Source organism: Nicotiana tabacum, chromosome 10 (genome assembly GCF_000715075.1).
Source record: "Nicotiana tabacum cultivar K326 chromosome 10, ASM71507v2, whole genome shotgun sequence".
Lineage (NCBI taxonomy): Eukaryota > Viridiplantae > Streptophyta > Magnoliopsida > Solanales > Solanaceae > Nicotiana > Nicotiana tabacum.
The window spans coordinates 13551909-13623997 of NC_134089.1; the positions used below are offsets into that span (position 1 = coordinate 13551909).

Below are 72089 nucleotides of genomic sequence, written 5' to 3' on the forward strand. Positions count from 1 at the left end.
AACTCGATCCAACCAACCCGATACCATAAAACACGGATAACGAAGCATAAAGAAGCAGAACTGGGGAAAACGGAGTGGTAACTCATGAGACAACTAGCCGGGTCGTCACAGGATTCCACCATAAAAACTAGCATAAAACACAGAAGCAGATGCATTAGCCGATTAAATTAGCAATAGCCTTAATAATACGTATAATCCGATCTGAAAATCTGAAATTTTATCTGATCCAAACATTAAAATTCGATCTGATTTGATTAATTCGGATTGTATTTTGTAGAATCCGAAAACCGAAATTTCAATCTGAAATGTGGAAAATCCGATCTGATCTGATCCGATTCGATCCATACACAGCCCTAGATGGGTCCACGATCGCGTAGGCTAATTTTGGGCAGCTGAGGTCTTATTATATATGATCGCAAGTTTTGGGCTAAGCCGCATTCGCGAAGAGGAAATGGGGCAGGAGCCAGCCACACACGTTGTTCTATGTGAACGTGTGGTTCTGTCTGCGATCGCGTAGGCATGAGAAGCATATGCATCGCGTTCGCGTGGGTTTTTATGCGATCGCGTATGGTAAGTTCTACGACAGTTGAGTTTGTGCTTCGCAATCGCGAAGTTTTTCCTGCGATCACGAAGAAGGGACATCTGGACAGAATTTAAAGTCTAAAAAATGAAGATTTGAGTTTATTTCACAATTAGATTTTGGGAGCTCGGATTGAGGCGACTCTTGGTGAGATTTTCAAGGAAGTGATTGGGATAAGTGATTCTTACTTGGTTTTGGTTAAATTACATAAATGTATCCTTGATTTCATCATTTAATTAGTGATTTGGGTCGAAAAAATGGGAAAAATAAAGAAAACTTCTTAGGCCGAATTTTGGGGATTTGAGCGAGATTTTGGTATCGTATTTGAGTAATTTTGGTATGGTTGGACTCGTTGCTGAATGGGTGTTCGGATTTTATATCTTTTATCACATTCCGAGACGTGGGCCCGGGGTTGACTTTTTTGACTTTTGATTTAGAACTTAGCATTTTCATATGGAATTGATTTCTATAGCTTGAGTTGATTGTATCGAATTATTTGTTGCTAGATTCGAGGCATTTGGAGGCCGATTCACGAGACAAGGGCTTGTTGGAGTAGATATTTGCATGGTTTGAGGTAAGTAACACTTCTAAACTTGGTTCTAAGGGTATGAATCTCTAAATTATGTGTTATGTGGTCTATGTTGATGTGACGCATATTTTGTCTGGATGGTCCTCTTAGACTGGCCATCGGTCTGAGGATGGACGTTAGCCTACCACATTTTTTTTCCAAGGTTGAGCTTGTTCAATTGACTCTAATGTTATGTTGCCCTTCCCTTGTTCAAGAGAAGGTCAGAAAGGGTTAAGGCATTATCAAGTAAGTCGGTTATAAGTGATCGTGCTCTCGCTACCGAAATCTTGGCAGCAATAAAACCCAGTTCCACCCCTAACTGGATTGCACCTTTGAGCGCTAAATCCATTGTTTTCTTCCTTCATTTCATAGAGGAAGGTTGACTTTTGGGTATTCAACTTTGTGTTGCAGCTCACTATTATCCTGAGTAGATTGCTTTTTTCGGTGTGTTTGCATGTATCACTAGTAGTCTTCAATGCTTCCGTTGTTAACTTTGTAATGTTGTGTTTAGTTGTGTGGTTGGTTAGGTGACAGTCGTGTGTACACCGTAGGAATTATGACTCGGTCGATTATGTGGAACTGAATAACCTTGTTGTTATCCGTATATTCTCCATGTGTTAGAGAAATTGAGCTACAATTCATGCTAGAAATCATGCTTAGGCTATATGCTGGTACTGTTAGGACCTACAAAGGTCGTATTGCTATTAAATTACTTGCTTAATTTGCAATTATGTACTCAGTCACATCTATCATCCGCATATCATATCCCAGTTTCTGTTGCCATTTATGGATACTTTATATCATCATTGTTTAGGCTAATTTTCATGACATTGTGATCCCGAGAGACTAGAGAGATTGGTGATTGAGTGAGGCCGATGGCCTGATTGTGAGGATATTTATGGGATTGGGTTACACGTCGCAACAGACTTTATTGATTTATGTCATGATTGGCTTATTATAGCGCTTGGGTTGGATATGCCCCTTCGGAGTCTGCACACCCACAATGACCGCAGGTACCTACTTAATGCTGAGCGCGAGTGCCGAGAGATTGGGAGGCTTGAGTGACTTTGAGGATGGAGTGACTGTGAGGAATGCATTACTGTGAGAATGGAGTGAATGAGAGGACTGATTGATTGATACTCTGAGAGTATGCATATGATTTCATCACTGTTTTTGTATTTTAGTTGGCATACATAACTGACATGTAGATATCGAGATGTATCATTTCTCATTTCAGTTGTATTTGACATATTTTAACCTGTTTGAGCTTTAACTGTTAAACTTGAAAGCATGTCTACATTTCTATATTTTATTTCTGTAATTGGACTGTACCTGTGAGGCTCGTCACTACTTTCAGCCTAAAGTCTAGGCTTGTTACTTATTGAGTTGGTTGTACTCACGCTACACCCTGCACTTCGTGTGCAGATCCAGGTGCTTCTGGGTACGATGGTTGCTGACTTTGGAGCCATTATTCAGTTTGGAGATCCTCGAGGTAGCTGCTTTGGCATCAGCAGACCTTGACTCTCCTTCCCCTATCTTTCAGTTTTATATATTCAGTTTTCCTTTCTTAGACAATGGATCAGATTGTGTCATTATATAGATGTTCATGTACTAAGTGACACCTTGGTTTTGGGAAATTATGTATTGAGTTGTGATGTTTTCATCCAGTTTTATGAGATTTTTTACTTATTTAAACCTGTTTTAGTATATTTTGAATTCAAAATTGTTGGTATATATGAGTGATCGGCTTGCCTAGTATCATGATAGGTGTCATCACAATAGATTGAGTTTTGGGTCATAATAGTCTTAAAATCATATTTGTGCACTTCTCCCTATTAAGTACCATCACATCAAATTGGATGAAGAGAGATATACTTTACAAGTGTTAAAAAATCAAATCTAAAGGAAAATAAGGAATTATCCTACACCCTGCACTTTGTGTGCGGATCTAAGTGCTTCTAGGTATGGTGGCTGCTGACTTTAGAGCCATCATTTCAGTTCGGAGATCCTCGAGGTAGCTGCTTTGGCGTCCGCAGACCTTGACTCTCCTTCCCCTATCTTTTAGTTTTATGTATTCAATTCTCTATTCTTAGACAGTGTATCAGACTGTGTCATTATATAGATGCTTATGTATTTAGTGACACCCTAATTTTGGGAAATTCTATGTTGAGTTGTGACATTTTCATCCAGTATTATGAGATTTTTTACTTATCTAATCCTATTTTAGTATATTTTGAATTCAAAAGTGTTGGTATGTATGAGTAGTCAGCTTGCCTAGCATCATGATAGGCGCCATCACAACAGGTTGAGTTTTGGGTCGTGACAAGTTGGTATTAGGGCCTAGATTACATAGGTCTCCCGAGTCATGAGCAGATTTAGTATAGTCTTGCGGATCAGTACTGTTGACATCCAATTTTGTCCATCTTTTCTTCCAAATTGTTTGCTTGAGCTCCTAATATTAATAATAAAAAATATTTATTTTACTATTTTTTCTAATTAGTATGGTTATTTTATTATTATTTTCGTTGTTGTTATCATAATTAGATAACACTATTGTCATTGCTGCTATTATTATTATTACTACTACTTCTATGATTTTATATCTCAAATTATTCCATTCAATGTTAATCAACCAATAATATTTTCCTTTACAAATATTTTTTACTGCATTGCATTAATCCTACTCCTATTTGTAATATTATTCAAGTGATTTACATATTGGTTGCATGCCCATTTTAAATTAATGGTTATCTACTAAATAGATATTTACAACATAAATTCATAATTATTGAAACACTAGCAAATTATTTAATACAAATATTTGTCTACAGACATATCGAAATTTAATTACTTATTTCATATTAATATCTTTGTTATTTTATAATATGGATAAGATTTAAGAAGCTCAAATACAAGACAAAGAAGAAAGAGATTCGGCCTTTTCCATAGCCCAAATCGGAGGCCCATACCCACCAGCCCACCTACTCTACTTCTTTCCATGTCAGCTCTACATAAGCCCCATGTCAGCGCCACATAGGCACCAACGGTCTAAAACACACGCCAAGCACACGCCAAGCACACCCTTCACACTCTGACCCCACATCTTCTAGAGAATTTTATGTATTTTTCTTTATTTTTATCTTGTTTTATCCTAAGCCTAATCTGAGCCATCCATTATTTTAATCCAATGGTCAATATTTATCCCATCAATTAAATCCAATTTGCTAGCCATGTTCTCTCTCCTAACCCAACACAGACGTTTCTTCTCCTCCCTTTCCTCTTCTTCACAAAATTCCATCCTTCCTCAGCCATGGCAGAACTTGCCATTACCATTTTTGAACAAGAAGCTCTGCACCTCATTTAATTTTCTTCAACATCAATGTTTAAATTTCAAATAATAATTTTTCACTCAATTTCGAAATCCCGCCCAAATCAAGAACCCTAGAAATCAGCCTATAAATACCCACCTTTGAAGAGATTTTCGACCAAGCTTCAGCCCCCTCCTTTAACCTGAGGCTCTTGGCCGCCCACTTTCACCCCCAAAGTTGGAAGCTCTGAGCCGCCCCATTTGACCCCCTAAACACCGTATGATTCACCGGCCACCTCTCAGAAGATCACTATATTTGTGCTTTCGCTACTCAAAATTTTCTTTAATAATTTAGTGTTATCCTTTTGCAACCTTTTCAACTTCTGTTTGGTTTTCTCTTAGCCATAAAAGAGCCATTAATTTGCTCGCTTCAATGTTTTCTTAGTCGTTTGTAGTAGCGGGTTCGAGGTCGGAGTTCGATAGTGCACCTAAGACCCCCGCCTCAGTTCGCTGCCCTGCAAAAGGTTTGTAGATTCTTCTCTTGCTCTCGTTTTCCTCTTTTTTTATTAGAGCATGGTCATACTTGATGTGTGCTTGTTTTAAGTGTCGTTAGTTTCTGTATTGAGACCACAAACGTAGGTGTTCAACCTTATGCCTGTTTAATATAATGGAATGATTCTATACTTAAACAGTTATTAAAACTAATGTTTTTAAGGAGATTATATTCTTGCGCTTATTCTTTGCAACATACTTGACTGATATTTGATAAAATGCTTACATGAATTTACTTTGTTTTTCTTTGTATACTTCTCTGTTAGATGTCATAATTTAAGAAAGAGTTTCTTTTATGAATTAGGTACGTAAGAAAAGATTCATTACTAATTGTGATTTAAAACCCTTCACTTAGACATTATGCTTAAGATTTAATAGAAAAAAATGAGATTCTTTTCTTTATCACTACTGTAAGTGTTGGTGAATGAATATAGGCAATTTGTTCATTACTTTAAGAAGATAACACTTGGACAATAATTTACTGTTTATGCATTGGAGAAATCATAACGCTATTAGAGAGGGAATACATTTATCATTCTTATTTTTCAAGAGATACATGGACCATGAGTTTAGATTCTCTTTTATTGGAGGTTTAGATATCATGCCTATAGGGATTAAGTGGCTTTTCCTAAAAATTAATTTAGTAGAATACATTTAGGACTTCTCTGGTTATATTTTATGTTAGCCATGTTAGATTTCGCTAAGATGAACCTTTTAACTGCTTTTCTGTAACCCCGACCGAGTTCAAAATGAAGTAGTAACTTTCCTCGATTTGTCTAGCTTTGTCATGGTAGATTTAGATGATTGTTGTAACAATATGATACACAATGATTTAGGATTCCCCTTGTAAGTGTTAATAATTTGGCTGAATGTTGCATATAAATATTAAAATATTTCTAGCAACAAGTATTGACAGTTCGGTCTCAGATTTTTTTGACATTTTGAAGTCAACTTGTATCTCTTGATTTGTAAAATTAGAATGAATTGAAAGGGTGCATCTTGAGTATTAAGCTCTACTTAGAAAATTTTTCCACAACTTAGAATTATAAAATCTGTTAGCATAGTTTAGATCTTTGAAACATTATTTATTTTCATCACAAGCTAATCGTTTGATTGACATTCTGGTTCTTGTCTAAATTATTGTGTATTAGTTTGAGAATTCTCTATTCTAATTCTTGTTTATTTTTTTCTCTTGTTTTGCATATGCACTCAGAGCAAACTATGAGTTTTATGCGAGACTCCCCCATACCAGAGCATGAAGTTATCACATGGTATATTCCTTAGAGTGCGCCCAATAGCAAGAAAACAAGCGAAATGCTTGGGGGCGCCTATGGCATCTTTCTTATCTTCTCTTTATTTTACGATTGTTTTATTTAATTTCTTGATGTCTCCTGGTTTATTTGGTATTTGTGTTTATCTCACGCTTAACATGGGGTTGAAGATTGAGTCTATTTAATTATATCTCTTCTTTAGCTAGCAAACAGGGTACCTATTTTATCATATAATGTTTACCTAGATTTCTAAACGTCAAAAACAGTAATTTGACACTTTCACAAGTCATTAAAATGAAGTTTTTCAAAATATCCCGTTAACATCCTTTCTAACATCATCAAATTGAGATGTTCAGTCCGAGTGTTTTCTAAAAGTTCAAATGAAAATTGCTTTTCTTTAACAAGTAGGAAGACTTGTCTCCAAGCGTTCTTCCTTTGAGATTTATTTTAAATTATTTCTTTCATCATGTTAAAACTGATCTATTAAATATTTTCCTCAAATCGTCAGATTTCTTAAGGGACTTAAACATTTTCCTTAAGATATAAGTAGTTAAGTTCCACAGAAGTTAGCCAATGCTGAAATTGAATACTCTCTTGTTTTCTATCAAGTTATATAGTTAGCTATACATTAATACTTTAGCATAATATTCTTTATTAATTAACCTAAGTTTGGCCGATTAACCGTAGTTAACGGATCATATAGGGTGCCTTAATAACCTTCCCCATAGGATTAATTAGAACCCTTACACATAATTTTAAGGTTAAGCAGACCATAAAACAGAGTTAACTTTAAGCACTATTTAGCTAAAATTGGTGTCTTAATTCACCGTTAAAATAATTAGGTGGGGACTCTCTTTAATTAATTAAATCTTTAGAATTAACAATATGTTATACTCTAGTTTGACTCGTGTTAAAATGGGGTATAACAAGTACGCATACGTCTGTACTTATCTTCGAGAAGCTATCGAACCCTTAGGAAAACTTCACATTCTTGTATTCTTGTCGTGCGAATTTGTTGATTCCGCAAAATAAACTTCTTTTATTCTATTCTCTCACAGATGGTGAGGACACGTGCTACCAGATCAGGCGTACGGCCACTAGTACCACCAACTTGGGCCATGAGAGGCCGAGGCCACGGTAGAGGCCGTGGTGCAACTCGTACAACAGCTAGAACAACACCTGTAGACCCACCAGTTGCTCTGGCTCAGAAGCAGGTTCCAGATGTGGTTGAGCCGGTGGGACCAGCTTAGGCACCATCTGTTACCATTGTGATTCCAGGCCTTCAGAAGGCTTTGGCTCAGATATTGATTGTTTGCACCAGCCTTGCTCAAGCGGTTTTTGTTCATATCGCACTAGCCACTTCTCAGGCTGGAAGAGGTACTCAGACTCCCGCCGCCCGCACTCTAGAGCAGGTGGTGCAGGAACTTTAGACACCGGAGGTACTACCAGCCCATCTGGTTGTAGGTTCTCAGGCCTAGGTGGGTCCCATTATGTGTGATGAGGAGCAGAAGAGACTAGAGAGATTTGGGAAGCTCCAGCCTCCATCATTCAGTGGGGCTGAGTCAGAGGATACTAAGGATTCCTTGGATAGGTGTCAGCGAATCTTTGCACGACGGGTATTCTGTAGATTAGTGGAGTCTCCTTTACTACTTTTCAGCTATGAGGGGCTGCCTTCATATGGTGGGATACCTATGAGAGGATCAGGCATGTCGATACAACATCACTTTTATGGCACGAGTTCTTCGTCCTCTTCTTGGAGAAGTTCAGATACCATGGATACTACTAGCCCATTTGGTTGCAGTTGTTCAAGCCCAGGTAGGTCCCATTATGTGTGATGAGGATCAAAAGAGACTAGAGAGATTTGGGAAGCTCTAGCCTCCATCATTCAGTGGGGTTGAGGCAGAGGATGCTCAGGATTTCTTGGATAGGTGTTAGCATATTCTTCGCACGGTGGGTATTCTGGAGATTAGTGGAGTCTCCTTTACTACTTTTCAGCTATGAGGGGATGCCTTTAGATGGTGGGAGGCCAATGAGAGGATCAAGACTGTCGGTAAAACACCACTTTCATGGCATGAGTTCTTCGTCCTCTTCTTGTAAAAGTTTGTGCCACTGACCCGCAGGAAGGAGCTGCACAGGTAGTTCGAGCAACTACGTTAGAAGGGCATGTTTGTGACCCAGTATGAGATGAGGTTTTCATAGTTGGCTCGTCATGCTGTTTGGTTGGTTCCCACTGAGAGGGAGAGGATTAGGAGGTTCATTGATGGTCTTAACTATCAGCTACATTTTGTTATGACTCTAGAGAATGTTGTAGGTGCTAGGTTCGATGAGGTGGTTCATATTGCTCGGTGGCCTCGTGGTTCGGGTGGTTTCAATGGTGTTCCTTCTGGGGGCCAGTACTACCACAGCAGGGGTCGTCCTTATAGGCTCGCTCAGATAGCTCATCCAGTTCATCATGGTGTATCATCTAGCCATGGTTCATACAGTGCTCATCCAGGTCAGTCATCTCTTAGAGCTCTCCCAGCCCAGAGTTCATCCCGTGCACCATTAGTTTAGGGTTCATTTGTGCCAGGTCCATCTAGCAGTTATTCTGGTACTCGGGGCCCGATACAACCCCACCACCACCACCATATAGTTGCTTCTAGTGCGGGGAGTTTGGGCATATGTAGAGATAGTGTACCCATTACTAAAGATGTTTAGTTCAGCAGAGGAGTCAGGCTACGCCTTCCACACCAGTTACTTCACTACCCACCTAGTCAGCTCGGGGTGGGGCTCAAGCAGCTAGAGGTCACCCTAGAGGGGGAGGCAAATCAGGTGGTAGTCAAGCTCGATTTTATGATATTTCAGATAGGCCAGAGGCTGTTGCTTCGGATGTAGTGATCACAAGAATTGTTTCAGTGTGCCATAGAGATGCTTCCACATTATTTGACCCTTGTTCTACTTATTCCTATGTATCATCCTATTTTACTCATTATTTGGATATGCCCCGTGAGTCCTTAGTTTCACCTATTCATGTATATACACCGGTGGGCGATACTATTGTTGTGGACCGTGTATACCGATCGTGTTTAGTGATGATTGGGGAATTGAAAACTAGAGTTGATCTCTTATTTCTTAGTATGGTTTGTTTTGACGTGATCTTGGGTATGGATTGGTTGTCTCCATATCATGCATTCTGGATTGTCACGCTAAGACCGTTCGAGGTTTCCAAGGATCGAGTGGAGAGGTTCTCTAGATTATGTTCCCAGCAGAGTGATTTCATATTTGAAGGCCTAACAGATGGTTGGGAAGGGGTGTCTGTCATATTTGGCTTTTGTGAGAGTTATTGGTGTAGATACTCCTACTATTGATTCTGTATCGGTAGTGTGAGACTTTTCGGATGTGTTTTTTACAGACTTGATGAGCATGCCACCCGACATGAATATTGACTTTGGTATTGACTTGGTAACAGATGGTTGGGAAAGGGTGTCTGTCATATTTGGCCTTTGTGAGAGTTATTGGTGTAGATACTCCTACTATTGATTCTGTATCGATAGTATGAGACTTTTCGTGTGTGTTTCTTACAGACTTGATGGGCATGCCACCCGAAAGAAATATTGACTTTGGTATTAACTTAGTACCAGACACTCAGCCCATTTCTATTCCTCTTTATCGTATGGCACCAGCTGAGTTGAAGGAATTGAAAGAGCAACTTCAGAAGCTTCTTGATAAGGGGTTTATTAGGCCTAGTGTGTCGCTGTGGGGTGCACCGGTTCTGTTTGTGAAGAAGAAGAATAGTACTATGTATATGTGTATCGATTATAGGCAGTTGAACAAAGTTACAATCAAGAACAAGTAACCTTTGCTGCGTATTATTGATCTATTTGACCAGCTTCAGGGAGCAAGGGTGTTCTCTAAGATTGATTTGAGGTCTAGTATCACTGTTGAAGATTTGGGACTCGAATATCCTGAAGACAACATTTAGGACCCGTTATGGTCACTATGAGTTCCTTGTGATGTCTTTTGGGTCGACCAACGCCCCAACAACATTTATGCATTTGATAAACAGTGTATTTTAGCCATATCTTGATTCATTTGACATAGTATTCATTGATGATATCCTGGTGTACTCACATAGCCAGGAGGAGCATGCCTAGCACTTGAGGATTGTACTACAAAGGTTAAGGGAGGAGAAGCTTTATGCCAAGTTCTCCAAGTGTGAGTTTTGGTTCAGTTTGGTGGCATTCTTGGGGCACGTGGTGTCCAGTGAGGGGATTAAGGTGGATCCAAAGAAGATAGAGGTGGTTAAGAGTTGTCCCAGACCGTCTTCAGCTACTGAGATTCGAAGCTTTCTCGACTTGGCCAAATATTATCGCCGTTTGTGTAGGATTTCTTGTCCTTTTATAGTGCCTTTGACCAAATTAACCCAGAAAGGTGATCCGTTCAGGTGGTCGGATGAGCGTGAGGAGAGCTTTTAGAAGCTCAAGATTGCCTTGACCACAACTCTAGTTCTAATTTTGCTTTCAGCGTCAGGCTCTTATACAGTGTAGTATGATGCTTCTTGGATTGGTATTGGGTGTGTATTGATGTAGGAGGGTAGAGTGATTGCTTATGCTTTGCGTAATTTGAAGCCCCGTGAGAAGAACTACCCTGTCCATGATTTGGAGTTGGTAGCCATCATTCATGTATTGAAGATTTGGAGGCATTATCTCTATGGTGTGTCTTGTGAGGTATTTACAGATCATCAGAGTCTCTAACACTTGTTCAAAAAAGGATCTAAATGTGAGGCAACAAAGATGGTTGGAGCTGCTAAAGGACTATGATATCACCATTCTGTATCATCCCGGGAAAGCCAATGTGGTAGCTGATGCTTTGACTAGGAAGGCGGTGAGTATGGGTAGCCTTTCTTTTATTCCTATTGGTGAGAAGCGAGTATGGGTAGCCTTGCTTTTATTCCTGTTGGTGAGAGGCCACTTGCATCAGATGTTTAGGCCTTGGCCAATCAGTCTGTGAGATTAGATGTTTTGAAGCCTAGTTGGGTTCTAGCTTGTGTGGTTTCTCGGTTTTCCTTATATGATTGCATTATAGGGTGCCAGTATAATGATCCCCATTTGTTTGTCCTTAAGGACACGGTTCGACACAACGATGCTAAGGAGGTTACTATTAGGGATGATGGGGTGTTAAGGATACAGGGTCGTATTTGTGTGCCTAATGTAGATGGATTGCGTGAGTTGATTCTTGATGAGGCCCATAGTTCGCGGTATTTCATTCATTTGGGTGCAGCAAAGATGTACCAAGACTTGAGGCAACACTATTGGTGAAGGAGGATGAAAAAGGATATAGTGGAGGTTTGTAGCTTGGTGCCTAAACTGTCAGTAGGTGAAGTACGAGCATCAGAGACCGGGCGGATTACTTTAGAGGCTTGAGATTCCAGAGTTAAAATGGGAGCATATCACCATGGATTTTGTAGTTGGGCTCCCACGGACTTCGAGTAAGTTTGATGCTATTTGGGTGATTGTGGATCAGTTTACCAAGTTCGTGCATTTTATTCCAATTGAGACTACTTATTCTTCGAGCGGTTGGCTGAGATCTACATCTGCGAGATTGTTCGCCTTCACAGTGTGTCATTGTCTATCATTTCAGATTGGGGCATACAGTTAACATTGCAGTTTTGGAGAGCAGTGCAGCAAAAGTTGGGCACACAGGTTGAGTTGAGTACATCATTTAACCCTCGGATGGACGGACAATCTGAGTGCACTATTTAGATATTGGAGGATATGCTACGCACTTGTGCCATAGATTTTGGGGGTTTATGGGATCAGTTTCTATCACTCGTAGAGTTTGCCTACAACAACAACTACCAATCGAGCATTCAGATGGTTACATATGAGGCTTTGTATGGGAGACAGTGTCGGTCTCCGGTGGGATGGTTTGAGCTAGGTGAGGCTAGGCTATTGGGTACTGACTTAGTTCAGGATGCTTTGGACAAGGTTAAGTTAATTTAGGATCGGCTTCGCACGCCGCAGTCTAGACAGAAGAGTTACGCCGATCAGAAGGTTCGTGATGTTGCTTACATGATGGAGAAGAAGGTACTGCTCAAAGTTTCACCCATGAAGTGTGTTATGAGGTTCAGGAAGAAGGGCAATTTGAGCCCTTGGTATATTGGGCCTTTTGAGGTGCTTCAGAGGATTGGAGAGATGGCATACAAGCTTGCATTGCCGCCTAGTCTATCGAGTGTTCATCCAGTATTCATGTTTCCATATTTCAGAAGCATGTTAGTGATCCATCTCATATTTTTGGACTTCAGCACGGTTCAGTTAGATGGTGATTTGACTCATGATGGGGAACATGTGGCCATTTTGGATCAGCAGGTTCAAAAGTTGAGGTCAAAGAACATAGCTTCAGTGAAGGTGCAATGAAGAGGTCAGAAAGTTGAGGAGGCTACTTGGGAGACCGAGTGGGAGATGCGGAGAATATATCCACGCCAATTTGAGACTCCAAGTATGTTTTAGACCTGTTCGAGGACGAAACGTCTATTTAAGAGGGAGATGATGTAACGATCCAGCCGGTCCTTTTGAGTTGTAAACTCATTCCCCGATTTACTGCTTACTATGCTCAATTATTGTTATGTGACTTGCCGGGGTAGTTGGTTTGTGTCCGGGGATGTTTCAGAATGAGTTGAGACACTTAGTCTCAAGGTTGGAAGCTTAAGTTGAAAAGGTTGATTGAATATTAAATTATGTGTAAACGACTCTGGAATGGAGTTTTGATGGTTCCTATAGCTTCGTTGGGTGATTTTGGAGTTAGGACTATGCCCAGATAGTGATTTTTGGAGGTCCGTAGTTGATTTTTGCTTGAAATGGCGAAAGTTTGAAAATTAGAAGTTTTGGAAATTCAGAAGTTTGACTAAGAGTTGCTTTGTGGTTACCAGGCTCAGATTTTGGTTCCGAAAGTTGGAATTAGTCCGTTATGTCATTTATGACTTGTGTACAAAATTTGAGATCAATCGTACATTATTTGATAAGTTTGGGCATCGAATGTAGAAGTTAGAAATGCATAAGTTCATTAGGCTTGAATCGATGCACGATTCGTGTTTTTGATGCTGTTTGATGTGATTTGAGGCTTCGACTAAGTTCGTATGGTATTTTAGGACTTGTTGGTATGTTTGGTTGAGGTCCCGGGGGCCTCAGGTGGATTTCGGATGGCTAACGGATTGGAATTTGGACTTAGGTGATAGCTGATGTGGCAGGTCTGGTTTCCTTCTATGCGATCGCGTGGATGGGTCCGCGATCGCGTAGGCTAATTTGGGCAGCTGAGGTATTATTATATGTGATCGCAAGTTTTGGGCTGCGATCACATAAGTTGGAGGAAGCAGTGCATCGCGAATGCGTGGGCTAAGCTGCATTCGCGAAGAGGAAATAAGGCGGGAGCTGGCCACACATGTTGTTTTATGCGAATGCGTGGGTCTGTCCGCGATCACGTAGGCATAGGAAGCCTATGCATCGTGTTCACATGAGTTTCTATGAGATCGCGTAGGGTAAGTTCTGGGGCAGTTGAGTTTATGCTTTGCGATCGCGAAGTTTTTCCCGCGATCGCGAATAAGGGACATCTAGGCAGAATTTAAAGTCTCAAAAATGAGGGTTTGAATTTATTTCACAATTTGATTTTGGGAGCTCGGATTGAGGCGACTCTTGGAGATATTTCCAAGGGAGTGATTGAGGTAAGTGATTCTTAATTGGTTTTGGTTATATTACATGAATATATCCTTGATTTCATCATTTAATTAGTGATTTGGGTTGAAAAATTGGAAAAAATGGAGAAAACTTCTTAGGTTGAATTTTGGGGATTTGAGCGAGATTTTGATATCGGGTTTGAGTAATTTTAGTATGGTTAAACTCATGGTTGAATGGGTGTTCGGATTTTATAACTTTTATCGGATTTTGAGATGTGGGCCCAGGGGTTACTTAGCATTTTTCATATGGAATTTATTTATATAGCTTGAGTTGATTGTATCAAATTGTTTGTGGCTAGATTCAAGGCATTCGGAGGCCGATTCGTGAGGCAAGGGCTTGTTGGAGTAGAGATTTGCACGGTTTGAGGTAAGTAACACTTCCAAACTTGGTTCTGAGGGTATGAATCCCTGAATTATGTGTTATGTGGTCGATGTTGAGGTGACACACATGCTAGGTGACGAGCGTATGGGCGTGCACCGTAGGAATTGTGACTCAGTCGATTCTGTGGAATTGAATAGTTGAATAACCGCGTTGTTATCCATATATTCTCCATGTGTTAGAGAAATTGAGCTATGATTCATGCTTAGGTTATATGTTGGTACTGTTGGGACCCACAGAGGTCCTATTGCTATTAAATTACTTGCTTAATTTGTAATTATGTACTCAGTAATTTCTATCATCCGCATATCATATCCCAATCTCTGTTTCCATTTATTGATACTTCATATCATCATTGTTTGAGCTGATCTTCATGACATTGTGATCCCGAGAGACTGGAGCATTTGGTGATTGAGTGAGGCCGAGGGCCTGATCGTGAGGATATTTATGGGATCGGGTTGCGCGCCACAACAACCTTTATTGATTTATTCCATGATTGGCTTATTATAGCGCTTGGGCTGGATCAGCCCCTCCAGAATCTGTACACCTACAATGAGTGCAAGTATCTGCTGAGCGCGAGCGCGAGTGCCGAGCGATTGGGAGGATTGAGTGACTATGAGGATGGAGTGACTGTGAGGACAAAGCGAATGAGATGACTGAGTGATTAATACTCTGAGAGTATGCATATGATTTCATCACTGTTTTGTATTTCAGTTGGCATACATAACTGACATGTAGATATCGAGATGTATCATTTCTTATTTCAGCTGTACTTGACATATCTTACATGTTTGAGCTTTAATTATTAAACTTGAAAGCATGTCTATATTTCTGTATTGTATTTCTGTAATTGAACTGTACCTGTGAGGCTCGTCACTACTTTCAGCCCAAAGGCTAGACTTGTTACTTATTGAGTTGGTTGTACTCACGATATACCCTGCACTTCGTGTGCAGATCCAGGTGCTTCTGGGTATGGTGGTCGCTGACTTTAGAGCCACCATTCAGTTCGGAGATCCTCGAGGTAGCTGCTTTGGCGTCCGCAAACCTTGATTCTCCTTCCCCTATCTTTCAGTTTTATATATTCAGTTCTCTTTTCTTAGTCAGTGTATCAGACTGTATCATTATATAGATGCTAATGTACTAAGTGACACTCTAGTTTTGGGAAATTCTGTATTGAATTGTGACGTTTTCATCTAGTTTTATGAGATTTTTTATTTATTTAAGTCTGTTTTAGTATATTTTGAATTCGAAAGTGTTGGTATGTATGAGTGATCGGCTTGCCTAGTATCATGATAGGCGTCATCACAACCGATTGAATTTTGGATCGTGACAGTCTTGAAATCATATTTGTGCACTTCTCCCTATTAAGTACCATCACATCAAATTGGACGAAGAGAGATATACTTTCCAAGTGTTAAAAACCCAAATCTAAAGAAAATATATGGAATTATCCTATATTTATTGGATTATCAATTGTCATTCCCCAAAGTTGAAAAAAGAAAAAAAAATCCCCTCAAATAACCGCAAGTTTTGAGTTGTGTGTTGACATGGAAGCCTACGTGTTGGGAACAAGAAAACAACGTTGGACAAAACAATCAAAAAAAACATTTGCATGCACAGCAAAACAACACATTATAACACAAGACATAAATTCCTATCCTCCAATTCAGCCATTAATCTCTCCATACCTTTTCTCTTCCCAAAAACAAAGGAATTCCTACACATCTCTCTCACAATTCATCTCTCAAATCTTTTGACCAAAAAAAACTTTTTCTTGTTTTTTTTGGCTCCTGTAACTCCTTTTGGTTCTGGAGCTACCTTCTTCTCCTCTCCATTTCCCTTTAAAAAATTCTCCATTTTTTGTTCTTGAGTTTTTTCTATTTAATTATGTATCATTACTGGTAACATTTTCTTGGAATATTAGATGAAATGGGAAAAATTAGGATATGGTTGCCATGTTATTATTTGTTTATGATTCTTGGTTTGAGTTTCTTTCCATGTTTTTTGTGTGCAAATAGTAATAAATCTCCTCCTTCTAATCCTATTGCCACTGGTGTTCCTATTCTTGCATCTTTCATTTATAACCAACTTGCAAATCTAACCAAAGTATACCATGATGATATTACCACTGCTTTGGGATTTTGCATTAAGGATGTGTAAGTGTTAATTAATTAGCCTATAATTTAACATGTCCTAATTATAATATATGTATGCATACTTTTATTTGCTAATTAATACTTACTGTTTTTGTTTTAGGGATGCTGAGTTGAAAGAGGCATTTAATTTTGCCAAAAATTTGGACTTCTTAAACAATTGCTTTAAAGAGACCAACGGTATTGATTTATTTTCCTGTTCTAATAATGTATTTTGCATACTTGTTAATGTGGAGAGGTCGTAGAAAGTATTAGTTTTCATAATCGAAAAACCTTAATTCATGCTAAATTGGAAATAAATTTGGGAATTTGCTATTCTATTGGCCCAGTTGCACCATTTAGTTTATTTATAGATAAACTAAAAAAACATGAATTAGAGACTGATAAATTGTGCAGCTAAACAGAAAATCCGTCACTAATCTTATTTAGTGACGTATTAATGACAAATTATCAAGAAATTCTGTTAGCTACGAGCATTTTAGTCACAAATTAGCGACGAAGTTCGTAGCTAATTCTAGTTTCTTTTGTAGTATCATACTTAATTTGTTTATATTTTTAATACAAGACGTTTTGATCCTAATGAACTTGCTGGCAAAATTTTGGTCACCGCGTTGTCTTCTGATCAAATGCATTCAAGAATATTGGGAATATAGTATAATCAACCGTTGAAACTTGAAATTACTCTTTTTATGAATTCATGGGGCATGTTAAAGAAAGGGTTTATGTTCTGTTGATTGACACGTACCTCTAAATGTTAAGTTTGACATGCTTTACACTGTCGATGTATATAACTTAAATTGTTAAAGAAACGAGCCACAAAATGAAGTGGAAGTTTTTGTCATTTTGTTACATATTTGATCATCAAAATTTTGGTTATCTAGATTTTGATATAGTTCGAAAACCCATTAATCTCTGACAGTATGCTGATCATCTTAACAGACGTGACACAGAGACTATGTAATGCTGCGGAGATGAAGTTCTACTTCTCCAGTTTTCTGGTTACAAAATCAACCACAAAAACTCAAGTCTTAAAACCCAATAAGAATTGTAACTTGACATCTTGGGTTCCTGGATGCGAACCGGGTTGGGCTTGCAGTGTTCCTGCAAATAGAGTTGACCTTAAGAATGCAAAAGATATGCCTGATCGGACTCGTGACAGTCAACCTTGTTGTGAGGGCTTTTTCTGCCCCCGAGGCTTGACTTGCATGATACGTAAGTGTATCTAATGAATTTCCTTATTGTCTGATATGTTATTTCCTCAAGGATTTATGTTAACTGCTTAGTTATTATGCATATATGTTACTTCTTGTACGGGAAATGAAGGTGTGTTTAGAGTTTGTTGTAATGAGTCTAGTCAGAGGCGGAGGTAGGATTTGAAATTACTGGGTTCGGAATTTTAGTTCTTGGAAGTTACTGGGTTCTAAATGATGAATTTGTACATTTTCAATTGATTTCTAAAGTTACTAGGTTAAGTCGAACCCGTAACATGTACATTGGCTCCGCCCCTGAGTCTAGTCTTGTCCTCAATGAAGGTGTCATCTGTGATAAAAGTCACTATTTTGCTTAGTTATTACACTGCAACCTCTGCATTAACGATGATGTGAATAATTCGAATGCTAACAAATTGAATGTATGTCTTGCCAAATACAGTTTTGATAAGCTCTCTTTCGAAAAAACTTTGTGAGTAACTAGCTTTCCATATTGTATCATATGTAGCTTGCCCATTAGGTGCTCACTGCCCTCGTGCTACACTCAACAAAACAAATGGTGTATGTGATCCGTAAGTTTCCTAGCTCCGCTTTTGCTTTGTTTCTATTGCAGCATGCCTTTCTATAGTCATATGATCAGTTAATACGTGTTTGGTAAAGAAAATTTCCAGATATGCATATCAACAACCTCCGGGCAAGGTAAATCACTCGTGTGGAGCAGCTGATACGTGGGGTAGTGAAACAAGTGGTGGGGAGTTATTCTGTTCACCGGGATCTTACTGTCCGACTACAACCAAAAAGGTTACTTGTTCGGAAGGGTATTGAATTTCGATCCCACAACTCACAGCATTTCATGTTTGTCTTCTGAAGCAGTAACCAAGTACTCGCAATTTTTTCATAATCTGGCTCTTTTAACTTGAACTAAAATTTCCAATGCATTAATTATCGTCACTTTTTAATAATTCTATTACAATCTTGATTCACTATGTTTCTACTTGTGCAATTCCAGAAATTACTGCAGGAAGGGGTCTACAGCGCAGAAAGGTAAATCCTCTTAAGACGCTTTGAAAGCTTAGCTCGTTAGAGTGGAGGTGAAAGTTACAGCCAGTGGCAGGAGCCATCTTAGGCTAGTGTTTGCACACTTGTTACATTGTCTTGCTGGGGAATCGTTTAATGTATTTTTTTGCTTCAATTTACATAATGACAGCAAACGAAGATGTTCATTATTTGGCATTTTGATTATTGCAGCGTGCATCAAATTGAGTACTTGCCGTGCGCATTCAGAGAAACAAAACCTGCATGTATATGGTTTTATCCTTATTGTAAGTTCTCTTATTTAGTTCAGTCAATTGCATTTTCTTTTTCATGAAAACACACTAGATTTCCCTGTCCTCAGCTTCTATTTATCTCGGGAACTTGGTGCTTCTGTTCCCAGATCTGTTTTTATTTTTTTTTTATTTTTTTTATAAATGAAGTTGTTGGATAGTATCTGATCTCTATTCACCTTTAAATGTAGGGTGGTTTGAGTTTTATACTGATCATCTTTTATAATTGCTCTGATCAAGTCATAAATACTAAGTACGCAAGAATTGCCAAGTCAAGAGAAGCTGCAGCAAGACATGCACGAGAAACTGCACAAGCAAGAGAAAGGTGGGGATTAGTAAAAGATGTTGCTAAGAAACGTTCTTTCGGATTGCAACAGCAGATATCTCGGACTTTCTCAAAGAAAACGAGTGTGAATCAAGGACCAAGAGGAGGTTTCCACCTACCTAAAACTAACGATGAAGCATCTGTACCGCCTAAAGGTCCAAGCAGCTCAAGTGAGGCTTCAAAAGCAAAGAAAAAGGGACCTAGTGATCTCACAAAAATGATGCATTCAATTGAAAATGAAACAGACAATATCGAGGGGTTCCATATGCAGATTGGAGATAAGAACATAAAGAAGCAAGCACTAAATGCTAAACAACTGCATACTAGGAGTCAAATTTTTAAATATGCATATGGTCAACTTGAGAAAGAGAAAGCAATGGAGCAAAAAACTAAGAATATGACATTCTCAGGAGTTATCTCAATGGCGACAGATGATAATACGGAGATCAAGACTAGGCCTCCAATTGAGATTGTTTTCAAAGACCTGACAATTACTCTTAAAAAGAAGCACAAACATTTGATGAGGTCTGTTACTGGAAAACTGATGCCCGGGAGGATTTCTGCTGTCATGGGTCCGTCCGGGGCGGGGAAAACTACATTTCTTTCTGCGGTGGCTGGGAAGCTAACGCAATGCACGCTATCCGGGAAGGTTCTCATAAATGGAAGGGCTGATTCTATTCACTTGTACAAGAAAATTATAGGTTTTGTTGCCCAAGATGATATAGTCCATGGAAACCTCACTGTCGAAGAGAACCTTCGTTTTAATGCAAGATGCAGGTAAAAGTTACACTAATAGACTCTGCATGTTTTTTCATATTACCTTACAGAAACTGGTACTTAAATAAACGAGATCCAGTCTTTCTTTTTTTGAGTTTTGTTGAAATGAAAAAATTTTAAATTGCTCTGTTGCCTTTTGACTTTCTTTATATTTTCATTTACTTTCTATTTGTTCTCCATATATTTTCGACTTTGCTTATGCAATAAGATGTTATTCCAAGTTTACATTCAGATGAAGTTTGATTAACTTGACATTTTAAATGCTCGTTCTCATTTTCTTATTGCCATTTTATGTCTTCGGTTGAACCTTCAACATCATAAAGACTGGCAGCAGACTTGCCAAAGGCTGATAAGGTTCTTGTAGTTGAGAGAGTTATTGAATCATTGGGTCTTCAGGCAGTTAGAGATTCGCTGGTTGGAACGGTTGAGAAGCGTGGGATTTCTGGCGGCCAGAGGAAAAGAGTAAATGTGGGGATGGAAATGGTCATGGAACCTTCACTGCTAATCTTGGATGAACCTACATCCGGTTTAGACAGCTCATCTTCTAACCTACTTCTTAAAGCCCTTAGACGTGAAGCTCTTGAAGGTGTAAATATTTGCATGGTTGTTCACCAGCCAAGGTATGCAGAGCTTTTCATCTCCAATCAACTTCTATTTTTTTGCACAGAAACTAGATACACAGTTTAGATAGTTTAAGATGCTTTAATCTCGTGATTTATTTTTGCGCCTCGTAGAAAAGAAATGGATAGCGTTGAAAGGACTGTGATTCTCCATGTGTGCACACAATTTAAGTATATTCTGATATATGAGTGATAGAATGACGTATGCTTGTTTTCTTCAGCTATACCTTGTATAAGATGTTCGATGACTTGGTACTTCTAGCAAAAGGTGGTCTTGTTGCATATCACGGTCCAGTGAAGAAAGTAGAAGAATACTTTGCAAACCTTGGAATCACGGTACCCGATCGTGTAAATCCTCCTGACCATTTCATTGACATTCTTGAGGGTATGGTCAAACCAGGTGGAGGTGTGACCGTGGAACAACTTCCTGTCCGATGGATGCTTCATAACGGTTACACTGTACCCGCCGATATGATGGAATTATGTGATCAGATTGCAATGTCCTCCAAAGGTGTTGCAGCAGCTCCCGAACAATCTTTTTCCGTTGATGCATGGCATGAGAAGCGAGATTCTCTGACTCAAGGCTTGTTGAAATCCCATGACATGTCTAATAGAATCACTCTAGGCGTAAACCGGCAGTACAGATATTATCTTGGAAGGTATTGCATATCTTGATTTTCTAACATTGTGTCAGTGACTTTAAGAGTTTATGACATGGAAATATTTGCATCTAAAGTTATCTAGATGAGATCTGTTATTTTTCTTGCACAAGTCATTATTTAATAATATTTAATGCGATTACCATCTTCAGGGTAGGCAAACAGCGATTGCGAGAAGCTCAAATACAAGCAGCAGATTATTTAATTCTTTTGGTTGCTGGAGGATGCTTAGGAATCCTATCCAACCAGAAGGGTGACACCTTTGGATACTACGGCTACATGTATAGTGTGATTGCTGTGTGTAAGTGGAATACTTGCTATATATATTTTCCTTATATGTGGTGGATTTAACTGGTTTTACTTTCTATGGAAATATGATTGAAAGTTGACTCATTGCCTCATTGAGAGCACACTCGTATAGCCACCACATATATAAATGTGCGCCCCACTTGTGGGATTACACTGGGTCTATTGTTGTTGTTATTATATATAAACATTGGATGTTTTTCTGTTCCAAATACTAGGCGATGTTACCTACTTTATGTCATTCCTCATTTTCTGATCTTTGGATTAATTGCAGCACTCCTCTGTAAGATTGCAGCGTTGAGATCCTTTTCACTGGACAAGTTAGAATACTGGAGGGAGAGAGAAAGCGGCATGAGCAGTCTAGCTTATTTTATGGCCAAGGATACAATAGACCATTTCAATACTCTTATAAAGCCTTTGGTTTTCCTATCGATGTTCTATTTCTTAAATAGTCCAAGATCATCCTTCGGCAACAACTACCTTGTTTTCCTCTGCCTTGTATATTGTGTTACCGGCATAGCTTATATATTTGCCATCTGCTTTGCACCCGGACAGGCGCAATTGGTATGTAATACGATCATTGACATGTACTTCTTTCTCCTGATTTCTTTTCATTGTCATATATTACCTTTTTTTGAGGGGAGCCTTGGCGTAACTGGTAAAAGTTGCTGCCATGACCAGGAGGTCACGGGTTCGAGCCGTGGAAACAACCTCTTGCAGAAATGTAGGGTAAGGCTATTTATAATAGACCCTTGTGGTCCGTCTCTTCCCTAGACCTCGCGCATAGCAGGAGCTTAGCACACAGCGCTGCCCTTTTATATATTACCTTTCTTCTGATTCTTTATACTGACATGATTCTTATTGGCCATTCAAACAGTGGTGTGTTCTCGTTCCAGTTGTTTTGACTCTCATTGCAAACCAGGAACCAGATGGTACTGTTGGAAAATACGTAGCAAAGTTTTGTTACCCAAGGTGGGCTATGGAAGCTTTTGTCGTTGCAAGTGCTGAAAGGTTGGTACTTCATATTCCCATCCTTACAAATTGCCTTGTATACTCAGCAGTTTGTGTTGTTTCATTATCATTTAGAAAAATATTAGATTGATTCGTCGCTAGCACCAAGTCTCGGAAACATTAACATGATTTTTCACCTTTCACAATGTTCTACATTATGTCGCAAAGTGGAATGAGAGGACAAATGAGCAATAAAGACGTGAACGATTGATAGAACGGGCATCTGAACTCATTCTTCTTACTTTCTTCTCTATAGGAAATGTAAAAGTAATAAAGGGAAAGAGAAAGGAAAAAAAGAAGGAAAGTCTTCAGAGTTTCTGAAAGGAACTGAAAATCATTCAACATGTGCAGGAGATTAAATCGAAATTAGCCATTTCGTTTCATTTAGGAAGCCATGTTTTGGCTTTACATTTGTTCCGCACCATGCATATGAAACCAATTAGTATACGGAAAACAATTTTGCATCTTAAGTATTTTCGGTTTCATTTGCTTGTTTTTACCGGAAACAGTCTCTCTACCTTTAAGGTAAGGATAAGGTATGTGTACGCACTACCCTCCCTAGACCCCACTTGTGGGATTACACTGGATTGTTGTTGTTGTTGTTGTATTTGTTTGTTTTTAGGATACCTTCCAAATTGAACCTTGTTTAATTAGTTGACGCTCACATCTTTGAAACAAACGAAGGAAACAATCGGGGAAAAAAAATAGTTGTAAAACAAGGTAAGTGGTGAAATTGCAAATGCCATCTTGGAAACTAGGAATACTGCATAGTTGACAGTCCTATCGATGATCGAGACACTTAAGAAAAAGGGTAGCCCGGTGCACAAAGCATCTCGCGTTCACTCAGGGTCCGAGGAAGAGCCACACCCCAAGAGGATGTAATGTAGGTAGCCTACCCGATGCAAGCATCAATGGCTGATTCCACGGCTGGAACTCGTGAACTATAGGTCACAGAGAGACAACTTGACTGTCACTCCAAAGCTCCCTTTCGAGACACTTAAGAAAAGCGAGATTAATAATCTTGAGTCTACTTAAATAAATAACTTTTACTGTTTGCTGATCCTGTTTATTAGCATTTTCTCATATGTTTTGCTGAATTGGTTCAACTTTATTTTTTGTTTCTCTTCAGATATTCAGGAGTATGGTTGATAACTCGTTGTGCCAAGCTACTGGAGCTAGGATTTGATGTGCATCAATGGCGTTATTCTCTATCGTTACTGTTGCTCACTGGTGTACTTAGTCGTTTAATAGCTTACCTTTGTTTAGTGATTATTAAAAAGAAATAAACCATTAATTTTTTCACATCTGTTGTTGTTACAACAAGATTAAAAGGCATAGGTTTAGGGCTTTTTGGCATCAAATGTATATCACAGCAAGTTTTTTGACACTAAATGGGGAGCGCTAAAGTGGCTTCTTCATTGCTGGAATGAGAAGAGGGTGACTTCATCTATATGACTGCCCGATGCACTAAGTTCTCGTTATGTTTGGGATTCAGTGAAGGGCCAAACTATGCCAAATCTATTTTATGTCGTTTTACATTGAATTTATGCAAGAGGCTAGTCCCTTGGCGACTTTATGTGAAAATGACCAAGGTAAAATGTAAATTTGACATAAGAGTAAAAAATGGATGATGTGAAGTTAGAGGAAAGCAATTCGAACCTTTTCCCTATTATGTTTCCTCTATATTTGAACAAAACGGTGACTAAGGAAAGAATTTTTGTAAAATTGCAGTTTGTGTGCATCCAGGGGGTGGTTTATTTGTCAACGACTTGCAATAAAAATTATTGATGATCAATGTTCGATTTTCGGGTCCAACAAAGATTTAAAATAATATAATTTTCTTTATACATCATTTGCGCGGGTAAAAATATTACAAATAAAATGTTAAGACTCATATAAATTGACTAATATACCATTGTTTGAAAAAGAGAGTATATTTTGTGCTTAATGTGAAATATGTTTGATGAATGGAGCCATATTTTGAGTGTTGCACCCATCTTTTTGAAGTGTGACGAGTAATTGAGTTATCTTTTAGGAGTATTTTAGTGAAAGAGATTAGAAAAAAAAACTCAAGATAAAACTTTATAATAAATAATATAATATTTGATTGGACATATTATAAAAAGTAAATTGAACGTCCCAAACAACACAAATACAAATAAGAACTGAAAATTGATCTTTGATGAATGGAAATTCAGTTCATGGAATTAGAGAATAAAAAGAGAGACATTAACATAAGATAGGACACATACTTAAATAGAGCAACAACCACCCCAAACCTTTGTCCCTTGGATTAAACACAGAGCAATGATAGCACCACCAACGCCATTGCATGCACAAGCCTCACCCTACCATCCACTAACTTCTCCAACCAGTCTACTCCATCAGCACAATCCACCTCCATACAAACTAGACGAAATAGCGCAGTCAGAAGTAGCAGCAACAATGGCAGAGATACGCAAAATAATGCCAATATTGTGTTACCTAAATGGGAGCAAACTTACATCCTCAAAGAACAGTACGGAAAAAAGTGATCATCGCTTGCCCACAGAAGTTACGAAGTTGTTCCCTAAACATCAGACCAACCCACAATCCGGAGGTAGGGAAGTATGCTATAGTGATGATTCCATCGATGATTCAACTGACGGAACCAATGGAGAGGGGGGACCAGTACCCTCCACCATAATCTCCCAATAATCCATCCATACAGTTTATATTATGGAACTGCCGGGGAGCTCGATCACCGGAATTTAGGAGAAATTTTAGCTCTATGCTCAACTACCAAAGCCAGCTTTGGTAGCACTGCTAGAAATACATCTTCAAGATCATGATGGTCCGAGAGATGAGTTAGGTTTCACAAATTTAGCACAATCACCGGTTGAAGTCCTATATGTGGGGGGGGGGGGGGGGCTGCTTTGCTTTGAAAAGACGATGTACTTAAATTGGATCAAGTAGCAGTTACGCGCCAAGAGATACACTCCATTGTCCGAGTGCTTCCAAACCCTAATACTTGGCTACTATCTATCATATGCACAAAAAAATGATTCCTTTGCTCGGTCAATTCTATGGGAAAACCTAAAGGCATTGCATGATCACTTAAAAAGGCCTTAGGTAGTTGGCGGGGATTTTAACGAAATCACTAAAGCTTCAGAGAAATATGGGGGTTTAGATATCAAGAATCAATGGTGTGACATTTATACGATGCGTTAATTATTGCAACCTAGTTGATTTAGGATATATGTGTAGTAGTTTTATGTGGACGAACAATAGACATTTTAAGAATTAGATATTAGAAAGACTTGACAGATTTATAGCTAATTATGATTGGTTAAACATGTTTTTGGAAGCGTCTGTAGAACACCTACCAAGAACATATTCGGACCATTAATTGCCCTCTATTATTACACCTACATAAATATAAACCTCCTCAAGAAAAGGTTTTCTGTTTTGAAACTATTTGGACAATTCACCCACAATTCAAATCTTTTATAACAAATAATTGCACGCCTAATAAATATATCATAACTGCTATTAATGATTTTTCTAAGGAAGTTCATGAGAGAAATATATCTTCATTTGGGAACATATTTAAAAACAAAAAAAATCTTATTAGCAGGCTTAAAGGCATCCAAAATTCTCCAAACTATACTATGAGCCAGTTCCTACAGAATCTTGAGAGTGATCTAATTGACCAATACAGTGATGTACTAAAACTGGAGGAAGACTTCTGGAAGCTAGAATCTAGAATTAATTGGCTACAAGACGGAGATGCTTTTTTCACCTTACTACATTACAACGGCTTAGACATAACCGTATTAGTGCGTTAAAAGACTCGGTGGGTAATTGGATCTTGGATCAATATGAGATCAACAACATAGTTGAATCCTATTACCAAAATCTCTTCACCGTTGTCCACACATCTAACACACACCCAACCTATACCACTACTTTTAACTCCATTAATACTAGGAAAACTCAAATCTATTATCCACCCTCACTACCATGGAGATCATTAATGCCCTGAAGTCTTTCCAACCCCTAAAAGCTCCTGGTCTAGATGTGCCATTTTTCTACCAAAATTACGGGGCATAAGTTGGCCCCTCCGTAATTTTTTTCTCTACGGAGGTATTTCGTACAAAACAAATCCCACTTGAGGTAAATAAAATTTATCTATGTCTTATTCCTAAGGTACAACATCCAACTCTCATTGCTCAATATTGTCCAATAAGCCTTTGTAACATGTTATACAAAATAGTCACAAAAATAATCGTTAATCGTACTAAACCTTTTCTATCAAGGCTCATAAGCTCGGAACAATCTGCTTTTTTAAAAAACCGTAGAGCCTTTGATAACGCCATCATCGTTCAAGAAATTATGCACCATTTTAAGAAGAAAAAAAGGGTACCCCAAGCATATTTTTCTTTAAACTAGTCCTTGAAAAGGCTTTTGATAAAAAGGGATGAGGCTTTATAAATGACACCCTCCGTTACTTTAAATTCCAAGAATGCTTGATAAAGCTAATTATGTGATCCATCACCACTTCTTCCATCTCTATCCTCCTTAATGGCGCACCTACAACCTTTTTCAATCCATCACGAGACATTCGTCAAAGAGACCCACTTTCACCCTATATATTCATTCTATGCCTTGAGATGCTATCCCGCAAAATACATGTAGAAGTGAATTATAAAAATTGAAATCTAATAAAACTATCCAGACAAAGTCCCCCCATTTCCCATCTACTATTTGCAGACGACATAACTTTAACCTCTAAATTAAAGACGAAAAGCATAAATGCAAGTATTGATACCCTAAACCTATTTACAAATGCTTCAGGCTAAACCATTAACTATACAAAATTAAAAAAATTCTTCTCCAAGAATGCCTCCACGGAGGATAAAACAACTTTGCTAAATTCTTTTCATATGAAGGAGGGTGCAAACTTTGGAAAGTATCTCGGTTTTCCTATCTTCAATATACGACCCTGTAATTCAAACTTCCAATTCTTACTTGATAACTTTAAAAATCGCCGAGGCGGGGGTGGGGGGTGGGGGGAGGGGGTGGAAAACTAATATGCTAACCATGGCCGGTAGAACTACTCTAATAAAGGTCACACACAACTGCTTGCCCAATCATGTTATACAACTTATCAGACTACCGCACAATATAAATCATCAATTAGAACATTTCCAAAGAAATTTTATAGGGTACAACCCAGCAAAAGCGCATTTTACATTTAATCAAATGGAAGACCATTCAAACTACAAAAGCTAGTGGTGGACTGGGCATCCAAAACTTAACTGATAAAAACAATGCTCTACTTAAATCACTAGCCTAGAGATTGTTTCATTCACCCTCCTCTCATTGGGCTTCAATCCTTATCTCAAAATACTCGGGCCAACGCAACCCTACTAGCATGTTTACAACCTGGAAAGCCCTCTAACAGGGATGAACCACTGCCAAAAGGGCATAACTTGAAAAATTGTCCATGACAATCACGTCAAATTCTTAATGGATCCTTGGTTAGGACCTAATATAATTTTAAGGGATCTTATTGAAAGTCCTCTACCACAAAATGAGTTAACCTCCATAATAGCTTTTTACATCTCGAATACTAGTATTAATCTTACTCAATTTCTCTTTGGCATGCCTAGTAATGTCCACAAACTACTAAGTGGCATCCATATTCCCACACTAACAAATAATATTTCCTACGATCAACTATACTGGGGCTCACGCCAAATGGTAATTTCACTATTAAGTCCCTCTATCACAAATTGCACGACCCACTCGAAATTCTTTTTTCAAATGGTTATGGAAACTTACACTACTACCAAAAATTAAATACTTCCTATGGCATATTGAGCACTATCGACTACTAACAACCATCTACCTGCATAAAATACACATAACTCCCAGTTCCACTTATCCCATCTGCCATATAGTTGAAGAAACTATACATCACATGCTCTTCCAATGTTCACCTGCACGGATAGTATGACACCAACTGGGAATAATATAATAATATCTACGGGAGCGGGCTTTACCATTTCCATGAACAAACACCTCAGAAACTCTCAAGATTCGTTCTCACACAACCTACAATTGATGAATACGTTCCTCCGTATATACTAATCCCTTGTGCTCCCTGGCATATATGGAAATGTAGAAATCACAACATCTGTGAAGCAAAATATAACTATCCCAACTTGCAAAATATTATAGCTCAAGCCACTGAGTATCACTATATCATTGCTCACACTAACACTCTGTTTGGATTATTGTTCCCCATCGTTTTATAATGTATTGTATTGTATTGTATTATATCTTTTTATGAATATGATATTTGGATAGATTGTATTGTTTGTTATTGTTAAATAATATTTTGCTGTTCGATTTAACTGTATTGTAATTGATAAATTACTAAAATACCCTCAATTATTTAAATATTAAATTTATCAAAAATTATGTATAAAAATAATTTAAAACACAAAAAGGCAAAACACCTTAAGAAAGCGGAACAAAGGAACGAGACAGAAGAAGGCAAAACAAAGGAGCACATCTAGTTAGAATTGAGTTAAAAGTAAATTAGAAAAAAAGTAAAGCAGAAGGCGGCAAAATACCTTTAACATTGGCGACAGAAGTTCTGGAAAAAAATAAAGTAGGTTATAGGTTGGAGATTTGGAGTTAAAATAGAAAGAAAAAAAGGTAAAGGATAAAATAGAATTGTGGAGTAATAAGTTAGGACATAATTGGAAAGAAAAATAGGAAAAAATCTCATCACACCAAATCGGTTGTTTCAAAAAAAGGGGACTTTTTATTAATCCGGAACAATGGATTTAACAATACAGTATAATTAATTTTAATAAAACAATCAAAACAAATATTATCTTGGGATACAATACGATATAACGGGGAAAAACCATCCAAACAAGCTGTAAGATTACACCCCACAACCATCTCCAACTTATGTAAAATGGCACCCACCAAACACAGAGTTCTTTAAGCCAAATACAGTTGGTGCATGCAAACAAAAAATGGCCTTGGAGGAGTTTTCAGAGACTCAAGAGGCCAATGGATACTAAGGTTTACAGGTCGGAGAAAATCAGACAACTATACATATATGGAACTATGTGCACTACTTGAAGGGTTACAAATCGCCCTGCACCATCAAATAAAACCACTGAAAATCAACGTGGACTCGACTGAGGTAATATCCCTACTACACTCTTATAGCTTCCATTACTCATCTTTACTCCATGAATACAAGTATCTGTTACATCAATTGGGTAGGCCAAAATTTCCCACACATACATGGAGCAAAATCGTATAATAGATGATCTGGCAAACCACATAGCAACTTTGCAACTTGGAGCTACTACTACTATCATATGGCAAACGCCACCTTTTGTGTTACAAGATGTGCCAGCATACCAACATGGGACTCTATACTTGCGGAGCTCAGCTATATCAGTTCAACATGATCCTCCCTCTTTTTGTTTAGATGCGCTGGCCAATGTTTGTAATATTCCGGAACAATCTTTTTGTACCACAGTGCTGACTGGACACAATGCTCATGTACTGTTACTTAAGTTTATAATATAAGCTATTTTTGTTGACAAAAAAAAACGATGAGGGAGAAAAACCAAAGAAGGGAGATTCCAACAACAATTCGCATTATCCCTTCTTGCTAACTAATAGTCCCTTTTAACCGTTCCTAATCATAATCTCATGGGCTTGGATCCCAAATTAACGTGGAAAGTATGCAAACAACTATTCTTAGAACTATTACTTAGGGATTAGCCAGTACTTAATTTGTCCTGAGAATTTGAACTAAAAATCTTAAATTTAGGACAATTCCGAATATTTTTGTCTCGAAAAATTAAATTGAAAAACTCAAATTCAGGACACATTGACTAATTCCTAAATAGTAACTCTTTAGAGTGGCTACTTAATGTCATTTCTACCAAATTAACCTTTGTGAAGGCCTTTTGAACCTTTGGCTTCTTCTTAGCCCAATATTGGGGTGAAGCTGATTCATAACATATAATTAATGTAGTATTTAGTTGTTTGTATATAAAAGAATATTTTTTTTCACTAATGCAACATCTTGTTGAAATTATAAAGTGGTATTCAAATTAAATGATGCGACAAATTACATATTATTATATGCGGAAAAATACATATACTATTTGAAAAATAATACTCCATCCGGTCCACAACAAGTGACCATTTTACCTTTTTATTTTTGTCCCAAAATAAGTGTCTATTTACATAATGAACAACAACAACAACAACAACAACCCAGTATAATTCCACAAGTGGGGTCTGGGGAGGGTAATATGTACGCAGACCTTACCCCTACCCCGAAGGGTAGATAGGTTGTTTCCAGGAGACCCTCGGCTCAAAAAGCAACAGAAGCCGCTATATTAGTACCATATAAATGCATAATAAAATAACAGCAATGCAATAGATATGAAATACAGAATACAAAATACGAAAAAGATGGTTGGTATAGTAAAACTAGCAGGTAAAGCCCTGCATCAATAGACGACCAATGACATTCTTAGTCTAACTCCTAACTGGCTAGTCTCACTCTATTGTGCTGTAGAAATATTCACAACTCTCCCCTAATCTACAACCTTAATACTCGACCTCCATAATTCCCTGTCAAGGGCCATGTCCTCAGTAATCCTAAGTCGCGCCATGTCATGTCTGATCACCTCTCCCCAATACTTCTTAGGTCGTCCTCTACCTCTCCGCGTGCCCACTACCGTCAGTCGTTCACACCTCCTCACCGGTGCATCAATGCTCCTCCTCTGAATGTGCCCGAACCATCTGAGTCTTGCTTCCCGCATCTTGTCCTCCATGGGGGCCACGCCCACCTTCTCTCGAATATCTTCATTCTTAATCTTATCCATTCTTGTATGCCCGCACATCCACCTCAACATCCTCATCTCTGCTACTTTCATCTTCTGGATGTGTGAGTTCTTTACCGGCCAACATTCAGTTTCATATAACATGGCAGACCTAACCACTGCTCTATAAAACTTACCTTTTAGTAACGGTGGCACTTTCTTGTCACACAAGACTCCCGTCGCTAACCTCCACTTCATCCACCCCACCCCTATACGGTGTGTGACATCCTTGTCAATCTCCCCGATCCCCTGAATAACCGATCCAAGGTACTTGAAACTACCCCTCTTGGGAATGACTTGAGAGTCAAGCCTCACTTCAACTCCCGCTTCTGTCGGCTCAACTCCAAATTTGCACTCGAGGTATTTACATAATGAAGAAGAAATTAATTTTATTTTTCCAAAATTTACCCTTATTTACATATTCTAATGTGTCAAGGTAACAATTAATTAAGGTTAATTTAGTGAATAGATCTTTTTCCCCCTAAGAGTTTGTATTTCCTTAATGGGTGTACCAAAGGTAAAATGATCAATTATTATGGACCGGATGGAGTAATTAATTAAGAGATTGTGGGTCAAACTAGTAAAATTAATAAGGTAGAATACATCGACAACCCGTTAAAGTTGTCCTCACTTTTCATTTTGGTACCCCATCTTAAGTCTGTTCCATTTGAACACCCAACCACACCTCGAATGTGTCATTTAAACACAATTCAGTGATGTGGCATAGTGTGTGTTGCCCACCTCTTTAAAGAGCGTGTGATGCTATTGTTGTTGGTCCCAAAGAATAAATAAATATCAGTAGAGAAAAAAAAACTTTTTTTCTCTCACCTCTCCATCTTCTCATTCCACCATATCCTGTCAGTTAACACCATGTGAGCTTTACCAAGCTTCACTGCGAACACCCAAAACAATTACGTCCAGCAACCCCTTCAAGTCTTTAAACGAACAGCCCCAACAACTACGTCCAACAACCCATTTAGCAGTTCTGGCGAAACTTTATTTTTTCCGGCGAAGTTTTATTTTTCTCAACATTAACGAAATTAAACTTTGTGACTTGAATCTGAAGAAAAATCAGATTTACATCTCAAAAAAGGGCGAGGCTTTGTTTTTTTCAGCAAATTTTCGTGAATCTAAAGGAGGAATTCAAAAGGAATTTTAAACCCCAAAAAAAATTGACATAAAATTCTCCCTTCCCCAGATCTAAAAATCCAAAGAAGGTAGTTTGGGGTTGGAGGAACACTGTAAAAATAGCATGGTATAGCCAGTTTTCGGACTGGTCATTCAAAAATAGCTAGTGTTTATGAAGTCAATGAAAAGTAGCTACTATTTTGCTGCAACAGAGACCGGTCCAGCATAATATACTGGAGTTCGGTGCACCTGTGTATGAACTCCAACATAATTGCTGGACCATTATACTTTGCTGACTCCAGTATAATATACTGGAGACTGGAGCATCGGTGTTTCAAACTCCAGTATATTATATTGGACAATTATACTTGCTGGAACTCTAGTATATTATGCTGGAGTTCTAGTGTACTTATGCTGGAACTCCATCATATTATGCTGGAGTTCCAGCACACTTATCTTGGAACTCCAGTATAATATGTTGGAGTTCAAACATACTTATGCTGGAACTCCAGTATAATATACTGACGTATTTTTCGGGTTTTGAACAGTGTTTTCGCTCAGATTTATCTTTACATGAAAAGTGGCTAAATTTCGATTACTTTTGAAACTGGATTATTTTTGAACGACCAGTTGTAAATCTGGCTATTTTTGAATTTCTCACGGGAACACTAATGGTGGTAGTTTACTATTATCATGTTGCTTTTTGTTTCATCTTCAAAACACTTTGATTTAAAGAATGTCGTTCCATTAGATCTCCAAAGAGGATGTCGTTAATTATTGCACTTTGGGGATGAAGATTAGGAGAAAGAAACATGGTGGCAGGTGTGAGTTAGCAAAGAAGAAGACATGTGGGTAGCTTTGATTTTTCTTTTGGCAGATGAAGACGGGGTGTTGGGGGAAGTTGACCGAGGATTCTTGTTTTTCTTTAACTTTTTTTTTCAAAAGATTTTTTTAATTAATTAATTCTAGTTAAATTCATGTATCTCTTTTTATTCATTATTGTGGCGAGTGACTTACACGTATTGTTTATATTTGGCTGCTTATGAATTTTATGTTTAAATGATACATTAGAAGTGTGATTGGAGTGTTCAAATGGAACGGACTTAAAATGTAGTATTAAAGTAAAAAGTGAGGACAACTTTAAGGGACCGCCAATGTATTTGGCCAACTAATAATAATAGTTTCAGGCAAAAAAAGGTCTATATTAAAATAAGAAAAAAGTTTATTCGAATGTCTCAACTTTAAGGGCCTCCTCTCTATAATTGAATCGGTGGTTAGCACAAAACAATGCAAAAAGTGTATGCCACGTGTCAAAAGACAAAGAGATGTAACAACTCAAGAGTGCACTCAAAAGTATCACCATAGCGGACTCCAAACGCAAATATATTATTTACATAACACAAAACTGACAACAATTTATAATTCCTTTCGATTCCGTCCCATAAATGTATTGTGTACCTACGACTCTTTCACTTTCTCTCTCCCCCCTTCGCTTTCCTCTTCATTTTCTCTCTCTCTTTCACGCACACACTGTACATTGACACTACAATTGACTCTCTTACTGATGAATCAGGTTAGTGTATTGATTTTCCTTTGTCATTTTTATGTTAGTGTTTTTACTTGTACTATGATTATGCCTATGTACGGTACATTCTGAAATTCGTTTTGATTTTGGACGACATTAATGGAGAAGATTGAAGGAATTGTGGAATTTGTGTTTGTTGAGAAAAATGTAGCTGTGAATGTAGTTTTATTTTGTGTTGCAATTTTGTGAACTCAGAAGGGCTCATGCATGTTAAAATTTCTTCTCAATTTTCGTTATTTTGGTACTCCTTTTTCTAAATTTAGAGTAAAAAGAGGTGGAGTATAAAAACTATCTATTTATTACTTAGTAGACATTTCCTATGATTTTGAAAAAAGCATTTGTGAAGCTTGTGTTTCAAGAATTGAATTGACCACTAGCGGAACCATTTACTGATACATGTAGAGTTATTTTAGCCCCTTCCCTCATGCAGTGGCAGAGTCTGGAATTTATACGAGGAGATTCAAAAGTAGCAATTTTTGAACCCCCATTGCCACTTCACCAGAATTTTTTCTTATGTCGAGCGGATTCATTACCTTATACAACCAAAAATTTCGTTTTACGCTATTTGTAAGGTGTAATTTTTATATTCAATTTGAATCCCCTTTCTTCAAGCTAGCTCCGCCACTGACCCCCATGATCAAACGATGCGACTAATGCTCAATGTTGTTGCATAAAATAGCATAGAGAAGGACCTATGAAAAGTAAATTATAGATTAATTAAAAAGCACAGAGAAGATCCTTCTTGAAGTACATTTCTTCCTTGGCATTATGGAGAGCTTGTATCTATAAGGAAGTATTGGGCTCCCAACTACAAGATTATTTAATTGTGTGTTGAAAGCGTTTCCTTTTCTGGGGATACGTGGTTCAACTTGTGTTATTTTCCTTTCCAAGACAATCCCTTTAACTTTCCTTCTTGTGAATGAGAAAAAGTTAAGGTTGAAAGCTTTCTTCCCGAGCGTTTCCCTTTCTGGGACGCGCTGCTCAATGCGTTTCCCTATTGTCCCTTCCAACACATACCGTACAACTTCCTATTGCCGAAGCCAAAGAAAAGTAAGGTTGAAAGCTCTCTTTCAAGTAGTGGTTATTAAAAGCCATTGCTTCCTGGTATAAAGCGATGAAGTGATGCGACACGAGGGGTCACTGCTTCATGGAAAAACCATGGGCTTTAGATAAATGTGCGCTTCAAAGTAGATGCAGAAGTGATCCCAATGAGAAACGGTCGATTTCAGTCAACTTTTTGAGTTTGATTAAAACCGACATTTATGTAAATTGAACATCGAAATTAGTTGTTTTAACTGAAATTTAATTATTATAGTACTATGTTCATGTATGTGCGGTATTTCTTTTCCTGAAAATAGTGTGCTTCACCTCTCGCTTTTTGCTTCAAACTCCATGGATCTTGTCGCTTCTTCGCATTAAAATACTGCTTTCAAGACCCTCTTTTGTTGGGCTGAGTAGTGGGAACACATGCTCTTCCAAATCATATGCTTGGAAATGTTGTATCTAATGTTACTTAATAAGTTGATTGCTTTGGTCAGAAAGACTTTGCAATTCGCTAGGGATAAAAGAAACCTTGATAAAGATAATGACTTTTTCCCGTTAGATAGATAAACATGAAATGCATAAAATTGCAAACTACTAAAATATTATTGCAATCACACTTTTTTTAGTTGTACAGGATTTGAAGACAACAACTGTTGTTAAAAGGTAAAACAGAAGGACAATAATTTGGTTCGCTAATTTATCCAAAAGAAAACTTGCTAATTACCATCAAAATTTGCTGTCTTCCCATTTTGAAAATGACATAACAGAGGTCGTGATTGGTAGTGTTATTAGTGAATCGGGGTTATGTTCATTTTTAAGTTTCTCAAGACAGTTAAGGAAACATTGTGTTTTCAAAATGTTCCAGAATAACCCCACATCTTAAATACTGCCAATGGATGTCAACTTGCCTGCACAATGTCCCCGACACAAATTTTTGCTCTGTGGTGACTGTTTGTTGTGAGAAATAACGAACAGGAGAAGAGATTAAAATAAATTTAAACTGCTATCTTAGACCTAATTGCTTTTATAGGCACATATTAGGCATTTACCTGATTTGGGATATAAGTACTTAATGTCCCACATTGAGGAAATGTGTATTTTGTTTAATAGCCTCTTTATATCGGTACAGGGAATGAGTTGTCATTTCCTTACATGGTCTTGGAACCCCCCCCCCCCCCAAAGCTAGCTTTTCTGGTTGAGTTACGCACAACTTTGGTTGAGGGAATGTATTGTTGTCTATGGTTTTGTACATGAGCTAGCTTGTGGATGACTAGGCCTAAGTTTTTTTTTTTTTTACACATTTAATCTACTATATTTATGCATATGTACCAAGTCTAACTGTCTAACATTTGTGCATCTGTGCCTGCAGAATATAGCATATCGGAGTGGTTTTGCTTCTCTAGGGGTCTGGTTTGATGAATCAGGTACTACTAGCTAACTGTCATGTATTTTCAACAATATATTGATTTGTATCTGATGCTTTGTGCCGGTGCAAAATGTTAATTGGTTCATTGTTTGAGTCTCAACTCTCAAGCTACTTGTTACTTCATATGAACTAGTTTGTTCCTTGTTAATACTTTGTTTTTCCTTTTCGTCTTGCTTGATGTGATTTAGATTATTTTTCCTGTTTATGATTGATGTGCATATACTTTATACACTTTTCTTGTTATCTTGCATTACTAATTTATTCTGATCTAAGGAAGTCATTGTCGTGTTCTTGTTAATTCCAGATGAATATGAAATCTTGATACATTGATTGTTCTGTTTTGGGTAATGGCTGCCGGAGTTATTCTATTTTGACGGTAACTTAGATTGACCAAGGAGGTAAGTTTGACACCCAAGCCTGCATTGGTGCTCTAATAGGTTGTTCAGGTGCCACAATGTGTGTGTTCCGAGCTAATATAAGCAGAGAGTAATTATTCTGTTGTAATGGTCTATAGCGAGTAATTATTCAGTTGTATTGGTCTATAGCTGAGCCCATTACATCAAATACTTAATAAACAAAGAGACCGAATAGCATGCCTAGTCAAGTATTTTCTATCAAGCTTTTAAATGTCTGATGATAGTATCAGCTATTTTCTGATTTTAGGTTGGCTAATTTGTTACTTTACTGTAAGCTTAATTTTATGAAGTGTGAAATCTGTTCCATTGTCCTTTGATGCAAGTCGCCAGAGATAAACTTCATTCTTCAAACGTGGACAAATTGTGACCCTTGAAAAAATTACTTGAATTCAACTTGAATTAATCCTGCAGCATGATTCCAATTCTCTTCCACCATAAAAAGGTCTAATCTTTATGCAGTGTGACTGTCTTTTACAGAGATCAGCATATATTAAAGAGGATTGCTCATGACATGTCTTACTTGATGATTTCTTTTTATGTTTTTACGCTAAATTGGTAATGTAATGACTGATTTTTAGCTCATAGAAGATGAACTTGCTATTCATGCTTTGCAAGATGATATAATTTACGCTGTATGTTGCTTTTTAGAAACCCGTGATGTTCATGCTTCTGTCTCTGGTGTCTTGTGTTTTGATGAGAAGAGGGTATTAAAGGGCATGGAAAGGAAAGGTGTCTTGTACAATATAGGTACGTCGTCTTATTATTTCTTTAGTTCTGCGGAAGATAGTTGCTTTGGCATATAGTATATTATAATATATAATGTAGCCCTTTTTCTTAGTGTTATGTGTGTTCCTTATCTATAATCATGCTATGATCGTTTCTAATAGTTCACTTTTGTGGTTTCAGACTCCAGTATTGCAGCTAAACGGGAAGATGAAATTAACCAAGAAGTATGTGACCATCCCTTTGGTAAATTGCTTTTATAGATCGTGGAATACGTCTAATCTAGTTAAAAACGTTTTATGCATTTAGAAATTCGCCCTCTCTTTTAACACTTTTTTGCCCATGTATGCTTTTCTTTTCCTAGTTTATCAGGAATTTGATACGTCGGTCACAATTTTATGTCATTGTTGTCGCGCATTTTTACATTTTTGAAGAACTGTTTTCCCCTATTTTTCTTTTGGAAGAGCCTGTATCTTGTTGCCACTGGCCCTTGCGGATTTCTCGGTTATCGCAAAAAAATAAAAATCTGTATCTTATTTTGTTTTACCTCTGTAATATCTCATAAAGTTTGTCCATCTGTTTCTTCCTTTTATGTATATGAAGTTTGAAAATTACATTTTAGTTGATTAAAAATGTATGGAAGAAGTATGTCTCGTAGTCTTGTTTAGCAGTTTTCCTACCTCTCTTCTAGATATAGGTTTCCTGATGATATTTTATAATGGATTTCTGAAAGTTATGGAAGTGTACGGAATATCATCTTCCATTGCACCTTGTAGCATGTATTTTGTCAAATGCGTAGATAAGCCGAAAAGTGCTTATAGATTAAACTGACCTCCACAATTATGCTGCAGTTAGACATCAAGGAATTGTTCTTTATATTGCTTTGACATTTTGTTGTACATCAAATTTGCTTTGCCCCTAAGTTGATTTCTCCTCTGTCTCTGGAATCCATAAGTTGTTTCCCACTAATTTTTTGGTTGTGGGATTCCCTTTCCTGTGCATGTTGGCTGTTCTGCTGGTTTTCTGTTTTTTTTTTTTTTGGGGGGGGGGGAGGGTTGGGATTGGGGGTGATGCAGTTTGAGGGAGGTACTTCAGATACCAACGTATGCATTTTTCCTTCTGCATTATTTTACCCATTTAGGATACAGAAAAATTGTTCTTTCAATCATTATTATCTTGAGATCTTTGTCTTCACTGAATTACCTGGTAACTGTGCCAGGTGCTTGATCTAAAGCGAAGTCACTTTGAAGCTGGAAAAATTCAAGCACAAGATGACCTCTCCACACCATGTGATGATTATCTTTTAGGTAAACTTCTTTGTGTAAGTAATGATGTTTTTATGACAGAATATTGTATATCAAGAAGATCTACATGTGTTTTCTGGTCTTCTTGGAAACAGATATTGAATTTGCTGAAAGCATCACAGATCTGGATTATGGTTCAAGTAGAGGATTGCTGGACCCTATTTTAGAAAGCCAGATTTCACTATCACCTGGATTAGTTGTGCAAGAATCTCAAAGCCAGAATGCTATGTTTGGCCTTACCAATTCGGAGTTGCATGACCTCTCTCGTGATAAATGTGAAAGTCAGATACTGGTTGAATACAATGCTGTCAAATTCCCTACTGCGTTCACTCCAGGAGATATTAGCAATGTGGATGATGTGGCAGGCTTCTTTGCTGAAGCTGCATCTTCTGAGAAGATAAATGACAGCGTGATTGACCATTCTGTTCTAACGTCTAAAGGAATTTCTTTTATGTCTAATGCTATGCGAAATGAGGGGCAAGATGTAAACCGTGAAATCTTTGATATGCATGAATCTTCAGCAATAAGCCTTCCAGTCACTTCTCAAGCAATGAACATTGACATACCTCTCACTCAAAAGCGTCTGCGCAAGCCCACACGAAGATATATTGATGAATCCTCAGATCTTAATGCTAAACGTTCTAGGAAACGAGAAGAAGTTTCTACTTGTGCATCGGCATCAAAGGATAAGCTTCCTAGAGTCAGATGTCAGAAGAAATCTCGTGCAGAATTTACGGAAATGGAATTGTTTCCCGAAGAGTCTTCTTGTAAAGCTATTCAAGTGCCTTTTGCTTCTCTAGTGAATGAAGAATGTGATAAGAGGCATACATCCAATGCGATACAGGTATACACCAAAAAATGTTAAACAGAATGTTCAATTTCATTTTTGTAATCCTTTCTGATCTGCTCGGTGTTCATGTGTTAGCACATTAAAGGTGCTATTATGCTAGTAGTATTATTTGGGGTCGTGCAAGTGAGTTCACAAATAACAAATAAGCAACATATGAGCCATTAAGTGACTCTTAAATCACTTTGCTAGGTGGCACCTTGAAAGGGATTCTTGGCTAAGCCATAAAAGGCTCTCAAACTCACAAAAATATGGAAAGGACCTGAAACAGATTCACTGCCAACAGCAATTAACTCAATTAGTTGAATCATTCTAGGTAAAACATTCAGTTCAAAACAATTCAATCAATGATCAAATATCGATATGTACCTTAAGAGTTTTATCAACTTGACAAATAATCTTAGTTATATGATAAATTTGAAAACATTATTGAATTGAATTCTTTTCTAATTAGTTAATTCAAAAACTTAATTACCTCTTTGTTGGCAATCTGTTCAAAACCCAACGAGTCAGTGTAACACTGTGCTTGCTTGAACTTTTTAGGTGGTGGGTGGTAGGTTCAGGTACTTTTTGAAATCAAAGGGTGATCTTATATACCTTTGTCTTATTGAGCATATCGTGATACCCTCCATACTTTTATGGATCCTTGGTATCTTTTTGGTACTAACATCTTCTAGAGTCTTCAGATATCATTTTCCTTGACAGTTAAAGTTGATCTCTTTGAAGGTTATGAAAGCTCACAAGGAGGTTACAGTTGTGAATCCTAAAGATGATCCTATTGCACCGAAGAAGTTGGATCAAGATGGTGCACGGAGGAAACATCACAGGCTCTGGACTGTTTCAGAGGTCAGAAAGTTGATTGATGGTGTTGCCCAATATGGAGTTGGAAGATGGAGTCATATAAAGAAGCTTTATTTCTCATCTTCTGCTCATAGAACACCTGTGGATCTCAAGGTAAGCACAATGGTTACTCTCAGGCGTTCTTCAACCAGTAAAAAAAAAAAAGGTCGTAGCATCATCTAGTGTTTGAATGTTAATATACCTAAAGTTGGCACTCTGTGGCTTAAACTTCTCGCAGGATAAATGGAGAAATCTTCTTAAAGCATGCTATCTTCAGAAACAAAGCAAAATAACGGTTAGTTTTCATATTCTAAATTTGATTAATGCTTGCTATGAATCATGAGTCACTCAGGAGTCACTAATTAACTTAATGCAACAGTTTTTGTCTGTTTTTATTTTTTCTGTCTGTATAGTCATCGTGATATCTATTTTGAAGATTTTATTTGTGCTTGTGCACTGGAGTCATAGTATACTAAATTATGTTGGTGAAATCAGATTGTTGTATAGTGGAGTGTTATTGAATATGCATGAGTTGTACTTGCCCCCGGGGCTTTGGTCTAGTGGTAAGAGCGCAATACATGGTGTGGGTTAGGCTCACATCATGGGTTTGAACACCGTCGCGGACAAAAGCTTGGTATTTAAGTGGAGAAGGGTAGAGGGGTGGGCCCATTATCGAGTTTCAAACCTTTCGTCATTGGCCTCGGGCATTTCTTGGTGATTAAAAAAAATAGCACGAGTCATTACTCATCAAGATAGGAGGAAGATCAACTGTCAAGAATCTACACCCATATGCTGAGTTTGGTATACTTTTTACTCGAGCCACTACATTTGATGATTGATTAGACACACGGAAAGTTTGACGTTGTTTAGACATCCCCTTGTTTCAGAGAACTTATTTTTCTCATGATTGATTGGATTGTCCATTGATGCAGGAAAAGGGGAAACATAACTTGTCTTGGCGACCTCTGCCAAAGTCTGTCCTGCATCGAGTCAGTGAACTGGCAAACATGCATCCATATCCAAGAAACGGGAGGTGCAAGAGCCGTTCTCCATGCTCTTCATCCTTTCCCGTGCATACTAACAGGAGTAACATCCAGTGACGACCCCCAACTGTTCATCCAAAGATTCGTTGATTTTTCTTTTACCAACTTATTCAGCTGCACTTCCTCTCCTATGCAAAAGTGCAGGAATAACATCCAGTGGCCACCCCAAATGTCCATGCAAACATTGGTTGAGCTCTCTTATACCAACTTACTGCATCGTTCGTGTATAGAGCAGCTTCGTTTCAAGTAAAAAGGTTTTATGTACAATCTTTCTTACCTCTAGAAATGCATTTGTCTCATCTGTAACCTTTTTGAACTTTGAATTGATACGAGGACTTCATGTTTCATTTCAGCATTTTGTGCATAAGGTAGTTCATCGATTAGTTTGTGCTGCTGTGCTGAGTTCTCATTTACTTCTTCAAATTGTGCAAGAATTGAAACATACGGAAATTGATTTGGGTCAGATTCTTTGCCATGTGCTTCACAGCAAAGTGGGAACTTGGAACTGGCAAATAACTAGTCTTGTTTTTCTTATTCAAGACTCCAGGCTAGCCAAAGCTAAGTCTTATCAATCTACACTTCATTTCTTACAACTTACATGCAATCCAATTACAACAGTTGCCCTATGCTACTCATAATCTGGAGTATGCCGATGATGAGAAGCCAACTAAGGCCATCTCTCCGACTAATCCGGTTTTGCATCGCATAGGCCCTTAAGGAGATCAAGCGCGCTTGGCCCTTTGGGGTGGGGGGTGGAGGGGGGTCAAGCGCGCTTCCTACTAAAAGGTTCTTCAATCTGGCTACATATACTAATACTAAAGGTAGTCAAGATCTCACAAAACATGAAAAGAGGAACACACACTAGTAGAAACAATTGTAAGGCATACACGTACAAAGTTCAAGCCCTTCAATTATCACCATTGTCACCGCCGCCACCACCACCAGCTCCTCCAGTAGAGTTGTTTCCCCTCTGGTTATAGTACTCTCTTGGTATATTATGATGGTTGTCTATCTCGCGATTTGGGAACGTATACTCTTTCTTTACACCAATTCCCACTCCATTGTTCATTAGATGTTCTTCATATCCTCCTCTTCCTATCAAGGCTTTTCGTGGAGACGCCAACCCGGAGCAAGAAGAAACCATGACTATAATCATCACAAACACTATAAGTTTCTGCATGTTGAAACACAATAGCTTCATATTAGTCAAAGATAACAAGATACAACACCCCAAAAAATGAAAAGAAGAAATATGGCTTGAAGGAATTATGATTTTGCTATTTGTACTGAGAGAAATTAGCTCTAGAAATTTAGGTTTCAAGTTTTTTAGGTTATATAAATGAGGTGAGACGTAATGTGGGTTTTATGGGTTTTCCACCATAAAAGAAAATGATCGTGATTAAGCGAGTTTGAAGATATTAAACTCTTACTTGTTTTCCGATAGGATAGAGCAGTGGTAAAGTTATCTCCATACATGTGACCTATGAGTCACGGGTTTAAACCATGGAAGCCATTAATAATTGCATTATGGTAGGCTATCCACCTCACACTCCTTGGATACAGCTTTTCCCCAAGATACTTTGTGTACCCGACTGTTTTTTTTTATTTATTTTTTCCAATAGATTAAAGAAAATATTTTTTTCCGACAAGATGAAGCAGCCTAAACAGGGAAATCCCACATGATAAAGTGGAATTGGTGATACTTTAGTAAAGTCAACCGAAGCATCCTTAATTTCCATTATTAGCTGCATTTACTCTTTAACTTAAAGGCTAGAGCACAAAATTTAAGGAAATTGACAAAAGAAAATTGTTTTAGTTTGGCCAACCCAAATATAAAAATTTACTTTTCTTTATAGTTGAAGAAATGTGGTCTCAGACAAGGATTACATTATCTACAGTTTTTGGCACTTACACACACATGTTTTTAGAATTTTTAAAATATATCATGAGTATATGGTGATGAGTGCATAACGTGAAAGAATTTGAGCGTCCAACTTAAAACCTTTAGACAATGAGGTAACATTCTCTTAGGGGTCGTTTGGATAAGAATAATGTTGTATAGAGTGTATTAGCAATGCTAATATTAGTAATGCTGAGATTAGTTATGTTACTATTTGGTTTGGTATATTAGAGCATTGCATAATTTCCAAAAAAATATTGGTTGTTTACAAAAATACCCTCCACATTCTTTAACTTTGTACACTTTGAGGGATTTAAGGGGCAATATAATTATGTCAATGCTAATGCAAGTATCAAAAATCCTTGCATTGCTAATACCATGTTTTGCTATGTATTAATTATACATAGGATAATACCAAATACGATGTATAATTAATAGGTTAAAAAATGTACCAAACAAAAAATTAATAATATATAAAGCTAATGCTTGCATTATTTTTTCTAATACTTCCTACCAAATGATCCCTTAATACATACATCTCCCCATGAATTAAATCCTTGTAACTTAATCACGTAAGCTAAACACTATTTAATTTGACACTACATGAAAACCAAACTTGTTTTTATCATAACATTTTTTCTGATATTTTTAAGTCCACAGACACTGAATAAGCCATTCTGTATTATACAGTTTCACCTTCTACTATTTTGTGTAATGAACAACTTATACAAATATTTGACTTATTAAAATGAACCAATCACTGTCAGCAAACCTTGTGGGAATTGTGGAAACATATCTCACCAGATACTAAAGTTCCTAACCCACCGTCTTATATTATAATATTTACACATTCATCAATGTGATTTAAAATTTAAGACCCAATTACCATAAGCAAATCCTCTGATAACCTATTTTTACCATATGTTACAAAAATTTTGCAGCGTGTATATAACTGACACATGTATAGTATATATGGGTAGAGTTTAAGTTATATATATATATATATACCATTTGTATAAATAATTTTTATATCAGGTTACCGACCTTTATCTGTTATAGTAGGTAATTAATAGGTAACCCAAGCATATTTTTTGTGCTAAATTTTGATGCATTTTAAAGAATCCGTACACAGTATTCAAAACCATATTATAGTCGTTCAACATGAGTATGTCAAAGCAAATGAAGGATCCTTATGCATATAAAGTTCAGATTAAGATAGGATCTCAATCAATTTACAGGGTTTTCATCAGCTTTAATCCTAAGTTATAATTCATTCTCATTTCTCAATTAAATTAATCAAAACTTTGGGATTGAAGAAGTTTTAATTTGTGTATTTCCACCCTCCACCCCTCACCGCACGCTCAGCCCAACCCCAACCCTACCCCACCCCCCTTTTACGTATTTTGTCTTCATAGTGTTTGTCTAAATAATATATTTTTTGAAAAATATTTTTTACTATCTAACCTAACACTAGAAAAAAAGTAAGAAAATTCTTTATTTTCTAAAATATATTTTCCAGGTATTTTCCTGCATACAAAATACACCCATAATCAAACGTGTAAATTCCTCCCTTTTTTAATTAGCATTTTAATTTTGTGACCATAAAATCGCCATAAATAGAAAGGAGGTTGAGAGTCGAGGGACTTGGTTGAGAATCTGGAATAATTTTCATTTATTATTAGATCATGCACACGAATGGATTGTCATGACAAAGAGTTGGCGAAGAAAATGATGAATAAATTGCAAAATAACATTCTTTGAATCTCTACTGATTTTCATGGGAACAATATGGATTGTCTCCTACCACACTGATAGCGGTTGAAATGGAAGAATGGGCACCTTCCAAATTTTTTGATTATAGTGTTGGTTAATTTTGTGGTATCCATGGTACAAATTGAAGGGAGTCTTGGAACAACGATAAAGTTAGGTCATCGGTTCGAGTTATAGAAGCAATCACTAATTTTTGTATTAGGGTAGGTTGTCTACATCACATTCGTTGAGGTGCGACCCTTTCTCAAAATGAGGGTGAATACAGAGTGCCTTGTGCACCGGTAGAGAGCGAAAGCTCTAGAATTATCCTCACTTAACCACCCCCAACGTAAAAATCGCACGGGGCACCTATTTGGTCGCACCTATTTAACCTATACCCATTTTTTTTAAAAACTTTTAACTTGTACCCACTTTTTAAACAACTTCAGCTCCCTTTCTCCTCCCCTTCAGTACCTCACCAAAAGAAAGCAAGGTTGTGTTTTAACATTTATAAATAACGATGGAATAGTAGTATCAACAAAGTGAAAAAAAAATGCAGTTCTTTATCTGCATAAATACTAAAGGGGAACTAGATTTTGATAAGAGTTGGTAACCAAGTTCTTTGTGCATTTAATCTTTCTCTTTCTGATGTTTTTTTTTATCTACAGATATTTCTCTACTGGACCAAATGGTGATATATGATAATGAGAAACAACGAGTTGGATGGCTTACAGCAAACTGCAACAGGCTACTACTACCAGATAAATTACTCATAAGCATGAACAAATACTTTATGACTAAAAATCTCAACGAGAATCACCAAAGTTATAGAAGCTATCTAACGAAATATCAATTTGAAGCTAGCTTAGAAATATCAAGCTAGCTTAGAGCTGAAGTTTTTCAGTTACAACACAAAAACTTCAGCTCTAGAGCTGAAGTTTCCAGTTACAACTTTCCAGTTACACCACAAAAACTTCAGCTCTAGAGCTGAAGTTCGCTAGTTACAAAACAAAAACTTCAGTTCTAGAGCTGAACTTCAGGTCCGGCTACTAGAATGCTGAAGTTTTGCGTGATTGCCTTTGCTACTTTAGCCCCGTGTGCTGAAGTTATGCGAAAAAGCAGGTACGCTTGCAATTTTTTTTGTAAAGCGGACACAAATTAAAATGTAACACAAAAAACGAATATAGCTGCAAATGCCCCACCCCAACCCACAAAAAAAGAAAGAAAAAGACTATGTCAACTAATTAAGTTAAATTTATCGTTTTCTCTTACAAGTCAACTCATCTAACTGAAATAAATACAAATATATACTACCATGTGCAAACCAGACAACCTTCTCTAAACACCTTATAACCAAAAGTGCAAATTCCTAAGAATTGAAAATTTGAGACTATAATAAGGGGAAAAAATAAAAAGCAGCAGGATGTACAAAATATGCCGCATTCGTGTAGGGTCTAGAGAAAAGCTGCAATCTAAAGGATGTAATATAGACAATTTATCCTAACACAAGTATTTTCACGGCTCAAACCGTGACTTATAAATTATACGGAAATAATTTTACCGTTAGTTCCAAGATTTTCCTCTTTTGACACTAATAAAACCACCATAAACAGGATGGAGTTTGAGACTTGGTTGAGAATCTGGAATGATTGTTATTCATTATTAGATCATGCACACGAATGGAGAAAGTTCTTTTGATAAAAAGTTGGTGAGAAAAATGATGAATAAAATGCAAAAAAATTCGTTGAATCTCAATTGATTTTCACAGGAACATGGATTGTCTCCAACCTCATTGAGGGGAAAATCAAGAATGGGCACCTTCCAATTTTATTTTAAAAATAATAATAGTTGGTTATCTTTGTAGTATCAATTGTTTCACTTATTTAATATCTCAAACTGATTATCTAATATTAGATTTTTGTTTAGCTTGTGATTTTTTACATTGTACAATTTAGAAAATACAGTCCAAGCTAGTTTTCAAGTACAGTCAAACCTCAATTTATAACAGTCATTCATTATAAAAGTTATATTTTTTCAAACCGATTTTTATATTATATTAAAATATATATGCTCTATAACAACACTTCACTCCAACAGCAAAAAAATATTGAAACAAATGAGACTATTATAAACAATTTTGACGGTAATACATTGATGTAACTTTTTAGTTATACATTTGTGAGTTAATAAGTGATAGGAGTCTCTTATATGCGTTAGTTTGTTGTTTTCGTGGGTTCATGTACATCTTTTCTTACCAAAATAATAATAATAATTAAGTCACATGGTTTACTAGAAGTTATATATTGCACTTTGAATATAATACCTAATTAAATTAAGGAAATGCTGGAGTTAATTGAGATACTAATAGCAAGTTAGCAACTACAACATTAGCAAAGTGCAACTTTAATAACAGAAGAAGACCCCCCCCCCCCCCCCCGCTAGTCTGTTTTTATAACGGTGGTGTCTGCGTTCAGTTTACGCGCATTTTAATTATTCTATTGAGCATCTCATACTTTGCCAACTATTGCTTGGTCAGACAGAACGAATCACTAAATACTTTTTAACATAGGACCTCATAATTCTCTTTCCACTTTATTAACTATTGTTGGAAAACTAATTCAAAGTTGTAATAGGAAACCTTAGTTATTTAGAATTTGGTATATTTAATTCATGTCTAAATATGATTTACAATTAGAATAAATATAGGAATAGACTTTCATGTTTCTAGTTGAAATAAGTTTCATACTATTAGAAATATAAATATTGATAACTTATTTTATGTGTGGAGGAATTGCAGAATTGCAGAATCAATAAGAGACTTATAATAAAGTGGAAATAACAAAGAAGAAATTTCAAAGCGAGCATTTGGTATTAAATTGAAAACAACTAAATAGTTTAACGTAAAAAAAAACAATTAAAATAAGATGAGAAAGGAAAATATTGCATTCAGGTGCCACGTAGAAGATGCATTCGATGGAAAGGAAAAAATCTTAAGTAAACGGAGAAGATTATGTAGGCGTTTGGCCATAAGTTTTGGAATTTTTTTCTAACTTTTTTTTTAGAATATGTGTTTGTTTATAGAATTAATTTAGTTTTTGAAAGATTTTGAAACCCAAAACTTCAAATCCCAAATATTGCTTAAGATCTCTTTTTGGTCCAAATCATGATCATTTGGGACTTTTTAGCTGAGCATGGGCTTTTTAACATGCCAAAACTTACCCCAAAATTCATGTCCAAACACATTTTCAATTTCACATCAAACTTCACCCAAATAACCTTTTTCACAATTTTGAGAATCTACGCCCACCGGGTCCTATATGATGGAATAATGCCCTCCAAGAGCTCTTAGGCTTGGACTTGCCTTATTCCTACTCAATGTAGGTCACTCACAGCAAAAAAAAGGACAGTTTGGTGCACAAAATATCCCGCAATGGAATAATGCACTTCAAAAGATGTTAGGCTTAGACTTGCCTTATTTCTACTCAATGTAGGTCACTCACAGCTAAAAAGGACAGTTCGGTGCATAAAGTATCCCGTATTCACGAAGGGTCCAGAGAAGGGCACCTCAAGAGATATGATGTAGACGGACTACCCTAATGCAAGCATTAGTGACTGCTTATGAATTGTAAGTCACATGAGACAACTTTGCGTTGCTCCAAGACTCCCCTTCACTATCAACTTAAATTAAGTCATTATAATTGCTTTATAAGAGCTAATTTTTGTTTTGTTTTGTGTTGCAAGGAATTGGCACGCCCTTGCTATATGTTAGCGGCTTGTAAGTCTTTTAATAATAAAGAAAAAGATACTACACGAGTGCATGAGTCCAATCAAATCATTGTCCTCTAATCTAAAATTAAATGCTGTGATCTCTGTCTGAGTTGGCTGGTGGGCTTTTTTTCCATTTTTATAATAAATTATGAAGTGTTGCCTAACATGCATGTTTGCTCCCTCTTCGCCGTGGGCTTCTTGTGGTAGGCCCAATCCTTCATGTGCTCTGCATTACTCTTTCATCAATGCTTCCACATCTCGGGGCAGAGCTAGTATATTTGTTACGGGTCGATTGAACCTAGTAATTTATATCAAATTATATATTTATCCTAAATATTTATTGTATATATATAAATTCTTAATTTTTAACACAATAGCTTAGACTAGAATGCCGAACACATAACTAAATATAGACATCTATATAAATTGACCAAGATTAACCGAAATCTTGAGTTCGTTATTTTAATAATTTTAAATAAATATCGACACCCTCTCACTAACTTTAAATCCTGGTTTTGTTATTCCACCATGTCACATGTATCATTTGAAATTTTGAACCAAAACTGAAAATATAGAAAAAAAACTATTTTAAAATATCAAAGAGATCTTTTCTAAGAAAACATAGTAAAAACAAAAACTTATTTTCTTTTTATTTTTTATTTTTGCTCGAAAACAATGGAAATAAACCTTGATTTTGACTTTTGCTTCCAAGTGGACTTGCTGTGAAACTTCCTCCATATAACCACCAAGGTTTCCTTGATTAAGACACCACATTCTTGTGGTATGTTCCAAAAAATCCATGCCTGTAGGTAGCTAGGCACATATAATGTTTTTTTTTAATAATCTAGGAAAATCATAAAATTATTATTCTAATATCTGACCAAATATTGTTTTCTTTTAATAATGTTTTAAGAGCAAAGATCCCTCATGGACCGTTTTATTAGTTACAAAAAGAAAAGTTTAGTCTAATTTGGGAGACCTTTTGATTTGTTTTATTTATTTAATTATTTCATTCTCATCTTCAGATTTAACATTTTATTTGTAAGCAATCTCACAGCAGAATAAATTTAGTCATTTGTTATGTAAATATTAACAACTTACGGAGTCTTTTGTTATGCAGATTTACGTTGTCTTAAAGTCTTAACTAAGTAATCAAATCTTTCTACACATTTCAAACTAACATTTCTCTTTTTTTATTCTAACAAAAAGAATCTGCCCCTTCTTTTTGGTATTTTGACCTCCGTGTTAGTAGACATAGTAGGTTGTTGCCGAGGCCCGAGTGTCTGTCGGAAATAGCCTCTCTGCCTTTATAGAGTGGAGTAAGGTTATGTCCACACTACCCTCCACAGACTCCACGTATGGGATTAAACTGGATTTATTAGTATTATTGTTATTGTTGTTGGTAGAAATAGTAGGCCAAGTTCTTGTAACAGGGTATAGGGAGTACGTACCACAAATGGTTGTGATGAAGTGGTAAGTATTCCTTCATCATTAACCAAAGGTCTCGTGTTCGAGCCTCTGTAAATAAAGTTGTCTTTGATAGGAAGTCGTTTAGCCCCAGAGTGAGATTTCCTATGGCGAATCCGGACTAGTTGCGCCCAAATTTCAAAGCACACAATCGCCTACGCAAGATTTTTGGCAAACGGTGCCAATATATATTTGAAGAAGTGAATAAATGAATAAATTATTGTAACGGCAAATGATGTCATTTTTTATATTTATATCCAATATTTTATTTTTATTTATTATTTTTACATGCAGATTACAAAAAAAATTCGACGAAACGATATCACATAACATCATTTCAAGCAAGGTGCCTGCACTCCTGAAAGCATGCACAAAGTTATTCCCTCTATCCAATAAACACCATCACTACTAAGATTTGAAAATTCAAGTAGTTTTTATTTTTTATTATGATCTTCTCAAATAGGTTTTAGTTACTAAAATAGTGTTTTATAATTTTTAAATATATACACATATATTTTGTATAATTAAAAATCGAATGTCAATATTTAGGTTAAATATTAGATGCAGTGACCCTATTACAACTGTGTAAGAGGTCCATTTCATGATTGGATAATGATGGCCTTTTACAGTTAGAGATTCCATTTTATATAAAAATGATTAATTGTGTAACTGAATATCTCTTCTTCTGTGGCCAGTGATTATGTGTTCTTCTTCTCCAGCTAACAAGTGTCCCTCAGTATACACTTCATATGAACAGTATACCTGTCTTTAGAGGATGAATCCATGTGCTGGCATTTCAGTCTGGCTTCTGCAAATATATATCACATCAATTTATGAACAAATCCCAAATACTTAAGAAAGTATGACATGGAGTTGGCTTATCTTTGACTCTCACAGCTCAAATTTGGTAATATTTCTTCTTTTCCAGACTAAAATTTGCATTTGGCCCTTTATCTTTTCCATGGCCAAAAATAATATCACATCGAACATTAGCAAATTCAGAATTTAAAGTTATATGTCATTATTGGAATAATTGTTGGAGACTCAAATGATGGATATGCAAGCATGATAACTTATATGTTGTTTTATATCTCCATGAATCTAGGAGCTTTTGCTTGCATTGTATTATTTGGTCTACGTACCGGAACTGATAACATTCGAGATTATGCAGGATTATACACAAAAGATCCTTTTTTCACTCTCTCTTTAGCCCTATGTCTCTTATCCTAGGAGGTCTTCCTCCACTAGCAGGTTTTTTCGGAAAACTCTATTTATTCTGGTGTAGATGGCAGGCAAGCCTATATTTCTTGGTTTTTATAGGACTCCTTATTAGCCAGGATTTGAAATTTATGGGTTCGAAATTCTAGTCATCTTAAGTTACTGAGTACTAAATTAACAATTTATACATATTCAATAGATTTCATAAGAGAAATACAAGGTTCAGACAAAAGCAATTGTGTTCAATCGAACCCGTAAGTTCTATCCAGCTCCGCCCCTAGTAAACCTGTTGTCCTCATGCTTCCATGTTGAACTAGTACTGTATTCTCGAGTGTAAAATATGAATAGATTTTACTCTTTTCAGCATATCAATATATAGTTTGAGCTGAAAGCAACGTGTCAGTTTGAATCCACAAAAGCCGCTCTACATCCGCCTCTAATTGGAACTAGTCATCAAATAGCTATGTTGTTCGTACTCTCCAAAAATGTCACTTGGGTGTTTGTCAGATCCTCCAAAAGTAGTGCATTTCTGGAGGATCCGACACGGATTGCGATAGCTGTTTTAGAGAGCCCACACAAGATAGTCAAACAGTACAATCAAAAGGCTTTCCCACCAAATTGGAAAACCTCAGATCAAAGCCTCTTTTTTAAGTAAGAATACAGCTTCTAGCCATCTGAAAGCAACTTAATTACCACATCACATTTAATGAGGGCACTGCATTTTATTGACTTTGAATCATTGAAGGGCTACTAAATAATGTAAAATAAACGAAGTAAGAAGCAGATACATTCAATATGATACTGCACTTTGCCTCGGATCACTGAAAAAAAATACTGCAGTCTGCAATGCCAGTGCTTTGTTTTTTCTCCACTTACCTTAGCTCCATTACAAAAGTTCCTCAAATGCTATATGCAATGTATTAAAATCTGGAATCTTTAATGCCAGAAGATAGTTATGTGCCTACATAAAGATTACCTCTGTACGGCAGTACGCACTAGCAGTACTCTCTGTTCAAGATGATAACTTGTTCTACCTTTTAAATAAGCAACAGAATATAAGAAAGCATTAAAAAAAAGGCATGCGCATAAAATTTTGGTTCATTCTTACTTTTATAACACACAAATTGTAACTGTCAGCACTACTATGAGCCAAATTAATGAGTAATTAAGTGCTAATTGAACGATATAAACCACAAATAAAGTTCATAATTGTCATAGGCCTAAAGTTGTTTCCATGTGACTTATAGGTCACGGGTTCGAGCCGTGGAAGCAAGCACTAATGCTTAAATTAGGGTAGGCTGTCGACATCACAACCCTTGGGTTGCAGCACTTCCCTAAAGTTGTCTCCATAGGACCTATAAGTCACGCGTTCGAGCCGTGGAAACAACCACTAATGCTTACATCAGGGTAGGTTGTCGACATCACACCCTTGGATTGCGGCCCTTTCTTAAAGTTGTCTCCGTAGGACCTATAGATCACGGGTTCGAGACATGGAAGCAACTACTAATGCTTACATTAGGGTAGGATGTCAACATCATACCTCTTAGGATGCGGCCCTTCCCCGAACCCTGCAGGATGCTTTGTGCAACGGGCTACCCTTTAATTATCGTAGGCCTAACAAATTAACCCCGTTTTGTTGAGCGATCAGCCTCTTCCTCCCTCCTTTTCTTGATCATTCAAAGTTTACAGAAACACAATTCCAAATTCTATATTTTCAAAGCCACCACTTCCCTCTTCTCTCTCTCTCTCTAAACATCCAGAACTTATTGAATCTAATAACATGACAATAATTACAAGTGGGAAATGGGCATAGCACTGTGTCCAAGAAGCTTATCCCATTTCATCCTTCCTATCTTATCTACTCATTCACTATTGTGGGGTCTAACTAATGAAAACTTCAACAGATTATTTATCTGGCATCAAAAAAGGAAGAGAGAGCTAATGTAGATTTTTGTGGCTCAATCTATACATGTATATATATATGACTCTTAAATCATGCAATGCATGTTCGTACATGATCGTATCGAGAAGAACTACCATAAAGAAACAGCAATGCACATCAATCTAGTAAACTTTATAATATCAGTCACATTTAGTTTGCCTCTCAGCTACACACTGTGTCCTACCATTTAATGATCACAAAATATTGGATCCCATCTCTTATATATAGCTGTCTCACTCTCACAGACAACACACTGTACTTTCTCCTCTCCCTCCAGTTTTATTGTAGTGGTCCAATTCCTGCATATTCCATGCAAACTGATATGAAAATGACAGAGAGTTTCTTTCTCCAGGCATGCCAAAACAAATGGCAAAAGAAGGGTGGCAAAGACATACCTTCAGCGGCTTGCGACAAATGCTGTAAATGGACTCTTTGGCCTTTCCTTAAGGAAGAGAAGGCTATCCCGAGGGATGTTCCGAAAGGTCATGCGGTAGTTTATGTAGGGAAGTACCAAAAGAGGTTTGTAATCAAAATCACCTTGCTGAAGCATCCGCTCTTCAAGGCATTGCTGGATCAAGCTCAAGATGCTTATGATTTCACTACTGATTCAAAATTATGGATCCCCTGCGATGAGAACATCTTCATTAGTGTCATCAGATGTGCCACATCACCAGAAAGCCGACGCATCTCAATCTGTTTCTGATGGTGCTATCACAAAGCTCGTGACCGTAATTCATCCGTGATGCTTAACTCATTGTTTAGAATGTTGGCATCTGTAACCATAACCTGTTGTATACTATATCTATTGTATGTAAATTCATTGCCTACAAAGTCGAAACGCATTAGTTCTCCATTGAGTCAACTGAAAAGAATCTAGACGGGCAGTCACCTTAAGCGCTCATTCTTCTTTGCTACTGTAGAACTGATCATTTCTAGAAATGTTATGCAACTCCTGTACAAGGCACAGTACTCAAGATTGTACATTGAGTGAAATGGAAGAATGTCAGTAGACTATTTCAGAAACATTCCACCCTTCTAAATTGCTCGACTTCTCCTAACAACATCCCTTTGATCATTTCAATGGGAATGCCAGTTCTAACAGCTTGACAATAAGCACTAAGCATAGGCATAATTCCACGTGCCACAATAAGTTCAGGGACCAGGAAACAACATAAAATCTACAGTGTAGAAGTTAATTTTATTTTATCACTATTTTAGCTATGAGACTAAAAAGGCAAGATTGCAACAATTACAAGCATTTTCTCACAATCTGCAAAAAGACAAGCTAAATTGAAGATACAGAAGCCTTCATAAGCCAGGCCCAATTCGTAAGAGCACTAAAGGGCAGCCCGGTGCACTAAGTTCGTATGAGCACTGAGAAACCAAATTTGACGCCGGAATAAACTACACTAAAGTTCGTAGGCCGAAATGTATGTCAAACTGTTAACACTCTCTGCACACAGATTTGTAAAGCAGCTCAAGGCGCATTATTTAATCAGTTCCAGGAAGAGAGAACACGAATAAACATTAAGCACATCATGGCATTTTACGGCAAGAGAGAAAGAATCCATCCAGCAAAAGAAGGGGAAAAGAAAAACCAGAAATGCAACCCAATGTTGTATAAAGCATATGACAAACAGCCCAACGGCTCCACAGAGATTTTAATCAACATGATAATAATGTAGCAAGGACAGTAAACCTCTATAATAGAGGAGAATAAACAGTCTCATTGCTATGTCAGATCCAAGACTGTGACACTACCGCAATAAGACAGTTTCTTCTTCTTCTGTTATGTTGATTAAATAACAAGGGTAGATGTTGAATCATGTAAACCTGCAAATGTAAAAGTTTAAATTGTTAGAAATTGGACAAATTTATTTATTTGAAGTGGCAAACACAGCACGCACATGCAAATAATTTTTTGGTCAAACACGTGAAAAGTGTTGTTGCTCGTCGACGGTGAGATTCGAACCAAAACCTATGCCTACACTGATACATATTGAAACATGTTTGAGTTGTGTGAATTTATCATCTTAAGCTTTTACAGATGGAACGTCATTATTTATTTTTAGGTGCAAGAGTAGAGCACCCAAAGCAATCCTTTAGAAAAAAAAATGAAGGTTTTCAAAAAGACAACTAATCCTCTGTTCTCATCGTAAGCAGGGCAAAGAAAGTTTGCAATCCTCGATTTGCCTAGCAGAGCAATTTTCCCCTCCCCCCCCCCCCCAAAAAAAAAACCAACCCCAGGCACCTTCTCTTTTATAAGTTGCATTTAGTCCTGATTCCAATAAGATTGACGTGACCAAGAGAAGATTAGCAAAGAACTGGTTAAAAAGCACCAGCACCAATGTACCAATCATAAGAGTTGAAAGTGGGATGTTCCTTTTCTTATGACAGATCTATATCTAACTCAAGATTTTAGCTTTACTCTTATGACACACTAAAGTATAACAGGGAAAGTAGTGTAAGAGATTATATATTCTTATGACACACTAAAGTAAAAGTTATTCAAGTGGAACCAAAAGATATAGAAAGAACAGTACGGGATAAAAAGTTTTTGCCAAATTCCTAAGGTGAACTGGAAGATTTTTTTTAAAAAAATAAGGTAAAGTAAATTTTATTAATAAAGTACCAAGGAGGTACTTCAAAAGTACAGGTGAACTGGCAGTATGTGTTTTTATCACTCATCCAATTTCCCTTCTATTGCTTTTCCAGCAAAAATATTGATTAGAAGAGTTATATAGGACCAAATAGAAAAACTAATAGTTTTACATCACCTTTTAGTTACACCTACTTACCCATTATGTCCTTCCCAAGAAGTTTGACCTATTTCCTTAAATGGAAATATATTTATATTTTCTCCCTCCAACAGTTCAAACTAAGATAAACTCTTTTTTTGGGGGAATGGTAACATATAAGATAAACTATTATTACAGAGTACTTTATGTTATTTCCAACTTGATGTGACATCGTTTCAACAAATTCAATTATCTCATATTTCAAATCATTATTCAAACATTATAACTCAATATAAAAATCTATTTAAACATTTTACTCTAAAGCTCTGCGCAAGTCAAATCGGCTCTAACTTGTATAGGAAGGGAAGGAGTATTATATTTCTAGGTTAGGGTGTTTCACATTCTACATACATTGAAGCTACAAAGAATCAGACAATTTGCGTAATGCAATAGGAGATAGATGAGATTGACAAGAAAACAAATTGGAAGATGACATCTTTTATCTATAAGAGTTCTACAATCAACCAAGTACAAGTGTAACATGATGAGCTAAATGCGCTAATCAATACTGAACAAAGATTAAATAATTATTAAACATAATCGTCCATATTTCAAATCCCTTTTCATGAATTAACTAATTCCAGAGAAACAAATGAAAAAAGATAGTCCAAGCCTATGGTGAAAGCATGAAAATTACCAAAAGGGTAAAACAGTTCTGCAGTCGCATACCCAAGACAAATTGCGGATGACGCCAGCTTTTGCAGGACCTTCCACATTTAGTATCTTCTGGAGAAGGAGCTTAAATGAACTTGGTATTACCTACATCCTATGCATTTACACAGATTCACACTTCTGAAGCAGGAAATATACAAGCAGATGATAAAATGAAAGAGACATGCTCTAGGCTGCGTGCCTTTTAACACTACAGCGACAATTACTGATTAAATGGTGGATGCAAACTCACTGATATATACATGTACAAATGGAAGATTAAGGCCAAAACTGTGCAGAAAGCAATCCACGGAATATCATCCATTCCAACTGAAGGTGGAGGCACACATTCTCTAAATAGCATTGATATATACATGTACAAATGGAAGATTAAGGCCAAAACTGTGCAGAAAGCAATCCACGGAATATCATCCATTCCAACTGAAGGTGGAGGCACACATTCTCTAAATAGCAAAATCTGTAAATTCAAAAGTACATTACCTCCTTCTGAACTGTTCAAGCAAAGCTAAATACAAAGAACAAGGGACGCTGTGAAATTGACATATATGGTCGGATAATGTGAGAAAGAGGTTAAAACTGGAGATACAGAACATATTTGGGCAACCCATGAACCTTAAGCATGAAGATATTTTGAAGCAGTAGATCAGAGAGATGAGCCATAACAGTCTTGCAAAGACTCCAAGCAGGGTATCACAAACATAGAAGATAAAAACGATGTGGTGTCATATCTTAAAAAAATAACAGTTGGTAGGAAAGTGATAATGGGGGTTTGGATTGTTGCTTGGGGGGTTTTGTGTGTGTGTGTGTGGGGGGGGGGGGGGGGGCTCTCTCACAACTGGTATTGAATTTTAATTTATCCCACTAGCCTTTTGTAACAAAAAACATGGTATTTCAGGAAACACACCATCTTCAAGACTACCAGAAGTTTCATAGAGTCAACAAGATTGGAATGCTATCTATAGCTTCTAATTTTTTTCCCTAACATTAGTTTTTTCATTCTTAACTTGCTGCTGTGTAAGATGCTTCCTCACCAAACATATCACTTAGTCGGCTAAGTCATACCTTGAAGGTCTTGTAAAATGTTGACATTCTAAGATCAAACCCTTTCTACTACAATCAATTAGATGATGCAACTATCAAGAAGGACGGACTGAAACCTCCTTCATAAAAAACTATAAAAAATGGACGGATTGAAGAAGATGCAACTATGAAGAAGAGACAGGATGAAAAATAGATATGGAGAAAGTGGGGGAAAATCCCACACATTACTGACCAAACTGAGAAACACACTTAGCTTATTCGTGTAGTAAAAAGGATTGCTATATGTAGCAGTAAACTAACCATCCAACCACTGAGACTACGGAATAGTCAAGTTAAAAAAGCAAGGAATGAGCACTAGTGACAGAAATTACATCAGGTGAATTCTACATAACAGGGATTCAACAACCGGGAGAACCAGAATTTCCTACAGAGTGCAAAATGTTTATATGTTAACTACACTTTTGAATTAGTAAATAGGGGAAAATGCAATGCTAAAAGTTAGTCTCCCACGAACTGATGGTGGACAAGCCAAAGTCTAGAGAATCAGAATGCATAAAAGTAGAGTTTCCATAATAAAACAATCCACTCATATGGAGAGAGAAAAAAAACAAATAAAAAAGAGTAACACTCTACTTCAATTTTTCAATCTACTAACTCTAACAGAGAAGGTTCAATTAAGCATGAGATGACTTAGAACTTGTTCTTTCAGCAGAAATTTCAACAAAAGGATTCAGGAATATCTCTACATTTGCTTATAGAACAAACTTAAAAAAATATGGGTGTCAAATTTTACTGAAGGTATGATAAAGGCCATATAAAAGATGATTTGGATTATTGTTGTTCAGACGGGCTTATTTACTATCTTTATGCATCTCAGCATGCATCCACGTGTTTGGGTGGGAAACTACCCTTCGGAACTCTTTCCTAATAAACTCCATTCACCAATATCAACAAACAAAAGGTATCAAGATAAAAGAATATTCAACTGCATGCATCCAATGTGATTTCCATGATAATAAGCTAATCAAACATTTTGTTCCATCTAACTAGCTTGAACCTATCTGTAAATCACAGACTTATTCTAGGTTTCAGAAGAAAAATGCACATAATGAAGCCCTTGCCCCAACCGCCTTTTGTCTTATGAAACAAACATACAACTGCTTAAGAGTTGTACAAAAAAGTAGTCGGGCTAATCGACGTTTCTGAAATTAGGCATTAGCCCAATTTTTAAAGCCGTTAATCAATAGTTTTCATGACAAATTTGAACTACATGGACTGTTATCAGCATTAAAGGCTGAATTACTAAATAGCTCAACAAACGTTTAGCGATCCTTTACTGTTTGGAGATCCAGCTGCATAAAAGAAAATTGAGCAAAGAAAACTGTCAATATTCTTTTATCCTTAGGACTTCGAAGCCAAAGTACAGCCCCTGAAAAGGAGAAGACACACGCAACACAACCCAGCAGAAAAAAAGGAGAAGAAAACACACTCAACATGGATGCTCTAAAAGACTAAATCAGCTTAACATGGTTGGAAGTTAACCGACTTCATCAAAGGGATCAGAAGTAGTTGTCAATGGATAAGAATTTCAGCATCTAGGTAACATCAGTTAGATCCCTATATTTACCTTTTTTTAAAAAGAATTATTTGAGTGCTGCAAAATCAGATCTCAAAAAAAAGGTCCATTGAGGCAAGAGCATTCAGTGTCTAGTCTTTGCGAATTAAACTGAATAGGAACTCGGTGCTGTTGAAGTGCTTATCAATAAATGCTTAGACTCGAGAATTAACAAATATCATTTTTGGTAAGGAAAACTTAACATATATCATATATTCATAAATAGAACTTGTTCAGTAGTTTGGTGATCCCATAGAGTGGAAGTCCAATATTTATTTTTGCATGTGCCCACTTATCTTATATTCATATATACATGGTACTACAGTCTTAACCTTGTTATTTGTACAGACTTATTAGAATGCTTATCAGCTAGGCTGACCGAGTTTAATGGGTAAGAACACACATATAGGGCTAGAAGAGCATCAACTAAACATTTAACTAGATTAAAGTTGTGCGCAAAAATACCGGGGAAAAAAGGATGGGCGCAAAATTAAATAGCACAGGTTATCCAGAAGAACAATCCACTTTCTTTTCCAAATTTATAGAATACTTCAACAAATAGATGACCACTCCGAAACTTGTTTAGGCATTAGTCAATCCTGTATATGTTAGAGGTACTTTGTTTTATATGTCCATTTGATATAACGCAATGTTTTCCAGTAATATATTTATTATTTTCAAGTAGTTATATTAAACTGTTCAACCCTCAGGGGTTGGCCCGGTGGCAATTGACTTGAGCCTTGGGGTTTGTTCCCTTTCAAGGTCTCAAGTTCGAAACCCACTGAGTGCAAACAATTTCTGAGGGCCATCGGACTGGGTAAAACCTGAATTAACCGTGGTGCACTTGCGCGAAACTCCTTGCCGAGGGCCTGTGCACCCCCGGGATTAGTCGGGGCTCCTAGAGACTCGGACACCCGGTGCACATCAAAAAAAAAAAGTTATATTAAACTGTTCAAATGTTTTGCACTACATAGCGGAGCATACTTATTTCCTTGTATAAGTCATTTACAGTAAAATTCTGGCATTTGCTCCTAGGCATATGTAAACATCCTTTTTCAATCTTTGTTACAAAAGCTGTGATGATCACTGAAGACCAGTCCTTACATCCCCATCCCTTCATTTGACTACTAGCACCTGCCACTGACATTATGATGCAAAAGTACCAGAAATATTAATCAACCAATGAATTTCCTTCGTAAAAATTTTCTACAGAAAGTACGACTATAACTAACCAGACAAAGCCACAATTATGGCAAGGGTATGAAAACCTCAACATTTCTGATGCCAAAAGTCACAGAGTATGATGTATCACGGCATTGAGTGAACAAAATCAATAATATTAGAAGCGGAATAATCACCACAACAGGAGTGACTCCATCAATAGAACTGAAATCATTGATGAAATACTTCAGAAACTAGATATTTCTCAAGCAGGTACAAACTTTCCCAAGCCTCAACTTCTTCATCTCTCTAAATTATTATTCTATTCCTCGGTTTTATTTCAAGCAATCACATGAAAATGACAATGGAACAACAGGAAAAGTAAGCATGGAATACCTGACTTTTCAAGCAATCACATGAAAATGACAATGGAACAACAGGAAAAGTAAGCATGGAATACCTGACTTGATTCCAATAACATTTGTTGTTGTTGTTGTTGCTAAGTGAAGTTTAATAAGTTAAAATAACTTCATTGATGATACACCAAGTGAATGTTTCTATATATTGTGAGTCTACATGAAAGCTCCAAAAAGAATCATCCATCTGTCTATACAATATGGGGAAATCCTTTCTACAACAAATGAGCTTTTTGTTTTTTTGAAGAACCGAGAAATCCCCGTGAATCAATGGCACAAGGTTAGAAAGCTGGAGGATAATTGACATGCCCCTCTACCCTTCTCCACTTAAATACCAGGCTTTTGTCTGTGCTAGGTTCAAACCCGTGACGTACGCCTAACCCACACATCACAAGCTACACTCTTACCACTATACCAAAGGCCTGGACTGAAGCACTGGCTAAGCGAAGCTTGTTTTGCACCTTGCTTCGAGGTTTAAGCGTTTCAAACGACACAGAGCCAGAGTTGTACCCATTCTGGCGCCTGACACAATTTCTGACATCCTCTCTTGCCGCACTTCACTTGAATGGCTCGCCTGAATACAATGATCCATCCTAACTATAATCCAACCTTTGGCTCTATTCTAGAAAATTAAGATTATACCAGTCAACTCCTTTGACGATGTCAATCCTTCCATGTCACATCTCACTTTTCGATTTAGTTTGTTTCGGTTTTCTTTTCTTCAGTTTTGATTTGATCTACTTCTCTCCAAGTTCTTTGAAGCAATTCTCTCCAACTTGGTTAAACCTGTTTCTGCGCAGTACTATCTGGCTTGCGTGAAGCTATTCCCTTCAATGCAACACGTCAATGAGGAATGCCCTTCTTCAAAAGAAAATCTTCAATGCAACATACAGTTCAGCATTGGTGCTCCATTAGTTGGTTCTAACCCATTTTCAGAAGTGGAGACTATCTAAGTGTGTAAACAAGTCTTTATATGGTACGAGACCAGGCATGGTTTCTGATTTCAAGTTTCAGACCACCTTAAAGAAGAAGTTGCCACATGCTTGGACCATGAAATACATCAGGATTCAAGCCCGCAAATGCAGGAGTGTATTAAAGACAAAATTGAGTAAATAAAAAGTCTCATCTCTAAAAGCTTTAAACTTTTAGATAAAGTGGTTAGAGAATTCAATGTTCTGTATTAATGTATAAGGCTTTACAAATTTTATTGACATCATCAAACTTCACAAGCCTCCTATATATATTTAGGAAAACAAATAGCATCCATCTCTTCTAAGAAGCTCAGCTACTATGGCCTCCTTATTCATCATAATATAGAACAAGCGAGGAGACTTGTCTTTCAGAGTTGAGTTTCCACACCATACATCCTACCAGAAATCAGATTCCTTACCTGACCCTAAAGCCTATATGTACTAGGGAATACAATTAGTCCTACTTATACAAAAGAGGGAAACTTTGATACGTGTATTATAAACGGAGCAACCTAGTGTTTTAGGAGATAAAAGTGTTAAAACATGATAATCTGTTCAGTTTGTGGACACTTCATTGGTTCTTTAAAGAGGCCAAGTCTTGTTCTTTCTGAAAACTAAACAAGCAAAGGGCAAAAAAAGAAAAAAAGTGGAACCATCTAGCAAGAACATGAGAACAGAACAGTATCAGTCCTTTTCAAGTAAACATGAGATTTTTTTTTTTAATCATTTATTCAATCATCTGAGCACTAATTCTTCCAAAATTACACGGTAAATAATCACTTGAATACTTAAATACTTTAAGCAACAAATAGCCAATGTTCAAACATTTATCCAAAGAAAGTTCAAACCGACCAATTGGAAGTTTTTCTTTAATCTTTTCCGGTTAGGAGATTGGAAAGGTTTAGTTCAATGATAACCATGTATCATTATACAAATCAACTTACTTTAAAACATTGGAAACTACAACATGAACGTGACTATAAAAAAGAAGAGGAGGGCTCCCTTAAATCTCTTACCCTTTATGGTAAAAGCAAAAATACAACAATTACAACTAGTTTTCAAGTTGCATCACCATGAAAGAATTGTATGGTAAAGCATATACTTGAAATGGACGTGGAATAGTCAACAAGTATTCCCATGAAATATACAAGTCATATATTGCCTCAGAACAGAGTACATACAAAGTGCAGCTGGTGACTTCTTAAACAATGCCGTGCTGACTCACAATTTTGAAGCATTGAACATCAAAACACTAAAGATTACCCCATCAGCGCGAAAGTTCATCCAGTTAAAGCTTCTTTTGACGTAACACCAAGGCAAGGGAATGAATCTTTAGCAAATTCCCACCTAGTATCATCTCACGCCCTCGAGGACGCCTTCCAATTCTCTTCGTCCAAATGTCCTCCCAACTGCAGAGGCATCTCTACGCCTTGCAGCCAAGTAAAATATTAACCAAGCTACCATGAAATAAACTTCCATAACAGACTGAAATGCCAGTGCAAACACTTCTCCAAATATTCGACCCAATATCCATCTCGTAAACGACCCACAAACCAAAACTTCCCAGCACTTGATCCCCATAGCAGGATACACCATGATTCCCAACAAACGACACCCTTCTTTGACAACTTCTCTACCACTTTTCCTCGAGTCCACAATCGAAACCCAAGAATCGACAGCAAAAATAAACCCCACTACCAACTCCACCAAGAACCACGAGACAACAAAACACAAGCTTTCCTTCTCATGCCCTGTAACCCACGGCGCCACATCCGAAAAGGGCATCAATTTCATCCTCACAAAAACCTTAAAAAACACATATTGATCCTCAATTTCTCCAAAAACCCAAATACCCAACAACTGAGCTAAAGCATCCCTAACTGCCCACCTCATCAAAACAAACCCAGAAAGCCTTCGTAACCCCAAATTAGAACCTTCCCAAGCAGTCCTAAAAATTGACCTGTAATTCCCTAACACATTATCCAACACTTGCAAGAAAATAATCCCATGAACCCAAGTGTAAGTAACCAAAAAAGCCAACACCACATAAGCATAAGCAGCTGATAACAAACTAACAAGAAACAACAATGCCGTGGCGTCACGACGACCCAATTCAAGACCCTTTATTAAGAACTGCAAATCAACAACCCTATTTTCATTTTCAGGATTATTATCAAGATGGGTCAAATTTTGTTGGGCTTTTTCTAAAGGGGGCTTGAAAGAAACAAGCCCATTACGAATTGCTTGAGGGAATAAAATCCCATTATCAATAATATGATTTGAAAACCCTAAATTAGGGTCAAAATCGGAAAGAATTAGGAAAGTGGAATTGGGCTGAGGTTTAGGGTTATGATGAAATAGTGATTTGTCAAGGTCCGAATCACCGGAGAAGAAATCATCATCAAGGGTACCAACACGGGATAAGTGAAGGAAAGGGCGGCGGCGATGACGGCGGAGGTCACGACGGAGGTGGTGGTGGTGTTGAGTTTGAGTACTGGCGGAGAGGAGGTCAATACGAGATACTAGGGATTTGAGAGAAGGGTCACGATCGATGAATGAAGTGAGATAGTGGGTCCCATTTTCGACATTGGAACGAAAAGTGAGGATTAGGGATGAAAGGAGAAGGAAAAGGAAGAGGTTGGAGGTGAAGATAGTGGTGGTTTGTTTGAGTATTTGGGTTATTATTTGATGGTTTATTGGTGGTGGTTGTGGTGGTTGATGGTGGTGATTGTGGTGGTTCATGGTGGTTGATTGGTTGATGATAAAAGTTTAATTTTATTCCGGTGGGAATCGGTTTAATTGGAGATTGATAGGGGGTGGAAATGGTCAATTTGAGAACATTTGGGGTGTAGAAGTGAAATTTTTTGGATCGAGTTATTAATATAGCTTGAGAAGAAAAAATTAATATCTGAAAGAAGTATATACCGTCGACCCAAAAATGGAAAGGGTATGGGGAACAGCAGCTCATGTAATAGAATATCCACTACAATGTATTGAATAGTATTATTAGTTTTTTCACAGTTAAGTATTTACTCCTTCCGTCTCAAATTATCTGTCATAATTTTAAAATAAATTAATTTTTTTTACTGGTTCTCCAATCGATTGACCTGCAATAATACCTACAACTTCCCTCAATTCAACCAGGTCGCCATGAGTAGAACTCGACCATAACATAATCGACAAATCCAAGATGTACTCCTACAAGTAAAGGGAGTTCGAATAGAGATTGGTTGTGTCCGAAAGGTTATGAATCAATTTTCAAGTCCAATGCCAATGTCTTGGTTTCTAGTGGCAATAAATTGCGGACCCATGTATATATCATCTGCTAATTATTAATTGTTCTTGAAAATTACAAATATCTTAATTATAAGTAAGTATTAAATAAAGAGAGATTATATCTTAAGACATAAATAAGGGTAAAATAGTCAAAAATATTTTTTATTTAATATTTTCTTAAAAGATGTGTAAAAGATAAACATGGCAGATAATTAAGATGGAGGAAGTAAAATTTTAGAAAAGTTTATATTGATTAGTGTTAATTAAGTGATGGATATAATACTAAGAGCATGTTAATTCATATGTTGCTTTGATACATACATCGAGTTCGAGTAATTAATTTTTATACAATTATTTTTAATTTAAACTAAAAATTTATAAATACGAGTTTTAAGGACTTTGTTGTTGTTGTTCGATTGATGATATAAAAAATAATTGAAAGAATTACACTTAGCAGTTACTTTATATATTTATTTCTAGAAAGAGGGTATTTATTAATGCTCCATTTTATTTTAGATGGCATTATTCTTTTATTAACTAGTCCTGCTCTCTAGAGTAGAATGAGCAGGTGGTATACCAACTAGAAATATTTACACCACCTGCTCATTATACTCTAGAGATAATTCCCCCAGGAGTTCTCTTACTATTTTCATTAAATCCATGCCACAAGAACCTCCTGCAAATACTGGTTACTAACAGATTTGTTTGGATGGTTGTTACGTGTCATTTTATAATGTAGCGTATTATATTGTACTATATTATTTGATGAAATAATGTTTGGATAGATTGTATCATTTGTCGTTATTTTATAATGTCACATACTAGCAATATGAAGAATATATTTACAATATTACTAAGAAAAAATAGGATACGAAGTAGAAATATTATTAAAAAAAATAGAATAAAGGATAAAATATGATTATTTAATAATAAGAACGGGCAAGATGAGAGAAAAAATCAAGGTAACGATGACGTCACGCTAAATCTGGCGTTACATAAAGAGACACTTTCCGTCGTTACGTAACGACCGATTTAACAACCTGATACAATAAAATTTAAGTAACAATCAACATAAATATTGTATGTAAATTAACAATATGATATAATACAATTAATAACAACCATCCAAACAGGCTTTAATTGATGAACTTTCTTTGACAACAAAAAGACGAGAGCCCGGTAGGTTTGAATTTCAAACAATACACTCTTTATAAGTTCGAGCATATCAGAAAAATATCACCTTTCTAAATATTAAATTAATTTAACATAAACTTTATATTTTACCCGTAATGACAAGATTTTGAAATATAATGATATGTCTAAGACTACAAGTTCAAACAAAAAGAGATATATAAAAATTTGAGCAAGTCACATATTTGGCTGGCCAACAAAAATAATTACATCTGCTAGCCAAATATACAAAAAATACGCTAATTATGTAAAATATGTATATTACACATTAATATAAAAATATATCTATATATTTTATAGGTTATTATTTTTGGGACCAACTATAGAGTATATTTTTCCCAAAAAATTACCTCATTTCAACATTGGATATGGTTTTTTTCTTCAAATTATATAAACTGTGTATATTTCACATATTTTACAGCAAATTCTGTCCACTTTCTTACAACTCTTTGTAGGATGTCATAAATTTTCTTCGTCCATTTTATAAATTGTATGTTGTCACACCTCCTTTTTCCCAAGGGATAGGAGAGTTTTTTCAATTAAAGTGACATTATTCGAAATGAGATTATTTATTTAATCAGAGTCACTACTTGGAATAATTATTATGATGTCCCAAGTCACTATTTTATTTTTAAATCCTAAATTGAGAAAATTGACTCTATTTTATGGTCTGCAAAATATAGAAGATCGGGTAAAGAATTCTGTTAAGCCGGGAGAAGGTATTAGGTATTCCCGGATACCGTAATTTTTGTAATGACCCGGTTGGTCGTTTTGAGAGTAATAGCCCTGATCCCTTATTTTTTGTTTCCCCCGTATATGTTTCTGCTTATGTGACTTGCCGGGAGGTTTTATTTTTGGTTTTGGAGTGTTTTGGGACACTTAGTCCCTAAATTGAAGCTTAAATTTTAGGATTTTGACTGTAGTCGAAGTTGTGTGAAGACGACTCCGGAATGAAATTTCATCGGTTTTGTTAGCTCCATTAGGTGATTTTAGATTTAGGGGCATGTCCGGATTGTGTTTTGGAGAAGCGAAAGTCGAATTTTTAGAGGTTTTGACCGGAAGTAGATTTTTTTGATATCGGGGTCGGATTCCGATTCCAGAAGTTGGAGTAGGTCCGTAATGTTGAAAATGACTTGTGTGAAAAGTTTGAGGTCAATCGGACGAGGTTTGATAGGTTTCGACATCAATTGTAGAAATTTGAAGTTTCAAGTTCATTAAGTTTGGATTGGAGGGTGATTCGTGGTTTTAGGTTGTTTGATATGATTTGAGGGCTCGACTAAGTTCGTATGGTGTTTTAGGACTTGTTGGTATGTTTGGTTAAGGTCCCTAGTGTCACGACCCAAAATCTCACCCGTCGTGATGGCGCCTATCGTGGTACAAGGCACGCCTCAACTCAACATCTCAATACAACAGAACTCTTAAATAAAGGCGGAAGCAGTTAATATTAAATAAAATCTTTTAGAATAGAATATAACTCCAAAAGTACTAAAAAATCCATCCCCAAAATCCGGTGTCACTGAGTGCATGAGCATCTAAATAATAACAACATCCGACTGATAAAACACTGTCTGAAAATATAGAACAGTACAACATGAAAGCAAAGGAGAGTTAAAGTCAGCGAACGCCATGCGGCTACCTCAATAGTCTCTTGAGTCTGACTCCTCAATCAGCAACCGTCGTGACCAGAAGTGTCTAGATCTGTACACGAGGTACAGGGGGTAACGTGAGTACACCAACTCAGTAAGTAACAAAAATAAATAAGGAACTGAGAAGTAGTGACGAGCTATGCAAATACAGTTATCTCAATAACTTTCAAATAAGAGTAGTCATACTTTCAATTTAACAGTTTAAGTCACATCAGTACGTACTCAATAAACCAGATATCAAATTTGATTGAGCAGTAAATAATATCTTCCAATAATTTTCAAAACAGTGATATGACATCTGTGATGCAACAATAATGAAATAAATGTATTTTCTCAGAATAACAGTCACTCTGTCCTCCCATTCACTCCAACCTCACAATTACTCATTCCTCACATTCACGCATTCCTCTCAGTCGCTCATCACTCGGCACTCGCACTCAGTAGATATCTGCACTCATTGGGGTGTGTACAGACTCCGGAGGGGCTCCTTCAGCTCAAACGCTATAACAAGCCACCTCATGGCATAAATCACTCAGGCCCTCGGCCTCACTCAATCATAAATCAGTAACAACATGCTGCGGTGTGTAGCCCGATCCCATAAATATCCTCACAGATCAGGCCCTCGACCTTACTTAGTCATCAATCTCTCTAGTCTCTAGGGCTCTCAAAAATCATATAAATAGACCAAATAGAGGTAATGTCATGTATCAACAATGAACAACAAGAGACGGAGGCATAATAAGCAAGAAAGCTATGACTGAGTACAAAACAGTAATTAACAGCTAATTCAGTAAGTACATGACCTCGCATGTCTCAATAGTGAACACATAAAGCCTAAACATGATTTCTAACATGAAGTACAGTTAATTTATTCGAAACAGAGGGGACATGTATTAAATAGTAGGCCAATTAATTCCACAGTCTCGCGGGACGGACCAAGTCACAATCCCTACGGTGCACGCTCACATGCCCGTCACCTAGCATGTGCGTCACCTCCAAAATAGTCATATGACAAAATGTCTGGGGTTTCATACCCTCATGACCAGATTTATAACCGTTACTTACCTTAATCCGAGCAAAAATCCTACTCCGAAATGCCTTTGCCCCTCGAATCGGCCTCCAATCGACCCTAATCTAGCCACAGCTAATTCAATTCAGTCAATACTAATTATAGAAATTAATTCCGTATGAAAATATTAATTTTCCAACAAAATCCGAAATTTAACTCAAAATCGCCCGTGGGGTCCACTTCTTGGAATCCGACGAAACTTACAAAATCCGACAACCCATTCAACCACGAGTCCAACCATACCAAAATTACTAAATTCCGATAACATTTCAGCCTCCAAATCTTCAAATCTTATTTTCAAATCCCTAGGTCTAAATCCCCAATTTACACCTCAAAAACATGTAATCTAGTCGGATTATTCGATGATAATTCAATATTATGGAGTATGAGCACGTGATTTTTGCCCTATATGAATTATTCCAATAAATTCAAAACAAAATAGTTTCTTTCAGTGTTTGCAATTTTGTTGGATTTTGTGGCATTTTCTGTTAAGTATTTGCATTTGTCTATGTACGTTTATTTTATTTGATTCATGAAAATACAAAAATATCATGCACTGCATTTAGGATTTAATTTTATATTTTCAGATTAATTAGTAAATTAGTTTGTTTTATAAAAAATAAAAATCACAAAAATAATTCATTTAGCATTTTTTATTTTTTAATTTTGAATTGTATAATTTTTCTTTAAATTTAGGATTTAATTAATTATTGTAAATATCATGATGAGTGATTAATCTAATTGGGTAGGTTAATTTAGCTTAAAAATTATTAGTTAATTTAGGTTTTATTTTAATTTTGAAAAGGAAAGACTTTTGAAATTGAAAAAGGAAAAGAAAGAAATGAAAGGAAATCTAAATTTGGGCTAAAACTAATCTAAATTTCCCCAGCCCAAACGAAAATTACCCGAAATCTGGCCCAAACCCACGCCTTGACCCGGTCTGTTTCCCCCCCAATAAACCAAACGACGCCGTTTCATGGGCAACAGATCAGGACCGTCGAGGTTTCTTGATCGGACGGTCCTGAAGCTCGAGTCGTTCGATATTTAAATGTCCAAACGTGCCCCTAACCCCCCCCCATCTCTTTCACCCGGCTCTCATCATCCCCATCGGAACCGCCGGCGGCGGTGCTCCGATCGACCCCAAACTTACACCAAATACCCTCCTCCATCTCCACATCCCAGATCTGCACCCCTTTTCTCTCAAATCGAACCTCAACTGTTCGAATTTCAATTCGAAACCTCAAACCCTAACCGCCGTCCTGGAATTCCCAACCCCATGCCCGGCGGCGCCGACTCCTTTTCCCACCAAATCAACCCTAAATAATCACCGTAACCTCCTCATCCCAGATACCCAACCCACTACCCTCGAATCTCCCCGGAGCTGTTCGAATCTCAAATAAAAAAAAACCCTAGTTCCACAAATCCAAATCCAATAGGGTTTCTGACAGTTCTAGGCTATAATGGCCTTTAATCGTGTGTTTTCACACGAAAACACCCGATTAAAGACTGTTCTTGTCGAGAAAGTTGACGGAGGCTTCAAATTATTCCAAATATGTCCGTGCTTTTAGGTATTTCCTTGGTTTTCATTACATTTCTTTTGCTTCTTTTCTTCTTTCATTGTCATCTGCTTCTTCTTCTTCTGGACTTCTTAGTGTTTTAAAGTCGTCCTTTTGTCCATCTTCCTGTTTCATTTGGCTATTGTTTGAAATTAGTTAAGTCACTACTTTTCTTTTAGGTTTTGTCTTATGGGTTCCGAATTTTGCCTTTGGCTCATTAAATTGGGATGTTGAATTAGGGCTCAATCTGAGCCTGAAGTCTACAAAGCCGGAAGTGGAGTTGGCCCAATGACCCATGCTGGACTGGTTTGATACTGGGTCGAGTTGAACCATGATTCATGGGAATTTTGCTAGGGTAAATAACCATGGATCGAGGGGTAGTTTAGGAAATTGGGGAAGGGAATCTATGAGTAACAGAATTGGGAAGTTTCTAGGAAGCTGGGGAGGGGGACTGCCTAATAAATTGAAATTTGAACCAGGGGTAGTTAAACAAAAAGGAAAATTGGATAAGGGCTCCTAAGCTAAAAGGAAAATTTGAAAGGACTAAAATGAAAAAACTGAACCCTTAAGGCTGCCCTGTTTCTTGCCTATAAAGGCATCATTTCTTGCC

At 37.0% G+C, this 72089-nt stretch overlaps 3 protein-coding genes and 1 long non-coding RNA gene across 9 annotated transcripts; 2 read left to right on the top strand and 2 right to left on the bottom strand.

Annotated features, from left to right (window-relative positions):
• The first annotated feature begins 16075 nt into the window (after positions 1–16075).
• On the top strand, positions 16076–24051 carry LOC107779883 (putative white-brown complex homolog protein 30). The gene is made up of 14 exons (XM_016600385.2): positions 16076–16521; positions 16622–16698; positions 17458–17730; positions 18235–18298; positions 18398–18544; positions 18736–18770; positions 18975–19048; positions 19243–20153; positions 20477–20773; positions 20995–21432; positions 21585–21733; positions 22013–22302; positions 22616–22749; positions 23879–24051. Exons 1-14 carry the CDS (start codon positions 16295–16297, stop codon positions 24033–24035), a joined length of 3273 nt encoding a protein of 1090 aa, XP_016455871.1. The 5' UTR covers positions 16076–16294; the 3' UTR covers positions 24036–24051.
• A 10161-nt stretch (positions 24052–34212) lies between these two features.
• Positions 34213–42496, top strand: LOC107779884 (uncharacterized). 5 transcript variants are annotated; one of them, XR_012695378.1, is made up of 10 exons: positions 34213–34368; positions 36794–36848; positions 37915–38013; positions 38173–38216; positions 39209–39296; positions 39389–40137; positions 40867–41094; positions 41219–41275; positions 41476–41781; positions 41913–42051. XR_012695378.1 is itself a non-coding variant. In XM_016600387.2 (10 exons), the coding sequence occupies exons 4-10, from the start codon at positions 37983–37985 to the stop codon at positions 42078–42080; spliced, it is 1365 nt and encodes a 454-aa protein (XP_016455873.1). In that variant the 5' UTR covers positions 34254–34368; positions 36794–36848; positions 37155–37248; positions 37915–37982; the 3' UTR covers positions 42081–42496. The 5 variants fall into 5 exon arrangements, 4 of the variants coding, with proteins under 4 accessions (XP_016455872.1, XP_075078700.1, XP_075078699.1 ...); XM_016600387.2 differs by lacking the exon at positions 41476–41781 and adding an exon at positions 37155–37248 and having other exon boundaries at positions 34254–34368; positions 41913–42496; XM_016600386.2 differs by lacking the exon at positions 41476–41781 and having other exon boundaries at positions 41913–42496.
• Positions 42497–51801: 9305 nt separating this feature from the next.
• Positions 51802–58354, bottom strand: LOC107779886 (uncharacterized). Of its 2 annotated transcripts, none has more exons than XR_001646709.2 (3): positions 57535–58354; positions 54463–55900; positions 51802–54366 (listed from the first exon to the last, which is right to left on the bottom strand). It is a non-coding gene; the product is annotated as an uncharacterized LOC107779886 (long non-coding RNA). The 2 variants fall into 2 exon arrangements; XR_001646708.2 differs by having other exon boundaries at positions 57503–58354.
• Positions 58355–64094: 5740 nt separating this feature from the next.
• Positions 64095–65483, bottom strand: LOC107779887 (uncharacterized). Its single transcript, XM_016600389.2, has one exon. It carries the CDS (start codon positions 65481–65483, stop codon positions 64095–64097), a length of 1389 nt encoding a protein of 462 aa, XP_016455875.1.
• Between the last annotated feature and the right edge of the window lie 6606 nt (positions 65484–72089).

Coding starts and splice junctions, on each gene's coding strand:
- LOC107779883 (XM_016600385.2), top strand. CDS start 16,295: ATGGGAAAAATTAGGATATGGTTGCCATGTTATTATTTGTTTATGATT. Junction 16,522..16,621: donor GGATTTTGCATTAAGGATGT/GTAAGTGTTAAT, acceptor TTTTTGTTTTAG/GGATGCTGAGTTGAAAGAGG. Junction 22,750..23,878: donor GTCGTTGCAAGTGCTGAAAG/GTTGGTACTTCA, acceptor GTTTCTCTTCAG/ATATTCAGGAGTATGGTTGA.
- LOC107779884 (XM_016600386.2), top strand. Junction 36,849..37,914: donor GGTCTGGTTTGATGAATCAG/GTACTACTAGCT, acceptor GTTGCTTTTTAG/AAACCCGTGATGTTCATGCT. Junction 39,297..39,388: donor ATGTGATGATTATCTTTTAG/GTAAACTTCTTT, acceptor TCTTGGAAACAG/ATATTGAATTTGCTGAAAGC.
- LOC107779887 (XM_016600389.2), bottom strand. CDS start 65,483: ATGAACCACCACAATCACCACCATCAACCACCACAACCACCACCAATA.